This window comes from Lampris incognitus, chromosome 2 (assembly GCF_029633865.1).
Source record: "Lampris incognitus isolate fLamInc1 chromosome 2, fLamInc1.hap2, whole genome shotgun sequence".
Classification (NCBI taxonomy): Eukaryota; Metazoa; Chordata; class Actinopteri; order Lampriformes; family Lampridae; genus Lampris; species Lampris incognitus.
In genome coordinates this window covers 6,834,529-6,906,617 of record NC_079212.1, presented here as the reverse complement: position 1 = coordinate 6,906,617, position 72,089 = coordinate 6,834,529, and the positions used below count along the sequence as shown (strand labels likewise).

Genomic DNA, 72,089 nt, shown 5'->3' with positions numbered 1-72,089 from the left:
TTAGCCAAGGGCTAGCGAGTCTATTTATCCGTGCATGTTACACTACCCCCCTCCTTCAGGAAGTGCATCCCCGCACTTCAGCATATGAGCTCACTCACACTTCCGGGCGCTCGCGCTTCCAGTGGCCTCACCATCCCACTTCTGACACCAATGTAGCGAGTTTGGGGGGCAGCCGGGACACGAACCCGGGTCTCCCGCACCACGGGCGACTACGTTAACCAGTCGACTAAAGGGTCCGACCCGTTAGCCAGGGGCTAGCGAGGCTATTCACCCGTGCACGTTACAATATTGTTTTAGTTTGGGTATCTTGGACTACAATTTAAATCTTTGCATTAATTAATTCAGATATTTGATTATGAAATGGAAAATAAAATATATGTGCCCCCCCTCCCCCCGTGTCTCCAAATAAAATGTGCTTATTGTGGACAGTAAAGGGTCCCGGCCTGGCCCCGTGCTGCACCAGCACTTTGTAACGACAAGCAATCAAATATGCAAAAAGCTCCCGTTTTCCTCGTGCCCTACTCAGTAATGACAACTCGTCATAGGTCAGGTTACACATCTGTGACTCCTGCGTTACTTGGTTATTTCGGCGTCATCAGTGGCGAGTGGTTCAAATCGTCTCTCCTTCTTCTTCTCCGTCCTTTGCTTCTGCAGTCGCTCCAGTCTGAACATGCGCGTGGACGATCCGGCGCCGCTCAACTGCCAGGGAGGCCAGATCACCACGGCGATCATCAGCATCCCCACGCCACCAGCAACGAGTCCTGAGGGGGACGCCACCCTGCCGCCCCCGGGCCCCGCCCACCCCAACGTTGTGAAGGTGTCCGCACTGTGAAGAGTAGCCAGCGTGTCGTTGGGAAAGACAGACAAAGAACAAAGACGGACAGAATAGAGACAAGCTAGACGGACGGATAAGGACTCGCTGAGAGACTCGCTGAGAGATTAGACTGAGGGACCAGAGGTGGACTGGGAACGATGGCGCTCGAGAGTCTGACCGCAGCGGAGCCTGCCCTCTGCTGGATATGTTCTGTAACGACATGGACTAACCGTACAGATCATGGTACAGATGGATGACGGCTTTTAGATACAGTCTGCTTGAGTGTGTATGGCTGTTGTGTGTGTGTGAGAGTGTGTGTGTGTGTGTGTGTGTGTGTGTGCAAATGGGAACTATTACTAGAAGGGTTGTGTACGAGTGTGGCTCCGAATTATTAGAGATATGTTACCAGAGTTATTTATGTGTCACTGTGCACAAAGCACCTTTTTTTTATGATTTGAGCTTCAGTTTGAGTGTTTTTAGCTAGGGATTTAAAAAAGAGGATTTAAAAAAGATTAAAAAAAACAATCAGATGGAAATATACTTATTAGATTATGGGGGGAAAAAGTGTTTTTTTTTCCACTTGTCCTTTTTTCTGTTTTTGTGTCTATTTTGGTCCTCTTATCTAACGATAGATGAATATACCACTGTTCCTTTTCAGGTACAATATTATTTCACTGAGTGGAAAAACCCTTAAAAAGGATGGAACATGATAGGTGTAGGTCTATGTCCGAGGTACCGGTGAGTTTCATATTTGTGAACGTGCGTTTTATGAGTGCGCGTGTTAGCTAGAGTATTTGTGACTTTGTGGATAGAAGGTGTGTGTGTGTGTGCGTGCGCGTGGGTGCGTGCGCGTGCAAGTTGATCAGAAACTCGTGTTGAATTCTTCTGGAAGTCTTGACGGCTCGACTAGCTGCCGCTCTGAGGGGTTCACTGTACACATTTCTGTTCCAAATTCTCAGCTGCGAGCCTTTTTACACAACATGTGCCTGTTTCGTTTGTGTAGAAACAGAGTCGTTTTATTTTAGTTCTTCTTCCCCCCCCTCCCCCTCCCCCTCCCGTGATTTCACGTTCCCCTTTCGCTCCCCAGCCCAACGGAAAACCTCAACAGCGACCCCGTTTACACTCGGTTTTAAAATGCGGTTGGGTTTTTTTTGCGATCGGGTCACAAGTGGACCGCGCTAAATACGGGTGTAAACGACCACCAAAACGTTTTGCGAACCGGTTCCTCAAAACCACTTGCCGAGGTGGTCTGGGACGCATTTGACCACATAGCTTTTGTAGTGTAAACGCTAAAGTCTAATTAATGTATGCTCCAAATGTCTCCCGGCAGACGAAAAAATTGTCTCTCGAGTTGTCGCAATGTCGCTGACCGTCTCCTGGTATCTATGGAAACGTTTCGCGTCACGCGCTGTGTCGCAAACGGTAGCGAGTGTTCTTTTAATGAATGAGCGCGCGTAATGTAAACAACGCTCTCAAGCAAAACCGTGGCAACGCTCGAACGCCTCGTCCCTTCGATCCAACTGTCCAATCACAGCCAAGCGACATAATGCACGCGAGTCTGCGACATAAGAAAATGTGTCGTGTACACGACGGCCCTGGGAGACACAAAAAGGTGTCTCTCATGACGTCAAAGTTGTCGAGAGACGTCTGTCTGCTAGCCGACGTTTGGAGTATAAATCGGGCTTAGTGCGTCCTGATGCGTCCCCGACAAGGACGGCACAGGAAATCTTCCTCTTCTTCTTCTTCGGAGTAACGGAATCTGATCACAAGTGGTCAGCAGGATGCATCTGCAAGACGGACGGTGTAAACGGCGACGTGTCCCGCTGTCCACGTGGGAGCCGATCGCCCGAAGCGCATTTTAAACCCTGGTGTAAACGGGGTCAGAGAGAAATCGACTCGAATTCTGTGAAGAGCTCGCCGAGCTCCTCCCACCGCTACTGACGCAAAGCACAAGGCGCTCGCTGAGAATTTCTGACACGGATCTGTCCTGAGCCCGGGTTCTATGTGAATATTGTTAATAGGAGATTTTGTAATATTTGGCCTTCGTTTGGCAGAACCAGTGAAGCTGTCCTCTCGTTCTCTCTCTCTCTCTCTCTCTCTCTCTCTCTCTCTAGCTCTCTCGCTCTTTTTATTCTCTGCTTTTCTCTTTCCTCCCTCCCTCCCTCCCTCCCTCGCTTTCTTCTCTCCTCTCTCTGCCTTTCTTTTTTCTGCGTGGTTGTTCCCCTGGTCGTGTCCCTCCCTCCTGTGTGAACGACAATATGCTTTCAGTAGTGGTTCTAGCTGTCAGTGTCCCCCCCCCCCCCCAGAACTCGTTTGGGTTTTTTAGTCGTTCGGTCTGTGTACTCTATGTGGTTAGGAAACTTGGTGTCTGTAATTTCGTCCCCCTTAGTGTTTTTTAACAAATTTGTTGCTCGTTGTCATCTTTCATTTTAGGTTTTTTTTGTTGTTTTTGTTTCTTTCTTTCTTTCTTTCTTTCTTTTAGGAGAACCTGAACTGGGGTCATCCGTGTTGGTGGTGGATGAGGTGTTGTGTAGATTTCAGCCACCAGTAAAAACTGCTTGGTCTGAAACCACAGAGCTGCCATTAAGCTCCACCACTAAGCCTCTCAACTGTGGCCCTTAACGGCTCATTACTGGTGTTTTTGCAGGTTTTAGCCCTTTTACCAACAATCAAATATACTTTACGTTACTCCTGAACATTTGCCAAGGCACACTGTGGTTTATTTTTTACATTTTGGAATATTTATCCCATGTCCCTATTTTCCTTGATTCAAACCCAGACAGCATCCGGATGTGGGCCACTTCAGGCAGTGATGCGGCACTGATGACCTTCTTCTGGCCCTGACAAAACGGATGTGAGCCTGAAGTGGCCCACATGTATAATAGCAAATGTGGCCCAAATATGCCAAATCCAATGTGGCCTTTTCTGGCAAAGACGCGGTGCTCTGGGCAACATGTGATCTGGATGTGACCCCTGAAGTGGCCCGTGTGGTAAATGGTGAATATGGCCCAAATATCACAAAACAAATATGGACCACCTTTGGCAAATATGTGGCACATGCAGCATTGCTACAGCTTGGTTCTGGCCCAGATCTGGCAGACAGGAGCGGACCGCCCAAGTGCCATCATTCCACGTGGTATGTGGGCCGGATGAAAGTGTCGGGTGTGGGACGGGTCTGGGCCACAGCCATTTAGCTATTTGGGGAACATTTGCCAAGGCATACTGTGGTTTATTTTTTTACATTTTGGAATATTTATCCCATGTCCCTCTTTTCCTTAATTCAAACGTTCAGGTGATGGAACGGCAAACGTGTCTGTCACTATGAAGAAGTCACTGACGTTTGAATCTGGTTTGTAAAACAACCTTTTTTTCTTGTTACCTGGGACTATTTTCATCTTCAAATGTGTTGTGAGACGCAGGACAACCTCTCAGATCAATCCAACACTTTTACCTGTGTTATCCTGCAACAACAACATGACTTTGGCACACAAAAAACCCCAAAACAAAACAAAAACAACAGTGTCAGAATATCCACTGTGATGGATTTCCTATCTAAAAAGTCTCTGCAAGTTGATTTGCACACCATAATGAAAGGAAGGGCAATTGATGGCTGCCAGGAAGGTAGAAAAACACACTGAAAATAATCTAAAACACTACGGTAGGTGACATGTAAAGCATACGTTATTTGTAGTGAAAGGGCTAAAAACCGGTATGGCCCTTTAACCATTATGTCCAAATTACTTATTAGTTCCTGCTTCCCGGCTGGTCTGTTTCGTCTCAAAACACCATTCTGAGTCCAGACAGGAGTTTGACCCGTCTTAAGATGGATGAGACCGCAGTCCAAACACACAGAGTGCCCTCTCTACACATACTACTGGAGTTTCTGGTCATTTCCCCGCAGAGATTTAAACAAAACGTTGATTTCTATCTACTACATGGACGGGACACCGGCCCCCGGGGTCTCTCCTACTCTGGTGTGGGGCCGTGGTTCTGTCCGCTTCTCGGGATTTCACCCTTAAAGAAAGCCACAAATATTCAACATGGAGTTGTATGGGAAGATGTTTTACCTCTATGATATTACGTGTAGTGACCTAGTACTATATTACTGGTAATTTAGTACTGTACACAGTGGCAACAGCTGCCTAGGCCCAGTATTAGCGTTTAGAGAAAACGAAAGCAAATTTTACCCTTAAGTGAAAAAGAACAAGCACAGACAAGCAGAGCTTTCTCAATGTCAACTTTTATAGAGGAGTTTTACACATTGACTTCATATTCACAGCATTATAAGTCGGACACACGGACTCTTATTCTCTCGAAACATTGTCACCAGGGTATGACATGGGTCAGCGGTTCTCAATCAGGTTCTCAGATACCACAGTACTGTTGGTTTTCTACTCAGCCAGGTTGGTGTCCCAGTTTTAACACGTTATAACGTGTTGTAACACATTATAACTGTTGTATAACGTTATCAGGGTGTTAGCACAGCCCCTCTGGGAGCTAGCCAGTTAGCACTGAACCTGCAATATAGCCTTCGCTGCTAGCCTATGGTGAGTCCTGGGACCTCATGTATCAATCGTTACTATGGGCAAATTTGTTCTCACACACCCATGGGAGTTTTTAGCCCTGAAGTTCGTCTCAGAGACCAGCGTAGAACCTGGGTAACCCCTGAATTTAGACACCGACTGACTGATGTCTTTGCAGGCCTGGGTGATCGCTCATTGCAAGAGGGTAGACAATAGATGTTAGGAGGGAGGGATTACAAATAACCATCATGCTTTGCTACTGACTGCCAGACAGTCTTGAGGGCTAAAAAATTCCATAGGTGTGTAAGAACCAATTTGCCCATAGTAACGATTGATACACGAGGCCCCTGGAGCGCAATATCACTCAGTGTCACTAAGAGTTTATTGGGCTAAAATGCTAAATTGGTTTATTACAAAGAACTAAAATATTCTCCGACAAATCTCACTAAGAAATCATTAGAACCCATATTAACTGGTATCCAGTCTTCTTCTTCTTTTGTCGGTCTGACCGATGATAGCGTCATAAATATGATTTCAAGTACGGTAGCACTAGCATCAGTGCTAGCGGTGTGTCAGTGCTAGCATTACAGATAAGTGCTTGGTTGTGATGCTTGTGAATATTAAACTATACCGTCAGTCTCAGCACAATGCACTACAAAATATCCAACATGTCCAAGAGAGTGGACTTTTACAATAATGTACGCAACTGCTTCAACACTTACAAGTGAATCTCAAACTCATGTTTTGAGTTTTAGCTACCAAAGTTAGTGACGCTGCTGTAAAGCATTTTTCAGGCAACATGTTTTATAACGCTACATGAAGGGGGAAAACACATCAACATTGCAGTTTTTTATACGAATTGAAGGGGAATGCAACGTTTGAATAGTGCAGTACTTTTCAAGAATGCATGTCACTTCACAATGTGGATATTACTGGTGCTCAGCAGCGCCTGTTGTGGCTGAACCAGTTACCTCGTTTCTCTTTAGAGGTAGTTTGGTTTTACAGCTGGAATGTAATTAAATACTTGTCAGAATGGAAAACCAGCAGCAGTACTGGTCGGGGACTTGAGGACTGGGTTGAGAACCATGGACACTGGCACCGGCAGAAGCGAGGTTCCTTTAGTTTGAAGGCCAGACTGATTCATTTCCGCTTTCCTGTTCCAAAATAGAGGCTTGCCTTTCTCAGCCACAGTTCAACTGTGTCACGTGGTCCTTCGCTCAAAGTGTCAAATGATTGCATTTCTTATTAGACTTAACAAAAACAAAGGTCTTTTATTGTGTTGTTCTCTGGCTCTTTGTTGTGTATTCTGTTTTTTTTTCTTTCCAGTTGTCTTTTTCTTCAGCTCGGTCAGTTCTTCTTTTACCCTTTGCTTTGCCCTCCTCTGCCACGTCGTTGTAGAGACTACTGCTGTGCGTATCTTGTCAGGTGTTGGATATTATTTATGACCTTGTCTTGTGTCCTGACTGTGAAACGCCTGATAAAAAAAAAAAATCTATATCTGCCACAAATACAAAACCTGTGGTCTCTGTTTCTCGCCTTTCCCATTCTGTGTGTCCGTGTGTGCGTTTATCTACACTTGTTAGGACCAAATATCCTCGTATCCAGCTACTTGGTGCAGACATTTCTGTTCCCCAAAAAGAAATCCCAGATAGCATCCGCATGTAGGCCACTTCAGGCAGTGATGCGGCACTGGTGGTCTTCTTCTGGCCCGGACAAAATGGATGTGGCCCACATGTATAATAGCAAATATGGCCCAAATATGCCAAATCAAATGTGGGCCTTTTTTGGCAAAGACGCGGTGCTCTGGGCAACACGTAATCTGGATGTGACCCCTGAAGTGGCCTGAGTGGTAAATGGTGAATATGGCCCAAATATCACAAAACAAATATGGCCCACCTTTGTCAAATATGTGGCACATGCAGCATTGCTGTGGCTTGGTTCTGGCCCAGATCTGGCAAACAGGACCGGCCCACCCAAATGCCATCATTCCACGCGGTATGTGGGCCGGATGAAAGTGTCGGGTGTGGGACGGGTCCGGGCCACAGCAAGTTTGCTATCTGGGAAGGGTTATTCCTGGGTTAGGGGTTCACTACTAGGTTTACAACTGGTCTTGTGTTAAGGCATAAGCGAGGCATTAGAATTGGGTTCAGGATTAAATGGACTGCATTTCTTACAGAGCTTTTCTAGCTGCAAGGTGCTTTACAGTTAATGAATGCCTCACACACACAAAGACACCGATGGCGGTGTCAACCTTGCGGGGTAACAAACAACCAGCTCATCGGGAGCAGTTAGGGGTTAGTTGTCTTGCTCAGGGACACCTCAACATCTTTGCAAGGAGGACCCAAGGATCGAACTGGCAACCCTCCAGAGACGACCTGCTCCACCTCCTGAGCCGCTGTCGGTTAAGGTGATGTTTTGACCTGGGTTAATTTTGGTTCAGTTCAGGGGTTAATACTATGGGTTGGTGCTAGGGAAACAAGATTTTGACTTAACATTCATTATGGGTCCCCACAAGGGTGTGTGTGTGTGTGTGTATTCACTATAAATCTGGATTAAAAACAATAAGGTAACTCGTTGCCTTAATCTTGATTCAGCAAATGAAGCTTGGTCGAATCGGATGTACTGAGGAGAAAAGGGGGAACTGAGGGGAATCTTCTCGTCAGATGCACGTGATTCCAGAGTTGAAGTAACTCCAAATATTTTGCCAGCGCCAGATGAAGTAGAGCGGGCTGGACCGTCGCACCCCGTCAGCGTTTCCATCTTAGTGGACACCCGGGAATGGAGGAGAGGATCTTGCTGAACTCGGAACGAAATTGCCGCGTAACCATGGTGTAGATGAGAGGGTCCACTGCCGCTGGTACACAGGTCAGCACCATGGCCGACGTCCCCAGCTCAACCAGGAACTGTCGGGGAAACAGGTGGACAGGACGTCAAGTGTGTAGGGAGTGGATGGATGGATGGATGGATGGATGACATTTGACATACGGTTGATCAGCTGTTTAATGAGCAGCTCATTAAACATGATGAAATTATTTTTGGCACGGTGGTTTAGTGGTTAGGCATAGCTTTCACCCACAGTCCAAACACATGCATGTTAGGCGAACTGGAGTCTCTAAATTTCCCATAGGCACAAATAGTGTGCGAGTCTGTGTCTCTCCTGTGATGGACTGCCAACTTGTCCAGAGTGACTGCCTGCCGTCTGCCCAATGCATGCTGGGATAGACCGCTGCCCCCAAGCCCCCCACGAGGGTTGAAGACTGAAACGTCACACCACCATGACACCGGTTCCCAAACAAGAACTACCCAACCGAAACGCAGATTTTGATGCCTCATTATGGTGCCGAAATATAACGCCTGAGCCAAAATGTCCACTCCCTGTTTTCCAACCATCCTCTGGTGCTCTGGAACAGAAAACGTCACCGTATGCTAACCTTTGACTCCGTCGCACACCTTCACCTCACATTCACTCAGTGTCAACGAGTGACGGCGGGTGCGATTACACCGGCTAACGTCAAAATGCCCAGAGCAAAAGGGTCTAAACTGTGGCTGCATTTTATCCAAAAGGATTCGAACAACGGGACCGAAAACAAATGATTTAAATGTACGCGTCTCGTATTTATCTATTATAAACATGGTCGTAACCAAGGCGGGTCTGGATGGTCATTCAACCTACCGCACAAAACACAAGTCCAGCTAAAGTGTATTCATGAACAAAACAAAACGACAACAGTTAACTTACAAAATAACTTCAGTCACTATGCCCTGAAATATCCTGAAATATCCTGAAATATCCTGAAATATCAAGTATCTGGCAGTCCTGCCACGAAATGAAAAGCTTTGTGTGCTATAAAGTAGAACATATCCATACCCGCAGTAGGTCAAAGGTCTATATGAAGTATCTTGTGTTCTATATGAAGTATCTTGTGTTCTATATGAAGTATCTTGTGTTCTATATGAAGTATCTTGTGTTCTATATGAAGTATCTTGTGTTTGGAGTAAAAATGTCCCAATTTTCAAGTATAAGACCTGTTACTTGTTAACTGACTACATCCTGATAGGTGCAATTTAAACAGTTCGTATAATTTCTTTACAATAGAAAAAAAAATTGTTTCTTGCTCTTTATTTTATAGAGGACATCGATTCAGGCACCGCAACCATTTAAAAAGTATCGTTTTAACACCGCTATCAGAAAAAAGGTTAATTATACCCTACCTATGACCCTGAATCACAGGAGTAGATTTGGGTATGGAGGGCAGGGACATGTCGTGGGACTAATGAATTGTGTGAGCTGTTCTCACTGTGGTTAATTACTCCTGCTCCCTGGGACATCTTTAAGGGTACTTTTAAATGATAAAGAAAACATCGCTGTCTCTTTGAAACCTTTTCAACGAATGAGCTGTTCTAGATAATGATACTACAGCCCATATAAACTGCCCTATACATTCATTTACATACATAAAAGGCCTAGGTAAGACAAAAACTACATTTACACGAAACACATCACTAAAGATTTAAAAGATCTGCAGAACTTTATCAAGCTACTAAACACAGCGAGTCGCTATGATTATTGTGCATGATGAAGTTAAGGTTAACTTGCCTAATTTGCGAGACAGAGAGCAAGAGAGTGAGTGGGGGAGACAGAGAGAGAGAGACCTAGAGAGATTCGATTTTTACAAAGCCCTTTAGTAAGCACTACAATAGGTATACAGGCAAAAGTACATCAACTACGTTACTGCAAGTGAAAACATAAGCCAGCAATACAGTCAGGACTTCCCCTCATTACACCAATTACAAAGAGATCAGGTCTTCATCATCTCCTACTGCGCACAATACTCCCCCTACTGCCCATTTAAGTCTCAAAGCCTCCAGATTGTCTACCATTTTGTAGTAGGAATGTTGCACCCTGAGCCGAGCCTTAAGCAGTCCTGTAAGAACCTGCACAGGGTCCACACAGCCCACCGCGTAGGCCCGATTCTTACAGCTCAACTAGATGGCTAACTTGGCAGTAGCTGATATGAAGTTTATACGTAGGCGTACCTTTCTTCCTGGCTAGGTATTTGGAACCATACACAAAAAAATGAAAAGAAAAAACCTCCCCCAAGCCCAAAAATCAACCCCGTAACAACTCAAACACACCAGCCAACCGAGGCAAAACAGACGCGCCTCCCTGTGATCAGGATCCAGGTGCGCTCTGTGTCTGTTCATGGCTATTGCCCCGTGAACAATCCTCCACTGGAGGTCAGCTGACAGTTTTTAAACCGGTAGCTTGTACAGGGACTGCCAGGAGCCTTTCAGGGAAGAGCCCAGGCCAAAAAAATTCAGTCCACATCAACGGTTCACGGCCTGCAGAGACTAGAAGTGCCTCGTCTTCACACACAGGATGTAATTTGCCTTTTCTTCCCCGGTCCTCAAACTCATCCAGCCATGGGGTCGTGACAGAAAGGAGGTGATCCTCCCATTTCTGCCACTCCCCCCACATTAGGAGAGACAGTCAACGCAGGAAAACTATATTCCACATCCTCCTCCCACTGGCCAGCTAGCTCATGGTTCTTCTTCCACTGGCAAGTGGCTCAGATCCAGTGCTACCCTGACCAGAGGAAAGTCCACTATGGCCCACTGAACGTCTTCAATCAGGCCTCTTGGTAGAGGTAGGACAATCAGTCTGTGCCACAGTGTCAAGGCAACTAAGTTATTGGCAACCAAAACTCAACCCCTATATGACATTTCAACTAGACAACTTGGCACACACTTTCTCCATCACACCCTCCCAATTCTGCCTCTGATAATCCTCTGTGCCCAAAAATACCCCCAACATCTTCATCCCTCTTCTCCCCCACTTCAGACCTGTAGGTAGACTAGATGCTGCCCTCTCTCTCCCACTGTCCCACATTTAAGGGCTCACTCTTTGCCCAGTTTACCTTTGCTAATGAGGCCTTCTGATACAAACCCAGACTGTTCTGTAGAGCCTCCATGGCTCCCTTATCCCTGATAAACACCTTTAAATCATCTGCATAAGCAGAAACTATCAAAGGTAGGTTGTGTTGTGTGCCTGACAGTGAAAGCCTGCTGAGACGGCTTCTCAGCCTGCACAGCAGAGGTTCAATAGCCAGACTGTAAAGCTGCTCTGAGATGGGACATTGGCTGGCTCAATCCTCCCCCAACCTTCACCAAACACTCAGCACCTCTGCACAATAACCCCACCAAAAGCCTGAAGTGCTGAAAAAAAAATTGCAATGCTCCACCCTCCAGTCAAACGCTTTTTCTTGATCCAAGGAGGGAATACCGATGTAAATTTCATAAAGTTTACACAGGTCAATCACATCTCGAAAAAAAAAGATTGTCCATTATTGTTCTGCCCTGTACAGTATGTTTAGTCCATATGAACTAGTATATCCAGATAGTCTCTTAGTCTGTTTTACAGTGCTCAGGAAAGCAATTTATAGTACGAGCATAAAAGGGCCAACGGCCTCCAGTTTTTCAGCAAAGCTAAATTTCCTTTTTTTAGGGAGCAGGGAGAGAACTGCCCTCTTACAAGAGACAGGCATCATCCCTGCATGGAAGCACTCCAAGAGTACTTCATACAGGCGAGATCCAACAGAACACTAGAAACGCTTATAAAAGCCAGTGGTGAGCACATCTATCTCTGGAGCCCGTCCTGAAGCCATCTGACCAAAAGCTAGTCAGCTCCTCCAAGCTGAGTTCTCTGTCCATGTACGCCTTTTCCTCAGGACTGAGCTGAGAAAGCCCCCCCCCTCCCCCAGCAGCTCTGTAGCGCTGCCCTGGTTACAGTCCTTTGCTCCAAAGAGAGAAGAGTAAAAAAACACAACAGGACTTCTCATTTCTTTTGGATCTGTTGTCACCCTGCCACCGGGGAGCTTTCGTGATGTCATCAGCTTTGCTCCTGGCAACAGTCTTCTCCAAACTGAAGAAGAAAACGCTCGGAGAATCCATGTCTTTGATGTTAAGGAAACGAGACCTAGGAGGTCTCCTTTCACTCTCTACTGCTTGAAAGTCCTGAGCTCGTCTTTTTTCTTGTAGCGGGCCGTCAGCAGCAAACTCTGGATTACTGTTCATAGCACACTCAATATTCTTAATACTTTCCACCAGCTCCTGGACTCCTAGCAGTAGAGTATACTGCTGACAGAAGACACGAATCTGTGCCTTGCCAACTTCCCACGACTACCTTAGCAAATCAAAATTAGCTTTTTTGCTTTGCCAGCAAACCCCAAAACTGTTCAAAGCTCTTACAGAAAACACTATCCTGCAGCAACTTGTTGAAACGCCAATATGAGCTGACTTTCTGCCCAAGAGAAATGATCAAATCTACAGTGATGAGGTGGTGATCAGTGAAGCCAACTGGAGTAATGGAGCTACTAACTAGACTGGATGCAAGTGACTTTGAAATGTAGACCCTATTTAGCCTGGCTGCACTCACCCTGTTATGGCTCACCCTGACCCATATGTACTGTGTAGCAGTGGGGTGTTTCAACTTCCATCTAAAAAATCTGGATGACTGTTCTGCCTACGCTACCCGATGACATGAACAGGACAGGTTCCTCGCCTCTCCTGTCCACGGTGAATTCAATGGTGCATTTCCAGTCCCCACCTATGATTAACTGCTCCTGACCATACTTCTGCAGCTCATCCCTAAAACACTGAGAAAGGCTAATCTGTCAGCTCCCTGAATTGGAGCATGGACACTGATCAAACAGAAAAGGCACCCTTCAATGTCTACTCTTACAATCAGACACCTCACCTTAACTAACTCTACAGATGATAAAATCCTTGGATTGGCTCTTTCAATTTGCAACACTGCTAACCCCCCCCCCCCACTGAAGTTGGTGCCATGGCTGAGTGTATACAACCCCTCCCACCACCGCCCCTAATCTATATCATTAGTTTGGTCACTATGACTTTCATGCAGAAAAACCACATCCATCTTTTTTTCTGCTTCACAACCTCAGCCACTAAAGCCCTCTTACATCTGTCCCTCCCACCATTAATGTTAAGAGATCCAACCCTGGGCTGCTGCATAAGGGTAGAGCAGAGAAATAGACAGAAACAGACTGGCATGGAACAGAAAAAATAATAAAGCACTTCACGAGGTTTGTCCATCTAACAGGTTTCCCCTTTGCTGCCTTTCTCAAGGCTGTGACATGTTTCTCAAGGCGAAAACGTTTTTTTTTCTCATCAAGCAACTCAAAACCAACCAGCTTCTGCAGAAAACCAACAGACCTGATGAACTTCGCTATATTATCAAAATAATCTTTTACTTCCCAAAAGTTTAATCCGAAAAAAACCCATTTATGTCCCCCCGAGAATACAGATCTGTTCTGCGGTATGATGTTTCACCAAACGGCACACTCAAAATTGTAATCCATATCCACAGCCTCACCTGTTACCTGGCTACTGGGAATCTCTTCTACACTCTCAGTATTTCCCTCTATAGCAGTGTTTCTCAACCCAGTCCTCAAGGAACCCCTATCCTGCAGATTTTCTTTGCAACCCTGAATAGGTACCTGTTTGTAGTAATTCAGCAGTGAATGTCAGAGTTTGCACAGCTTGCATAATTAAGTGCAGTGAGATGATTGGTTGAGTAAGTACAAGCAGAGCTACCTATGCAGGGTTACAATGAAAATCTGCAGGATAGGGGGTCCTTGAGGACTGGGTTGAGAAACACTGCTCTATAGGCCTACCTCTGCCCTTCACACTCTGTCCCTCACTGGTGAGCACATCCTCGGTCCCTGACGAGCTGCTGGATGCAGCCACCTGTTCAGCTGCGGGTGTTTCTGCAAGCTCTGTCCCCGGCACCGAGGCATAAGCCTAGAGCAGTGTTTCTCAACCCCGTCCTCAAGGAACCCCTATCCTGCAGATTTTCATTGTAACCCTGTATGGCTAGCCCTGCTTGTACTTACTCGACCAATCATCTCGCAGCACTTAATTATGCAAGGTGTGCAACATCTGACAAAATTCTTTGCTGATTGGTTAAATAACTACAAACAGGTACCTATTCTGGGTTGCAAAGAAAATATGCAGGATGGGGGTTCCTTGAGGACTGGGTTGAGAAACACTGGCCTAGAGGCTATTTCCTCATCTACAACCTGTGGAGCAGACTGTTCCTCCGACTGACTCCGCTCTCCTCTCCCCGCCTCGGAGACATTATCAGGGGGTGGGATGTTAGCATCTGTGGCGCCTGTCTCCACCTGCTGCCTATGCGGACATGCGAAGTGTTTATGGTCGACATTGCCACACTCGAAACATCTCAAGTGCCCCGAACTGGCATGCACCATGTACGAGCAATTAACGCATTTAAGTCTAAAGGGAAACCTCTAAACTCTGTCGAAGAGTCCAAAAACATAAACACGTGTCTCCTGAGTGACGGAACATATTTCAGCTTCGGGTCTTTACGTCCAAGACTGACAGTTTTGAAAGCCCTGGTGAATTTGCCAAACCTCCGCAGCTCACTTTCCAACAGCTCGCTGGAGATATAGACACAGATTAGTCGAGCTACACTGCGGTCAAAGCTCGATTGGGCCCTACTGTCGATGTCCCAGTACACAAGAACCGGGGGAGAATCGATTTATTGACGGAAGTGTGTCCGACCCCGGTACGGTAGGTGGCGATATGCCCCCTTTCAGCTGGTTGCTATTGGACCTTCTTCCGGTTGATCTACCGCAACAAGCGACAAACGAGTTAGCTAGTTGGCTAGTTTCCGTCACTTTCTTAAATAGTTCGCCATTTCGCGTCCTCCTTCCATCCGCGTACTTTAGGATATTCACCTCCTTTCGCTGACGCAACATAAAGCTTTTGTCTCCTCGTCTGTCCAGGAATGCGTGGTCCTCGCTCTAGCGCTCGCCATGTTGACGCCGTTGTTACGCTGTTCGACTTCCGGGTGAAAGACCGCCGCGGGAACTACGGATCATGCGCAGAACGCCTAGGCCAGTTCGGGGCAGACTGAAGCGTAAATCCGTCCCCAACCGCTTTATGTAGGCGCGTTAGTCCGACTTCCGAGACATTTCGATTTAGTACGATCTCAGTCGGACCAACACAATAAATCAACTTTTTTCCTAACGTCATGTAAACGTACACCCAACAAAACCGTCACACCGGGCTCCGGCGGGACTATCCGGACCCCATGACGGATGGACGGAGGGGGCGTCTCGGAGGACGCCATTCCTCCCAAAAACCACCGCACGCTCGGCCGACTCGCAGTCAAGGTGTTGAGAAGGCTTACCTGGTCACGCAGGTAGGGCACATGAGGAACACAGAGAAACATCCGGGAAAGAGACAGGAAACAAACCAAAACTCCGCACCACCCACCGCCCTCACCCATACTCACTCACACACACACCCACCCAACCTCCCAGCATGCAGTGCGGCGCGAGCGAGGGAGAGAGAGAGAGATCTACTCCTATATTTTCGTAATGTGTGTGTGTGTGGTGTTAGTGTAGACTAAGACACGTTAGCCCCTAGCTAACGGGTCTGACCCTTTAGCTGAGCGGTTAGTGACGTCGCCTTGTGGTGCAGTACACCCGTATCGAATCCCGCACCGGGCAAGAAAATAACCGGTTACATTGGTGTGTGTGTGTTAGTGTAGATAGCGGGACCGAAAACTGAAGCATTTATGATCCTAATTCTTTTTGGAGGTGGTAGGTATTGTCTCAGAGAGAAAATTAAATTTAAATTATGCTTAAATATGCAAAATGTGCATTTTTCTAAAAATGGCTAAAAACCACTTTCCTCGTGTAACCAGGTTAAAATTAATGTTTTTATTTTATTTTGTTTGAGTATGAAATATCACCAAATCCTGTCTGTGTGCTGTTATTTGTGTTTACTACATTTTATTTTATGTCATTATTTACTTTTATGTATGTTTTCCAACGACCGTCATATACGTGTACTGTCGCTTTAAGAGAGAGGTCTTGTGGGTACACGGAAGAGGGAACGCGGGAGAGGCCATTTTTGTTTTGTGGGAGGAGTCTCAAGCAGCAATCGAGCCGAGCCACACGTGTTTCTTACCGTGGGACAGTTTTGCTGGTTGAGGAGAACGTAACCGTGAGTATCCCTGTAAGAAGATACTGCAAGCTGTGGGATAAAATACTTGTTTATCCTTTCTTACATCGGAGTCCCGTGGACGGTTTCTCCTTCTAACGCACACGAGTGAAGTCCGGGCAGTGGTTGAACTTCGACCCCCACGTCCGTAAGAAACACCGCTCCCGCTGGAGGACTGGACGGTTGTCGAAGGGTTTGAAACCAAAATAAATGGCAAGGTGAGCCAAATAGAGTCCTGTGTGTCCCCGCTCCTTCCTTGATCATGATGATGATGATGAGAGACTGAGGGCCCCCCACAACACCTGGGGCCCCACCCAACTAGAACACAACGCAGAGCTAATGATGAGAGTGACGGGCGTGCAGCAGGCTGACCAGCACAGAACAGCATAGGACTGCCCCCGTTACACTCGGCATTTCAGATGATTCTGAGCATCTTTGATTTTTTTCACCTATATAAAACTTTTTTTCTGGGACTTAGAAATGTTTTGGCATTATGCAAAATATATGCATTTTTGCAAAAATGCACTTATGATCCTACTTTTTTTGGGAGGTGGTAGGTATTGTTCCAGAGAGGATCAGAAAAATAGCAGAACATTAAGATAATTATAATAATTATGCATAATTACGCAAAACATGCATTTTCTAAAAATGGCTAAAAACCACTTTCCTCTGCATTCCAGATGATTCCGAGCGTTTCGGGGGAGGAAGTTGGAGTTGGAGTGGGGGGGGGGGGTTAGGGGCTGGGGGAAGGCGGTTAGCTGGCAGGATGAAGAAGAGGGAGATTTAGACGGGTGGATAACCAAACCGCTACATTGTAGCGGGGTTCTTCTAGTATATATATATATATATAGAGAGAGAGAGAGAGAGAGAGAGAGAGAGAGAGAGAGAGAGAGAGAGAGAGAGAGAGAGAGAGAGAGAGAGAGAGAGAGTGTGGGGCAGACCTGATACACAACCCTGGGTGGGTCTGTGGCGTTGCCGCCAACAGCAGCAATGGCGACGTCCGGCAGCAGTAGAAGCGGTTGGTATTTGTTATAGTTTAACAACATAAAACAATGCATGGAGCTAACGGTATTCAATTAATTTGAAGTTCAGAGCTCAGGTCTGTAATGTGTCTTATTATAAATGAAGAAACTTGGGTTCCACAATTACAACTATTTATCAAGGTACTGTGACAACTCAGTTAACATGTGCATCAAGTATCGTGTGGCGTCTTCCGCTGCCGGAATCCTACAGACTAGCAAAGACAATACTGGTGCAGCTCACAGGTAGGTACGTTTGTGGCTACTGCCCTCAGGTGGTAAGTGTTGGTAAGTGCATTAGTATTGTAACCGGTTACTTTCTTGCCCGGGGCGGGATTCGATACGGAGTGTACTGCACCACAAGGCGACGTCACTAACCGCTCGGCTAAAGGGTCAGACCCGTTGGCTAGGGGCTAACGTGTCTTATTAGTAGTTTACAGTATTAACTCCTATCGCCACGAGGTCTAGAGATTGAACATGGCATGATTTTAACATTATCAACCAAAACTTTATTGTAGGCGCTATTACGGCAAAATGCTGTCAGGAAAAGTCGAGCGATTTAGATCAGAATCAGATCCTTTTTATAAAGAGTCAAAGTGTAAGTCAGATCTTGGCTAACATGATAAGAATGCCTTGCAGTGATAGTGTAAAGTACAGCACACTCACTGGCCGGTCGACTTGAAGTCGGCCCCTTTAGCCGAGCGGTCAGCGACGTCGCCTTGTGGTGCAGTACATCCTGGATCGAATCCCGCAGCGGGCATTAATCGAGCTACGTTACATTGGTGGCAGCGGTGGGGTCCGGAAGCGTGCAGATCCTCAGAAATCAGCGGTGGGATTCGACTGTAAACTACGGGAGACTCACTGGCCGGTCGGTTGGGGGGGTCGGTCCTTTCAGCCGAGCGGTCAGCGATGTCTCCTTGTGGAGCAGTGCACCTCGGATCGAATCCCGCAGCGAGCATTAATTGAGCTACGTTACAGTAACTTAACAGCCAATATAGCATCCGGATGTGGGCCACTTCAGGCAATGATGCGGCACTGGTGGCCTTTTTAGCCTGAAGTGGCCCACATGTATAATAGCAAATATGGCCCAAATATGCCAAATCAAATGTGGGCCTTTTTGGCAAAGATGCGGCGCTCTGGGCAACATGTGATCTAGATGTGTCCCTGGAGTGACCCGTGTGGTAAATGGTCAATATGGCCCAAATATCACAAAACAAATATGGACCACCTTTGGCAAATACGCGGCATTGCTATATGGCTTGGTTCTGGCCCAGATCTGGCAAACGGGAGCGGACCGCCCAAGTGACGTCATTCCGGATGAAAGTGTCAGGTGTGGGACGGGTCTGGGCCACAGCTAGTTTTGCTATCTGGGTTACTTGTGTAATGTTAATTACCATATCACCCCACCCCCCCAAAAAACAGCGAAGGTTTTACAGAATCGAGGTCTCTCTCGCTCTCTCTCACACAAGCACACCCTGTTAGTTTCAAACAGACGTTTTACAAATGTCCCTACCAAGCCTGAAACCCAACCTACACCTTTGCCCTGAATTGGATTGGTGTAAGAGGGTACAAATGATGGACGGACGGATGGACGGATGGATGGACGGATGGATGGACGGATGGATGGATGGATGGATGGATGGGTGGGTGGGTGGGTGGATGGAAATTATTCTATGGAGTTTTTTGCACATATGTTTACTCACTGAATCAGTCGCGCGCCACGAGGTGATATTCATCAGTAAAGTCAGCACCATGGGCACCCAGAACAGGATGAAAACAGTGATAATGTACCCAAAGCGCTGCGCCAGCTTCCCCTCCATCCTTTTCTTCCCGCGTTCTCTGACGCAGGGCGTCAGGAGACAAACTGCGCCCGCGATCTCCGGGGGCCCCCCCGGAGGGGCTCCCGGGGAGCTGCTCCTGCAGGGGGGGCCGCCCTCGGCGGAAGGAGGTGCGCGCTGCGGGCCGGACGGCAGCGGAGACGTCAACGTGGCACCGGGGAGAGCGTGCAGGGCGCGGTACGGGTCGGGGCGCAGGGGCGCAGGGGCGCCGGCGCCGAGCTGGCTCCAGACGTGCCTGGCCGCTTTCGGCTTCAGGTGGATTCCGCCGTCTAACACCCTCTTGCTGTGCTCTCTCACGATCTTAAATATCCGCACGTAGTGGACGACGATCACGGTCAGGCAGCAGCCCCACATCGGCACCAGCACGTACGCGCCAAACGGATCCGCGCGGTCGGAGGGCTCCCCGGGAGCGTCCCGGGCGCGCAGGCGGCAGGGCGTGTAAAAGGGAGCCTGTCTGGGCAGGATGAGGGCGAGTGCGGCCAGCGCGAAGCTGCACGCCCAAATCGAGAGGATCCACAGGCGGATCCGGGACTTGCGCCGCTCGGCGCGGAAGGGGAAGGCGATGGCTTGGAAGCGCTCCACGCTCACGCCGACCAGCGTGAGGAGCTGCACGCAGCTGCAGAGCGCGTAGGCGAACTGCTGCAGCGCGCACTCGCTCCGGGACACGCGGCTGCCGCTCGCGTAACGGAGCAGGGAGAAGAGGAGCAGCGGCGCGTCCACCGCGCACGACAGGAGGTCGCCGGCGGCGAGGCTGAGCAGCAGCGCCGCGTCGGGCGTCCGGAGGCTCCGGGTCCTGTGGAGCACCCAGCACGCCAGCAGGTTCCCGGGTAAGCCCAGCAGCAAAGTCGCGTTCAGCACGATGCCGTTGAACAGCAAGAACGCGGTGTCGGCCCGCGTGTCGTTGCGCGCACTCGTTTCGTTCCACAAAGCGCGCGGGTCCGAGACTTCCACTCGTTGCATGTTCCCCCCCCCCTCCTCTCCCCCCTCTTACGAAGCCCCCGGTGGGAAGAAGACGTTATCTTACGATGCGCTTATCGTTTCCCGCCCGTTCTCTACAAATTTGCAGATGGTGCTCCGCTAAAAAGAAGAGCGCGCGCCCTGATCAATGAAGCGCAGATGAAAAGAGGACGCGGACTCGTTCGGCACGGCGGGTTCCTGTGCGTGCGCCCTGGGGACTGAAGCGTGCGCCTGAAGCGTGCGCCCTGGGGGGTGAAGCGTGCGCCCTGGGGACTGAAGCGTGCGCCCGAAGCGTGCGCCCTGGGGACTGAAGCGTGCGCCCTGGGGACCGAAGCGTGCGCCCGAAGCGTGCGCCCTGGGGGGTGAAGCGTGCGCCCTGGGGACCGAAGCGTGCGCCCGAAGCGTGCGCCCTGGGGACCGAAGCGTGCGCCCTGGGGACCGAAGCGTGCGCCCTGGGGACCGAAGCGTGCGCCCGAAGCGTGCGCCCTGGGGACCGAAGCGTGCGCCCTGGGGGCTGAAGCGTGCGCCTGCTTTCAGGGGAATTGACTGGATGGTGTCTGCCAAAGGGGGGTCCTGCGCTGCTGATTGAGTGAACGGTGAGGGCTTGTTGACGAGTCTGCAATCAGGAGCAAGTCAAGTGTTGTTTAAATGTGACCTTGGCGTGCCCCGCCCCCCACTCCTCCCCACTGCACCCCTTCCACGTAACGGACGGAGGAAGACACCACCGGTTCCAAAAATAGCTCTGCACTACATCAAGAGGAAAAGGTAACTCTACACAGATCTCGGACTTCATTTGTCACCTTCTAATGGTTTTGTATCGGGATGGAATTTGGATATCGTCATGCTGCGATGCACAATTTTGTCTAAGTGGACAACGACAACCTGTGATCCGACATCTTAACACAAAATGGGGGGGTCTTAGCATTGTTTTTCTGCATATGTGAGCAGGTATTGTGCAACGTTGTGCAAATTGACCCGATTGTCGTGATCGTATGTCCCGTGTCATCCAGCAGCAACGCTCTTCAGTGACTTGGTATGACGAGCCGAGCAGGGCAGAACCAGGCCGGAGGAAATCCGGAACAAAATGCTCTTTTTTTAGAGAACGGATTTGTGAAATCAGGAACGTTTATTTGTCATTTTCATTCCACACACCTGTGCACGTGAACTTTGATCGTAAGAAAACAACGGAAAAAGTGCACACAAAAAAAAGAAGTAATTTCTCTACACCAACTCATGTGAAAATGTGAAAATCGGATTTGGAGACGAACCCATGTGCTGCTGCATGGAGCAGATGTATAACTGAAGTTACTGAGTTTGAATGAGAGTCTCAGTAGTCCCCCCTGTTGGCCATTCAGTGTCTCAGCAGTTCTTCCATGTAGACGGCGTTCATACGATAGATGGCCATCCAGCTGTGAGCTAGACTGTAGTAGTCACAGTAACCGTGCTGGGGAGAGGAGGGATGGGAGGAGTAATGTTGCTGCCAGGCTCTGTAGTAAGCGCTCCAGGAACTTTCATTCGTCCACTCCTCATCTTCATCTTCATGTTCTGCTTCAACCCTTTCATCCCTTCCCCTCTTTTGCTCCTCCCCTCTCTGTTCCCACTTCTCCCTCTCTTTCCTGATCTCTCGCTTTGTCCTTCTTCCCTCATCTCTTCTCTGCGGAGGAGCGCCCCGGTCAGTCTGCCTGCTCGTACTAACTTCTGACGAGGAGTCGCTGCTGTGAGATGGGAGGAGAGCTCTGGTCTCCGTTGCGCGTGCTGCATGGCGACGGGTTTGGGGTGCGGATGGGAGGCTCGATTTGGCTCTTGTGGAAGTCGCCTTTGGTTCGGCGGCAGATGCGTGCCCGGCATCAGAGTGAGGCTGACCGGCTGCTCCGTGTTGGGTTCCTCTTTTCTTATCCGGGTTTCCCAGCAACTCCTCGTCCTGCTGGTCCTCTTCAGTGTCCGAACCAGAGGTCGAAGAACCGGGACTCAACCCGGGAGGCGGAAAGTCAGCGTTCATCTGCACGGGCGGAGATTTGGTACGCGGTGGAGGGCGTTCTTTGCTCCTCAGTGAGCGCATGTGTCTGAAAGGCTGATCTTCATCATCGTAGAGCATTTGCACCTCTTGGTATCCATTCTGGCTGTTGTCACCATCGTTCTCTCCTTGACCTTTGAACTGCCTGATGACCTCCACTGACCTCCCCAAGCCCTCAGTGATGAAGCTCTGGAAGTCCAGCTCGGCCTCCTCAAAGGTCATAAACTTTGACAACTGACTCTTAAAGGAGCTGAGTGGAGGGATCTTAGGCAAAGCCTCCTGTAACTCCTTGTACGTTGGCTTCTGGGAGGCCTGACAGTGAGCTGTAGCCTGAGCAGCGGCGAGGGGCACATCGACAGTGGGGGGCAGTTTTCCAGGCATCTCTTCAACCTTTACTGCTGGCTTGGGTGTAGGACGTCTCCTCCCACGCTGACTTGGTCCATTGATCTCTGGGTTGGCATTGCTGGGTTCCTCAGCCCTCGAAGAGGCAGCAGAAAGGACTTCAATCTTGGCATGTCTCTTCTTCTCTTTTTTTGGGAAGAGCTGTGTCATGGACCCGGGAGCGGAGGCTTCCACGTTCACATCCCAGTCACAAGTCTCCTCCATCAACCCAGGCTCTATGGGAGCTGAAAAGAGAGAGAGGATTCAGATAGCTGACCTAACAGGCACACTCAGTGAAGGCTTCTTTTGCAAATCAATGTTAAATAAAAAACCCTTGGGCATCTGGGTAGCACTGCGGTCTATTCCGTTGCCTACCAACACGGGGATCGCCAGTTCAAATCCCCGTGTTACCTCTGGCTTGGTCGGGCGTCCCTACAGACACAATTGGCCATGTCTGCGGGTGGGAAGCCGGATGTGGGTATGTGTCCTGGTCGCTGCACTAGCGCCTCCTCTGGTCAGTCAGGGCGCCTGTTCGGGAGGGAGGGGGACCTGGGGGGAATAGCGTGATTCTCCCACACGCTACGTCCCCCTGGTGAAACTCCTCACTGTCAGGTGAAAAGAAGCGGCTGGCGACTCCACATGTATGGGAGGAGGCATGTGGTAGTCTGCAGCCCTGCCCGGATCGGCAGAGGGGGTGGAGCAGTGACCGGGACGGCTCGGAAGAGTGGGGTAATTGGCCAAGTACAATTTGGGGGGAGAATAAATAAATAAATAGCGCTTGTTCAAATGAGGGGAAGCAAGAACACAGTGTCAGATGTGAAGCACAAATGTGTGACTTTGTTGTGAACAGAACGATACAGGATTACCGTCTCCAGTTTGTAACTGGAAGTAGGGTCTGGTACTGACCGCAATACAAGGATTAAGATAACTGACAAAAACACAAAAATCTTCAACATCTTAAAACAGCATAGTTTTAGATGCACTCAGTAACATTTTGGAGAAAGGTTGCACACACGTGCACACACGGACACACACACACACACACACACACATATACATTCACATGAAAAAGGTCAGCAACTGCGTCCCATATAATATGTGGGCAGTACTCACATGGCAAGGCAGCAAGGTTCAGGCTGCACTTCTGAGCAATCGCCATCATTTTGTTCTCCTCTTCACCATGGCAACAGTAGGTCACCGCCAGTCCCTGAGTACCTGCCAACAAAGAGAGCACACTCCTCATGAGAACCTGTTCATAAGAGGCAGGGGTAGGTAGGGCGAGTGAATTATATCTCCCGGGATGTAAGTTTATAAAACAAATGCTGTTCAAGCCATGTTTGTCCAAATGACACACAGGAGCCAAGTGGATTATGATAATCAAACGTGGACAATTAGCAGCCCGTTGACCTTGCCTGCAGAGACAATACTGACTCTGATGTGTCTGAGAGCTTATGTAACACAGGGGTGGGTCTATGGGCACACAGAGGGTGGGTGATGTTCCTTGGTCAGGCTAATTACAGTGGATATAAAAAGTCTACACACATCCCAGTTAAAATGGCAGATTTCTGTGATGTAAAAAAAGGAACCAAGATATACCATGTCAGAACTTTTCCCACATTTCATGTGAAATTGCAACCTATAAAAAAGTAAAGTGGAAACACAATCAGGAACATGACAGGGAAAAAAGAAAAATACAAATACAATAACCTGGCTGCATAGGTGTGCACACCCTTTTATAATTGGGGATGTGGATGTGTTCAGAATTAACCAATCACAATCAAGCTTATGTTAAATAGTAGTTAGTATACACCTGTAAAGTGACTGTGATTAACCCCAAATAAAGTTCAGCTGTTCCCGTAGGAGTTTCCTGACATCTTCTTGGTTGCATCCAACTGCAAAACTCACGGTCCACAAAGAGCTTACAAAGCATGAATGGGCTCTCATTGTTGAAAGGTATCGACCAGGAGAGGGGAACAAAAGAATTTTCAAGGCATTAGATATACCATGGGACACATTGAAGACAATCATCAACAAGTCTCTCAATTCCTTTCTGAGAACAATCTGTATGATCTGAATCAGTCTGGCTTTAAGCGGGGTCACTCTACTGAGACTGCACTCTTGTCGGTAACAGAATCACTGCATTTGGCTAGAGTTGCTGGTCAGTCCTCTGCTTTACTGCTGCTAGATCTGCCAGCTGCCTCTGACACGGTTAACCACCAAATCCTCCTCTGGTAGCTCAGGATCTGCCCTCCGCTGGTTCAAGTCCTACCTCTCGGGGAGATCTTTTAGAGTATCTTGGAGGGGAGAAGTGTCCAAACCGCACGGCTTATCCACAGGGGTACCTCAAGGGTCAGTGCTCGGTCCCCTCCTCTTCTCAATATACACCTCCTCACTTAGTGCAATCATCCGCTCCCATGGTTTCTCATACCACTGCTATGCTGACAATACCCAGCTCTTCCTATTGTTCCTGCCAGATGACCTCACAGTCTCGGCGTGGATATCGTCATGCCTTGCTGATATCTCTGCATGGATGAAAGGACGCCACCTTCAGCTTAACCTATCTAAGACCGAGCTCCTTGTCATCCCAGCCAGTCCATCCTTACAAGAACAGATCAATATCCAGCTTGAATCAACCCAACTCATGCCTACAAAGTCTGCCTGAAACCTGGGTGTCATGATTGATGACCAACTAACCTTTAAGGTTCACATGGCCTCGATTGCTCGGTCGTGCCGATTTGTCATGTAAAACATCAGGAAAATTAGACCCTACCTGTCTGAGCACGCAGCACAACTCCTGGTATAGGCAGTGCGTGCAGGGAGACCTGCATGCACTGTCAAACCTCTGCAAATGATCCAGAACATGGTGGCATGTGTGGTCTTCAACCAACCCAAAACAGCACACGTCACTCCGCTGTTCATATCCCTCCACTGGCTGCCAGGTGCTGCCCACATCAAATTCAAAACCTTAATGCTCGCTTACAAAACAGCAACAAAAACGACTCCCACCGACCTGAACTCCCTCATTCAGGTCTACACTCAGTCCCGCTCACTACGCTCTGCCAATGAAAGGCACCTGGCACTTCCACCACAACGGGGCCCTAAGTCACTTGCCAGACTCTTCTCTTCTGCAGTTCCCCAGTGGTGGAACACGTTAACAAATTCCATTCGATCCGCTGAGTCCCTCTCCATCTTTAAGAAGAAGCTAAAGACCCAGCTCTTTCTCTAACACCTCCACACCTGATGGTATTAAAAAAAAAAAAAAAACTTCTATGCACCCTATGCATTGTCTTTGTGCACCGCCTGTTGACACCTATGTCCTATCGGACTTAAACCTATTTTTTTTTTACACTCGCGTTGCCGCCTCCTGTCTAGCTCCTTGCTTGTGTTGTATTAACTCTCACATGTACATCGCTACATGTGACAACAATCTCCTGTGTTCTTCATATGTCTGGGCTATGGGGTAGGGTGGCAAGACAGAAGCCTTTTCACACACACACACACACACACACACACACACACACACACACACACACACACGCACAAAAAACAAAACATCCAAGCCTGGCTAAATTTTGCAAAAAGATGCATCCAGTCTCCCAAAACCAGGTGGAAAAATGTGTTATGGTCTGATGAGACCAAGGTTGAACTTTTTGGGCATAATTCCAAGAGGCATGTTTGGCACAAAAACAACACAGCACATCACCAGAAGAACAGCAGCCCCACGGTGAAGCATGGTGGTGGATGCATCAGGCTTTGGGGCTGCTTTACTCCAGTTGGAACTGGGGCTTTAGTCAAGGTGGAGGAATCATGAGTAGCTCCAAATACCAGTCGATTCTGGTACAAAACCTTCAGGCATTTGCTAGAAAGATGAAGAAGAATTTCATCTTTCAGCACAACAACGACCCAAAGCATACCCCCAAATCAACAAAGGAATGGCTTCACTAAAAGAAGAGCAACTTTTTGGAGTGGCCCAGCCAGAGCCCAGACCCGAATCAACTGAAAATCTGTGGGGTGACCCTAAGAGGGCTGTGTACAGGAGATGCCCTCACCATCTGACGGGTCTAGAACATTTTTGGAAGGAAGAGTGGGAAAATATTGCCAGCTGAAGATGTGCCAAGCTAATAGACTCTTACCCAAAAAGACCCGAGTGCTGTCAAAAAATCAAAAAGTGCTTCAATAAAGTATCAGTGCACACTTATGGAGCCAGGTTATTGTAAAAAAAAAAAAAAATCCCTAAAAGGTTCGTTTGTTTTTCACTTGAATTTTATAGGTTGCAATTACACATTAAAAGGTGGGGAAAGTTGCGACATGATTTATCTCGGTTTAATTTTTGCAGATCACAAAAACGGTGGTATGTTGACTTTTTATAGCCACTATACTTTTAAATTAACAAAAAATAAAAAAAAACCTGGAAAAGAACACACATCAGACAAGTTGGAAGACAAGAGACTGAAGGGCACGAGGCATCACTGATGACATCACTGCCGTCTCAGATGTCACATCGTTACCATAATAAAATAGCCAGAGACTGACCGAAGCGGCCGGCCCGTCCAATACGGTGCATGTAGGTCTCCCAGTCCTGAGGCACATCCAGGTTGATCACCAGGTTCACCTTCTCAGCATCTATTCCTCTGGAAGTCTGACAGAAAAGAAGGAAGCCACCTTCAGGGAAATGAATGAGGCTCGACACGCTCAAGCTCCCGACTTCAACCCAGAGCAGCGAAGCAGCTGCTGAAGTCACACTGTAAGCGGCGACCCACCAGGCGCTGCTCTCACCCGCTTCAACTGCCATCAGTGGGCAAGTTGTCTTGTTGATAGACATCTTAACACCCAGTTAAATTATAGATTAAATTAATAAAAACAGTCTCCATGACAACAACTGACCGAGATAAGAGATATACACATGGCAGGTGGATAACATCGATCTGTACACCATTTTACGCAACAGAAATGCTGACATTTTCTGTCACTTTAAATCAACCAGAGGGGTGTCCGGGTAGCGAAGCGGCCTATTCCGTCGCCTACCAACACAGGGATCAGTGGTATGAATCCCCGTGTTACCTCCGGCTTAGTCGGGCATTCCCACAGGCACAATTGGCCGTGTCTGCGGGTGGGAAGCTGGATGTGGGTAAGTGTACTGGTCGCTGCACTAGCGCCTCCTCTGGTCAGTCAGGGTGCCTGTTCGGGGGGGAGGGGGAACTGGGGGGAATAGCGTGATCCTCCCACGCGCCACGTCCTCCTGGTGAAACTCCTCACTGTCAGGTGAAAAGAAGCGGCTGGCGACTCCACATGTATCAGAGGAGGCATGTGGTAGTCTGCAGCCCTCCCCGGATCGGCAGAGGGGGTGGGGCATCGACCGGGACGGCTCAGAAGAGTGGGGTAATTGGCCAAGTACAATTGGAGGGGGGGAAAAAAAAGGTGGGGGGGGTCCAAAGAAAAAAATTGTGTGATACTGGAAAACTGGACCAGGCTATAAGTGGCTTCTCAGCCATTTTGCCGGGGAGCTAAAAATTAACGGCCTACTCGACGAGGGGGAGAAGTTTCACAGCGGACCATTTTCTGAAATCCGATTGGATTCTGCCATGCTGGAATTTCTGGCGCAGCAGTAACAAGTTCACCGATTTAAACTTTGATGCAAAACACACATCTGAGCATGTGTATGTGTGTGTGTGTCGGTCTCACCAGGTCAGTGGAGATGAGCACTCTGCACTGGTACTGCTTGAGTTTTGACATGGCCTCCAGTCTTTGGCTCTGGCTCAGTCCACCTGTACAGGATTATTACACACATTACCGTCAGGTCAGAAATAAAAGTTCTCCGTCAGCCACCGGTGGTCTAGATCAAACCCCCACACTTCCCCAACAGCTTCCCTTTCCGCGGAGGGGGTCTCCGCACCATTCATGTTGTCCTGCCTTTCAACAAACACAACTGCTTTGCCAAAGTCTCTCACCTGAGATACAAACGGCAGGAAGGCCTTTGGACGACAAGATGTCTGCAAGCTGCTGGGCCCTGTATGAGTCAAGCCAATGCAACACGCACAACAAACAAACACAGAAATGCGTCAGGATTTAAGAAAAGCTCATTCAGCCTGTTGAATTTAATTTTTGCACTTCAGCTCTAGGAAATAAGAATTCAGCATGGTTGCAAAGAGCTGATTTCCAATGGGAATTGACTCGGGTCCAACGTTAAAACAAAAGCGATGTCACTTGCGAAAAGAAAGAAGCGTATGTGATAAATAACAGCGTCACCTTGTGTGCAGGTTGGAGAACACGAGGGCCTGGTTGAACGGCACTTTACTGAACAGCTCTAGTAGATGCTGCACCTTCTCCTCAAAAACCTTGTGAGGTAAAGCGTGGCACTGCACCAACTTGTAATACTGCTTCAAACCTGCGGGAGGCACAAAGAAGAGACAATAATTTACTAAGATGGGATACAAATAAGGACACGGTGTAAGTGTCAGTCCAAGTATGACAACATTCAAGGTAAAAGTAAAACACTGCACGGGGAGGGGAGTGTAAAAGAGTACATAGACAGAAACTGAATACCATGCCATTATCCAAACTGCTGATCCTGCAGAGCCGCGGGGATGCTGGAGCCTATCCCAGCAGTCACTGGGCAGCAGGCGGGGAGACACCCTGCCAGGCCATCACAGGGCCGACTCTCTCTCTCTCTCTCTCTCTCTCTCTCTCTCTCTCTCTCTCTCTCACACACACACACACACACACACACCTAGGACAATTTAGCACGGCTGATCCACCTGACCTACATGTCTTTGGACTGTGGTAGGAAACCCACGCAGACACGGGGAGAACATGCAACCCCCCCACAGAGGACGACCCGGGACGACCCGTAAGGTCGGACTACCCCGGAAAGTGAATGTGGGATGGTATTAATAGATGTGAACAGAACAGGAAACAGTGGTAACACATTAAGTCATAAATAATGTTGCCCGGATTCAAAATTGCACATAAACCTACTGCATAGATGTGCAACTAGTTGTTGCACTTGGCGGGTGCCGGTGTGCAACACAGTGAAAGTGACCATGGCAAGATGAGAGACAACGTATTGATAACAGCGCAGGCGCTGGATGCCAGCAGTGGACAAGTGAGTATACCTGATTAAATTTTACAGGTGTAAGTATTTAATGAATAGAAGGTATTTCATCATAATAGAAAACTGGCTCTAGGAGGCACTGTTATAGTATAAGATCAGTGACAGGCCCACAATGACCTGGCCTTTACCTTTGAGTCCTGGGTCATTGGGATTTAGTCGGACGAAGGTGGGCTCCCTCATATAGCGGGCCAGGTGCTGAGCGAGGGATTCTGGGTAGGTGGCGGAGAGTGCAAGCATCTGTTTGTTCACTGGTAGGGACGAGAAGATCCAACTGGAGATACAAGCAGGAAAGGTGGATGAGTTGCATTGTGCATATACAGATGAGTGGCTATTTAAAGTGGCCACATCATGCTCATTCCAGCTCTGTATTTTTATTCTGGAGCTCCACTAGAGTAGCGCTGCATGAGTCACAGTTCAAAATAGCCTTTATTTATCTTATACTGGCCCTTAATGCAGCCCCTCAGTTCATCTTCTGTCTGAAACAAGTCGTTTTAGCTAGTTTTAGCTGTCTCTAAGGTCCCCCTCCCACTGCTTTCTTCTGATTGGCCAACTTCTGGAAGCCTGCCGAGGGGAAGCAGCCAGTGCTTTTGGCACTGCCTCGTCCTCAGGGGGAAACAGAGCTCGACGGGGAAACAGAGTTCAGTACAACACCGGTGTAGGAGGTTTCCAGCAAACTATAAAAATACAACATTATTTCTTGTTCTTGATTGGGAATGGCAACTGTTCAAATCCATCCGTACATGTCTGAGCGCCCGAGTCGCTACTTAACGTGAAACCCTACTGAAATTAATTAATGACTGCATTTCTATGGCGTGTCCTACAAAACGAAGCACTTTACAGTGAAATGACTATCACATTACATACACAGTCGGGTGGGGGTGACACCAGCAGATGGCAGATGCCTAATATTAGTGGTATTAGTGCCATGCTCAAGGCAAAATTAACCCTTTGTTGGCCCTTAGATTGGTCACTGACCCGCCAATCAGAGGTCTCATGCACACAGAAAGCGTTGCTGACGTCCCCCAGTTTCTCTATAAATTGCGCGTGCATAGATGTGGGTTTGAATGTTTTATCATGTAACTAACACTGCACGGCATGCTGAAGGCCCTGTTGCCGATATTAAGAAGATATTTGAGACCCCTGGCTCCAAAAGTGGCCACAGATGGATTCAAGAGGCAAGTCTGTGGCGACAGTTAGCGTTAGCGCCACAGACGGCAGCCATAATAGTTAAGACGGCCGAATAGTTACCTATGGTTTTTCACCAGTTTTTCCAACTGCTCATATGATACTCAGTCACTATACCGTCCTCGAGAAATTCATGAATAGAAATAAAATTCAGTTCAATCAAAAGGTTTTTGCAACAGGTTTTCGACGGAAATGGACTCCGAGGCTACTGTTTGTCCAGCTTTGCAGCAGTAACCCGCGAGCACGGGAGAAGGGCGGGACTTGACCAGGGGTCAGTTGACCTATCCGTCAGGTTAAGGTTTACCGACAGCTAAGTTGGGTTGCATATACAACAAATTTACGTCAGTGGGACGCCCAACATAAAGACAAAAGACCGGGCCGGGGACACAGTGTTGTAGGACAGAAAAAACGAATAACGACTCACAACTTCAAAAAGCGAGATCCTTTTACCTGTTTGAAACTGATGATGGTGGAATACCGAAACGTCTTCTTACTCTCACAATTGTATGAACAGTCATTTTTTTCCTCATTGGTAAACCTCATTTTGTATTTAATCGTTATTCCACAACAGTGTGTAGGTTACAGTTGTTTTGCCTACCTAATATTATGGAATGGAAATACCTCATTCACATTCAAGAAACTGCAAGGTTGCATGTATCTTTCTTTACATAGCACAAAAAAGTAAGGTCCAAAAATTACAAACAGTTAATATCGACATATAGCGGTACTTTTCTGTACAGTGTGCTTTGCTTTGTTTAACGTTGCACTTGAATAATAGATAAAAGAAAGTGGGGCTGTGTATTGGCGAGAATCTGGCGATACGATATGTATCACAATACAGGGTTACGATGCAATATATCGCGATATATCACAATACTGTGAGAAAGGTGATATATTGTGATACTGTAAGAAAGGTGATATATTGTGATACTGTCAGAAAGGTGATATATTGTGATACTGTAAGAAAGGTGATATATTGTGATACTGTAAGAAAGGTGATATATTGTGATACTGTAAGAAAGGTGATATATTGTGATACTGTAAGAAAGGTGATCTATTGTGATACTGTAAGAAAGGTGATATATTGTGATACTGTAAGAAAGGTGATATATTGTGATACTGTAAGAAAGGTGATCTATTGCGGCTTCATAGGCCTGTGTTCTTTGTGCTTATGCAACTTCCTGTCTCAGTTCACATTGTTGGGTCGGAGTGGAAGAGTCAAATGGCTGAAGATAGATCACAACACTGCCATCTAGCGGTCATGGGGTTACACACAACACAAAATGTTTGTCATGAACCTTTACATGTAAACAATTAAAAATCCATATAGTGGTTTTGAGAATCGATACAGTATCACAAAAGATACTATCGCGATACTCGATTGTATCGATATTTTCTTACACCCCCCTAAAAGAAATACATGCGTCTGATGGGTTTTGCTGTTGCTCTTACTTGATTTGCTCCTGGAAACTGCCCTCTTCCAGCAGTTTGTCAGCCTCATCCAGGACAAACAGTCTGATACTGGCTGTAGACAACATCCCCAACTCTATCAGCTGCTTGATACGACCTGCGCACACAATCAGGACAAACAACTCACGTTATTCGGAAAAAACAGAAACAAAATCAATAGCATAAAGGTGTCATTAGTGCGAACAAGGACATCTTCATTCGGGCTGCACTGATGCTTGCCCCCTTACCCGGTGAGCCGATAGCTATGTGGCACTTCTTCAAATGCTGTTTGTCCTGGCTCACAGGCTGGCCCCCTATAAAAACATGGCATTCCAGACCCTCCATGGCACTGCCTATGGCCATCACTACGGAATGGATCTGCACCGCGATCTCTCGAGTAGGAGCCAGCACCAAGACCTGCTTACAAGTGAAACGTTAAGAGTTGCTGGTACTGGACTGGGGGAAATACTGAGATAAGACACTAAACATAACGGTAATGACAGTTCTGTGTGTGAGCATGTGTACGTGTATTCAGTGATGGGTATCGAGTACTGACACTTTTAAGAGACCGTTACCAAAGTGGGAGGTGCTGACCGGACCGATAAGAGTCTGTATTAATAGTGATTCTCATTGGTACCACAGGTTACATAAGCATACGTTAGTTATTTTCCAAAGCGGGCGATACAATTCAGCCAAGAGAGGTCTGAAGAGCGCCACAAAGGGCTGATATGCTGATTTATCTACAGGAAAACTCTTAAAAGCCTGCATCAACCTGTAATTGTGATTGCTAATATAATTTGACATGCTCCAGTACATTATTATGCTGTTGTTACACATATTATGTTGATATCTGGTTGTTACTAATAAAAACATTCTAGTTCTCATATATGAGAGTGAGGATAGACCATGACAAAGAAGGCACTGTTAAGTGGAATTTTCAAGCACCAGTATCAATAAGACCTTATCAGTACCAATATCAATAACTTTCTAATAATAGCCAATCCTAGTTTTACTACAACTGTGGGAGCAGTTTCTTCCCTGAAAATAAAACTTCTATTCTGACTAAAAGCCTTTTCTCTGGAAAGATTTGTGCCTCCACAAAACCATGTTCTCAAGTGAGTCATGATATGAGATGCCGGCTCACCTGAGTCGTGGTATTCTCCAGGACCAGAGAGTCCAGAGCAATGGTGCTGAACACACACGTCTTCCCTGTACCAGACTTGGCTTGCACTATCAAATCTGCAGAAAACAAGACGGGGAAAGTTAACTTTACTTTATGATGCGCTGTCATACACACCACTGACATCTTGACCTGGGTAATAATTCAATATAGTCATTCATCGTCTCTGAATGGTGTTGTATCAGGATTAAATTCAAACATTATCATATACAATTTGTCTCCGTTAATGAAAATGATCTAGAATGTCTCCCAAAACGAGGTCTGAAATATTTGAGGGAGTATTGTATTGAATGTCCTGTCTGTCTGTCTGTAACTTTTGTATTGCTGCTGTTGTCTTGACCAGGTCTCTCTTTGAATCAGATCTCGTGTCTCAATGAGATTATATCCATCCATTATCCAAACCGCTTATCCTGCTCTCAGGGTCGCGGGGATGCTGGAGCCTATCCCAGCAGTCATTGGGCGGCAGGCGGGAAGACATGCTGGACAGGCCGCCAGGCTGTCTGGCTAAATAAAGGTGTGTGTGTGTGTATATATATATATATGTATGTGTATATATGTATGTATATATATATATATATATGTATATATATATATATATATATATATATGTGTGTGTGTGTGTGTGTGTGTGTGTGTGTATATATATATATGTGTGTGTGTGTGTGTATGTGTGTGTATGTATATATATATATATATATATATGTGTGTGTGTGTGTGTGTACATATGTATGTACGTATGTATGTATGTATGTATGTATGTGTGTGTGTGTGTGTATGTGTATATGTATATATATATATATATATATATATATATGTGTGTGTGTGTGTGTATATATATGTGTGTGTGTGTGTGTGTATATATATATATAACTCAACAAATATGAAGGACATAAACCAGCAACACCAGCTTGATATTAGTCCCAGAATGTTCATATGGAAGAGTCTCCCACTGAATATACTTTTACCATTCAAGTAGCAGTTCAGTGTATAGAATACCACAGTCTTCAAATCCCCCAACAAAATAGTGAACATTATGAATAACCCCCCTGCTGCTGGGCAGACCCTTCAAGGTTCAGAGTATGGACCAACTCCCCAGTTGACACAAGCTGCTGTCCACCACCCTCAGGACCTGGCCCGTGGTGATGTGACCCCCATGCTCCCATCAGTACATGGGGCCCAGACACAACCGCGCCCACCCCTCTGAGTGTGACTTAAACAGCTTTTGATCACGCAACTCCTCCCAACGCCGCTGCTCCAGTACCTCTACGGACGCCTGGTCCAGACACTCAAGTCCGCATGAAACCACCATAGGCAGCCAGGGGACGGCTCTGGGGTTTGTCTTGTACCCATTTGTCTGTTATGGACCCCGAGTCTGCAATCAAGTTTTGAATTGAATATATAATTCTTTACATTGGCTACCAAACAGCTCGATGTGACGAACCTCCGTTTAAACACGGTGCTGTTGGATATGCTGGTTTAGCACATTTCCTGATATGTACTGATCCAAGTTAAACCCCCTGTAGTTACACTTTCCATATCGCTCATCACTCATGACAGCACGCCCACAAATTATCACGCACTTCCGCGCGCGCGCACACACACACATTTACACACACACACATTTACACACACACACACACACACACACATTTACACACACACACACACATTTACACACACACACATTTACATACACACACACATTTGCATACACACACACACACATTTACACACACATTTACACACACATTTACACACACACACACACATTTACACACAAACACACATTTACACACACACACACGCGCGCGCACGCACACACACACACACACACACACATTTACACAAAATGAAAAAGACAGTGTGCGTGACGGCAGGGAAGTGGAGTAACTAGACGCACCGAGTCCGCAGCGACCCAGCGGGATGGCTTTGAGCTGGATGGGAGAAGGTTTCTGGAATCCCGCCGCAGCGAGTCCGGTTAGAACCGCCTGAGACAGCAGCAAAGAGCCGAAGTCGATATTCTCCGATACCAAAACATCGTCGGTTCGTGTTCTTGTTTCGAGATCGTGAGCAGCTCTCGGGACAGAGGCCGCCATGCTGACTGGAGTGTTTACTTCCGCCTCCTCCTCTTCTTCTTCTTCCTCGGCGCCTTCTCTCTTCTTCTGTTTTTTTTATGGCGGTTGGCGAACAACTTTCTGGTGCGACCGCCACCTTCTGACGGGGATACGAATTACTATATATACACACTACCTGCTATAACTCCTTTTTCAGAAAAAAACGAAGATAAAAAACGAAATTAAAATCAAGTATGTCAATCCTGTTTTAACTTGATAAGTGATATGACAAATTAGAGCTCTCCTCCTCTTATGATTTTCCAAATAAATAAAAAAAATCAGTTTCGCACATGGCTCCCTAAATCTATTTCTCCTTCTCCTCTCTACGGTTTAACACCCCATCCATACAGATTCCATCGTCTCAGTCTGCTGGTGGTGTTCACACCTCCCATTGATTCCCACTGTGCTCTTTAACCCGGGATGACTCATCCACACTTAATTTCAGACTCAGGGTCCAAATAAAAGACAGTACATGGCACCATAAAAGATTAATGTTTAGGAAAGAATAAATATATGTTAATGTCCTACAAAGAGAAAACTGTGCCAATGCCTGCACAGCTGGTATTGGTAGCGTGTAGTACCAGTACTTGTGTTTGGTAAAAACCAAAATGATCTCATTTGCAGAGGCATTAAACCAGCAAATAAACTTATACATGAGTTTTCTTAAAGCAGTTTGTTAAATATTGACTCCTGCAGCCACAAACGTTTACACCATCTCGGTCTCTTAACATTCTCCTGGCATCGTTACTTGAAGTCTCTGTAAGCTTGCTTTTTTGTATTTTGGCCACAAGTGGGCAGTAGAGAGTAGAGGACGTCTCACGCCTTCTGTACACATACTAAACTTGCGGCTGAGTGTTTGCTTGTGCATACGTCACGCGGCATTGCCTGTAAATATCATCATCTGTCATCTGTTCTGTAATAAAACGTCCAAGACATTTGACCTTATTGCAAACAGCAAGCTAATTATCAGACAATTTGAAGTCAGGACGTTTTAGACATGTGTCCTCTTTGGTTGTATAGACCGAGACAACACTCCTACTAGCATTGCATTTGATATCATGCTGCACACCATACACAGAACATATAGTAAGGCTCTGCTGGAGACCAGCGCTACAGGGACTAAGGACCACAACATCATCTGCACAGAGAGTTACCAATCATGCACCAGTGTTACAGGCTTCAGTTGCTTGGGTAGACTATCAATAGATGAAAGAGAGCTGGGGACAAACTCCTCCCTTGCCTGACACCATCGCTAACCCCAAATGGGGCTGAGACACTAGTGCCCCATTTTACTTGCACAGTCTGGTGGCTGTTAGCCAGAATTCCAGTTGGTCTCGCCAGGCCTCGGTCAGGGCCACAGGCAGCAGTATTAACCCTCACATGCATGTCTTTTCGATGGTGGGGGAAACCGGAGCACCCGGAGAAACCCCACCGCAGACACGGGGAGAACACGCAAACTCCACACAGAGGACGACCTGGGATGACCCCCCCCCCCCCCCGCCCCGGGGTTCGGACCCAGGACCTTCTTGCTGTGAGGCAACAGTGCTAACCACTGCACCACGTGCCGCCTTCTCACAATATATTTGGGAACCCTCTTAGACTCAGTTGAACAAACAACTTTCTGTGATTAACACGATCAAAAGCTTTGGAACCATCAATAAAACACATAAGAGCTGGTGGGTTTTCACCTGTATTTCTGTTTATTAGTTATATATATATATGTAGAGCCGAAGTAACGGAGAAGACCGTAGGTTCACACTTTAGCCGTGTAGGCAACTTTCTTTAATCCACGGTAAATCAGCGAGACAACCAAACCACAGCTCGACTGAGCGGAGGTGGCAAGAAAAACCAGAAAACTGGCTGGACAACCATAACTTAACCCTGCGTTAACCTGCCAGGGCAACCATGACTTAACCCTTAGTTCCTGGGTTGAATTCTGTCCCCAATACGTGTCCACCACATGAGCCCCCCCAGAATTCGCCCTAGTAATCGAAGTCAGGCAGGCGCGGGTGGACGACAGGCCGTCCGCGGCGGCTCCGGATAACAGGGGCCGGAGTGTCTCTGGGAGGCATTGACGCGGGCCTGTGGAGGTCGGCCTGAGGAGCAGAAGAGGCAGCTCGGGCCTCCACGGGGGGAGGAGGCGGAGCCGGGGGACGACCGCGACGAGGAGGTTGGGCTAACTCCAACGGCTGCGTCAAGTCCAGGTGTGCGGGTTTAACTCGGTCCACTGAAACATGCTCGGCCGTGCCCCCAAAATCCACCACCAGGTGCTTAGTTCCCCGTTCCAGGACGCGGAAGGGGCCGTCATAAGGGGGTTGCAGAGGGGGGCGGTGTGCGTCGTGACGGATGAACACGTAGTCCGCTGACTGCAGACCTGGGGGCACCTGGGACACCGGCGCGCCGTGTTGGGCGGTAGGGACGGGTGTGAAAGCTCTGACCCCGTCCAGCAAGGAGGCTCGTTGGTCCACAGCTGACCAGGGACGCGTTGCATTGGGCATGAAATCGCCTGGGACTCGCAGCGGCGTGCCGTACACCAGCTCCGCAGAGGAGGCTTGTAGGTCTTCCTTCGGGGCGGTCCGCAGGCCCAGCATGACCCATGGGAGCTTGTCAACCCAGTTGCAGTCCTTGAGAGTAGCCCGAAGCGCAGCCTTCATGGACCGGTGGAAGCGCTCACATAGGCCGTTCGCCTGAGGGTGGTAGGCGGTAGTGCGATGAAGCTTGACGCCCAGAGCCTCACCCACAGCATTCCATAGCTCTGAGGTAAACTGTGGCCCACGGTCAGATGAAAGGTCGGAAGGCGTACCGAAACGTGAGACCCACGACCCAATAAAAGCCCGGGCCACATCAGCAGACGTCGTGGATGCCAGGGGAACAGCTTCAGGCCAGCGCGTAGTCCTGTCCACCACAGTGAAGAGGTAGGTGAACCCATGGGAGGGGGGTAGGGGACCAACCAGGTCGACGTGGACATGGTCAAATCGTCTCTCCGGCACTGCGAAGCGTTCCAGGGGCGCCTTAATGTGGCGGTGTATCTTAGCCCGCTGACAGGCAACACACGAGTCGGCCCACGCTTTCACGTCTCTCTTAAGTCCCTCCCACACAAACTTAGCAGAGGTCAGGCGCACGGATGGCTTACCGCCTGGATGAGAGAGGCCGTGCACAGCTTCAAATACGGGGCGTCTCCAGCTGTGCGGGACGATGGGCCTGGGCTGTCCTGTGGAGACGTCACACAGGAGGGTGACACCTGTGTCGCTGAAAGGAACGTCCTGCAGGCGGAGCCCCGTGTCGGAGGCCCGGAGACGGAGGATGCTCGGGTCCGTGGCCTGGTCAGCAGCCATCTGTGCATAGTCAAGGCCTAGGTGGACCGCTCCAATCACTGCCCTAGACAGGCAGTCAGCTACCTGGTTAGACTTACCAGCGACGTGCTGGATGTCGGTAGTGAATTCCGAAATGTAGGAGAGTTGTCGCTGCTGGCGAGCGGACCATGGCTCGGCCGTCTTGGACATGGCAAACGTGAGGGGCTTGTGGTCCACGTACGCAGTAAACTCGCGGCCCTCTAGCAGGAAACGGAAATGCCGGACGGCGAGCCAGAGACCGAGGAGTTCCCTGTCAAAAGTACTATACTTGCGCTCTCGGGGTGTAAGCTGGCGACTGAAAAAGGCCAAAGGCTGCCAAGCCCCCCCCACCCACTGTTCGTGAACCGCACCAACAGCATAGTCCGATGCATCCGTGGTTATGGAAATAGGCGCTGTAGGTGAAGGATGCGCTAGCAGGGTAGCCTGGGAGAGCGCAGCTTTAGTCTCGGTGAACGCACGGTCCCGCTCTGCTGTCCAGTCGACCGCCTGGTTGGGGGACATGCCTTTCAGCGCCTCGTACAGTGGCCGGATGATAAAGGCGGCTCGAGGAATGAAGCGGTGGTAGAATGTCACCATCCCGATGAACTCCCTGAGCGCACGAGCTGTTTGGGGGCGCGGAAAGGCCGCCACCGCTTCCACCTTTGAGGGCAGGGGGACTGCCCCGTCCCCAGTGATGCGGTGCCCGAGGAAATCAATGGCTGTCAGCCCGAACCGGCACTTCGCCGGGTTGACGATCAGCCCATGCTGGCTGAGGCGTGTGAAGAGGGCATGAAGATGGGACAGGTGTTCTTCCTCGGAGGCGCTGGCGATGAGTATGTCGTCCAAATAGACGAAGATGAAAGGAAGGCCACGGAGCACTGAATCCATCAGCCGCTGAAAGGACTGGGCTGCGTTTTTGAGTCCAAATGGCATTCGTAGGAATTCAAATAGGCCGAATGGGGTTGTCACCGCTGTCTTGGGGATGTCTGAGGGGTGCACGGGAACTTGATGATAACCACGGACCAGGTCGACTTTTGAGAAGACGCATTTGCCAGACAGGTTTGCAGAAAAGTCCTGGATATGCGGGACAGGATAGCGGTCAGGCGTGGTGGCGTCATTTAGTCGGCGGTAGTCCCCGCATGGGCGCCAACCTCCATCAGGCTTAGCGACGATGTGGAGTGGGGACGCCCACGGGCTGTCAGAGCGGCGGATGATCCCCATGCGTTCCAGGTGCTCGAACTCAGACTTGGCAATGGCGAGTTTGGCGGGGTCGAGACGCCTGGCTCTGGCGTAGACCGGGGGCCCCTTCGTAGCAATGTGATGCTCCACCCCATGCTTAGCGGTGGGTGCAGAGAAGGTAGGCTGGGTGAGGTCAGGGAACTCAGCGAGGAGGCGGGTGAACTTGTCTGCCTCTGAGAGAGAGTTGGCTAGACCTGCATAGGCCGCTTCCCTCCGCGTACATGCGAAGGAGGAGAAGGTTAAGGCATCGACCAGACGGCTGTTCTGAATGTCCACTAGCAAACCGTAAGCGCACAAAAAATCAGCTCCGAGGAGGGGAAGCGTTACATTGGCCATGACGAACTCCCACGTGAAACGTTGTCCACCAAAACACAGTTCTACAGACCGCACGCCGTAGGTGTGGATAGGGCTGCCGTCAGCCGTCGCCAACTGGGGGCCCCGCTCCCCGCCCATGATGTCGACGTCAGTAGCAGGGAGCACGCTTCTCTGTGCGCCCGTGTCACAAAGAAATCGCCGACCGGAGATGGTGTCGAGGATGAAGAGTAGCCTGCTCGTATCGCCAACACTCATGGCCACTACTGAGTGTTGGCCCTCTCGTTTCCCGTCGGCCTGTAGTTGCAGGGGGAACGGCACCGTTTAGCTTTCGCACCAAATCGAGCGTGGTACATACAGAGTCCAGAGGGCTTGTAGCGGTCTGATGCTGTGGCGCCACCGTCGGGCCACGCCCGCGATGTCGGCGGGGGGCCAGTGAAGGTAGGAGCCAGCACCCCGGCATGGGAGGAACGTTGTGTAGCGACGAAGAATCGGTCAGCCTCCTTTGCCAGCTCACGGGGATCAGTGATGGTGGAGTTAGCGAGCGCAGTCTGGACGTGGGGCGGCATGTTGCGCAGAAACAGCTCCATAAACAGGAAACATGGCTTTTCTTGACCCAGTAGGTTTAACATCCTGCTCATTAGCTCCGATGGTTTGCCATCTCCCAAGCCCTGAATTGCGAAGAGGCGACGTGCTCTCTCCGTTGCTGACAGTTCAAAAGTTTCAAGGAGGAGATGTTTAAGTGCGGCGTATTTACCATCGGCCGGTGGGTTGGTTATGAAACCGCTTATCCTGGAAGCCGTAGCGCCCCCCAGCGCTGCCACTACGTAGTAGTACCTGGTCTCGTCTGCTGTTATGTCTCTGAGCGCGAACTGTGCCTCAGCCTGCGCGAACCATGTAGCCGCGGAAGACTCCCAAAACTCCGGCAGTTTAATTGCAACGGCGTTCGTAGCCATAATGTGTGTGGTTTCAGAAAACTTATCCGAAAACCGACGTCGGGGTCACCAGTGTAGAGCCGAAGGAACGGAGAAGACCGTAGGTTCACACTTTAGCCGTGTAGGCAACTTTCTTTAATCCACGGTAAATCAGCGAGACAACCAAACCACAGCTCGACTGAGCGGAGGTGGCAAGAAAAACCAGAAAACTGGCTGGACAACCATAACTTAACCCTGCGTTAACCTGCCAGGGCAACCATGACTTAACCCTTAGTTCCTGGGTTGAATTCTGTCCCCAATACGTGTCCACCACATATATATATATATATATATGTGTGTGTGTGTGTGTGTGTGTGTGTGTGTGTGTGTGTGTGTGTGTGTGTGTGTGTGTGTGTGTGTGTGTGTGTGTAAGGTAGTAATGTAAATCCGCCAAAGGGTGGCGGATTTACATTACTACCTTACATATATATAACTTATAAACTTATATATATATATACACACACACACACATGTATAAAAGTCGGTGCTGGCTAAAGCTATGGGCCTGTAGTTGTCTAGGCCGCATAATTTACCAGCGTTTACCTTAATGATGACGTCAGAGGAAAACAACACCAACTCGGTGATCTCAGGTACACCACCGTGTGGGTGGTCGATGCGAGCAGATTTAAGAACGTAGCAGAGTTGTAGACAGTTACAGAATATTCAGGATGGTTGACGGAGAAAGATGTGAAACAAGATCTGTTGTGTTGCTTTTTGAATCAGAAATCCTGCCTGGTGACGTATTGTAGCGAATTCAGGGGGGCAGTCCGGGAAGCGATATTATGAACCCTACATAGGCCTCGCCAAAATCCCGTACCCTGTCCCAAATCTCGCGAACGGACGCCGGATTTCCGCTGCGTTGCTAAGGAAACAATCAACTATCAACTCGGTGCGAAGCAAAGCTAACGTTAGCTACCTTCAATTTTGTAATTTTGTATTTTTCGCAATTTTGGACAGCTGGCTGCTTTTGTAATTTTGGACTGCTGGCTGTCAACAACAGAACGGAGGTAAGTAACGTTAGTTACCTAGGCTAATAGTAGAAAATGTAAACTTTCTGGTAAATGAAGTGAAAGACATGACTAGGATGTTTGTCTTATGATTTAAGTGTTTGCCCTGAAAACGAAATTAAGCAGGAAGTCTAGATTATTTTTGGTTTTGATTAAAAATAATCAAAATATTAAGTTACATAACTTATGAATCGTCTAAAAAGTGAACCATGGGGTTGAAATTATGATTGTGAGGGAAAGAATAGCCTTAAGTTGACTAACCTAACAATTTTAGGTTACAAGGTCTGCCTCTGCTCCTTGGATACGTTATTGGTATTATATTAATGTTGATTGTGGATAACTTAGACAGGTTAAATTGTGGGTGTACAGCGTTTCCTTGATGAGCGCTAACCCCATAACAACATATTTTCGCGTTGCTACGGTGGCGCACACGTGACAAAGCCAGAAACGGGATTTTGGCGAGGCCTATGTAGGGTTCATAATATCGCGTCCGGCAACCGCCATAACCGGGACGCGAACCCGTGTCTCCCGCTCCGCAAGCGACAACGTTAACTAGTCGACTAAAGGGTCCGGCCCGTTAGTCAAGGACCAACGTGTCTACTTATCCATGCACGTTACAGTATTCTTGGGTCATATCAGTTACCCAGTAGGGTTCTGTTTGGTTCCCAGACCCAGTCACTGCAGACATTGTTGGAATTTGGACACAGCTCGCTTTGTAGACCTGATTTGGGGATATGTGGTGAATGTGGAGATGAGACATGCAGCAGGAGAAACTGGATAAGAACCCACGTGTCGTCAGAGAGTGTGTGTGTGTGTGTGGGGGGGGGGTCATGAGACATGGCAAGAGAAGGAAAGAGATGGACATCACGAGGATCAGGTCTCAGAGAAGGCTAAGCCACGAGGGAGCCGTTAGGAAAGGGATGATTGAAGACGTACGGGACAACACATGCGGTAGCAAGCATGATGGAGGTTGTTTTTGTAAGGACGAGATGAATTCAATTCAATTTATTGTCATTAAAAACAATGTGCAGGCACATGTTAAAAATGAAATGAGGGCTGTGGCCTCACCAAACAGTGCAAGACAGACACAGACAAACACAGCAAACACAGTATAAGATATACACACATGAAGGCCAGAAGCTAAAATAAGTTAAAAGAGAGCTGGAGTGCAGAATATTTAAAGATATCTACAGACATTCAGTGGGTGGCCAGGTTCAGGTGGACAACAGCTTGGGGAAAGAAGCTGTAGTGCGGGCTCTGAGGCTGCTGTAGCGCCTCCCAGAGCGCAGGGGGGAGAACAGTCCATGGTTGGGGTGGGTGGGATCTCTGCTGATGCTCAGACCCCTGGCTGGGAGCTGGGTACCGGTGCTATGCTGGGCCACCTTGACGACCCGCTGCAGAGTTTTCTGGTTCTTAGCATGAAGTTCTTAGCATTTCTGGTCATGGTGGTTAACAGGGCCGCTGGGGCAGAAAGGAAATCAGAGAGAATAGAGAGAATAGAGAGAATAGAGAATAGAGAGAGTAGAGAATAGAGAGAATAGAGAGAGTAGAGAATAGAGAGAATAGAGAGAGTAGAGAATAGAGAGAATAGAGAGAGTAGAGAATAGAGAGAGTAGAGAATAGAGAGAGTAAAGAATAGAGAGAATAGAGAATAGAGAGAGTAGAGAATAGAGAGAACAGAGAGAGTAGAGAATAGAGAGAATAGAGAATAGAGAATAGAGAGAATAGAGAGAGTAGAGAATAGAGAATAGAGAGAATAGAGAGAATAGAGAGAATAGAGAATAGAGAGAATAGAGAATAGAGAGAATAGAGAGAGTAGAGAATAGAGAGAATAGAGAGAGTAGAGAATAGAGAGAATAGAGAGAGTAGAGAATAGAGAGAGTAGAGAATAGAGAGAGTAAAGAATAGAGAGAATAGAGAATAGAGAGAGTAGAGAATAGAGAGAACAGAGAGAGTAGAGAATAGAGAGAATAGAGAATAGAGAATAGAGAGAATAGAGAGAGTAGAGAATAGAGAATAGAGAGAATAGAGAGAATAGAGAATAGAGAGAGTAGAGAATAGAGAGAATAGAGAATAGAGAGAATAGAGAGAGTAGAGAATAGAGAGAATAGAGAATAGAGAGTAGAGAATAGAGAGAATAGAGAATAGAGAGTAGAGAATAGAGAGAGTAGAGAATAGAGAGAATAGAGAATAGAGAGAGTAGAGAATAGAGAGAATAGAGAATAGAGAGAATAGAGAGAGTAGAGAATAGATAGAATAGAGAATAGATAGAATAGAGAATAGAGAGAGTAGAGAATAGAGAGAATAGAGAGAGTAGAGAATAGAGAGAGTAGAGAATAGAGATAATAGAGAGAGTAGAGAATAGAGAGAGTAGAGAATAGAGAGAATAGAGAGAGTAGAGAATAGAGAGTAGAGAATAGAGAGAGTAGAGAATAGAGAGAATAGAGAGAGTAGAGAATAGAGAGAGTAGAGAGAGTAGAGAATAGAGAGAGTAGAGAATAGAGAATAGAGAATAGAGAGAATAGAGAATAGAGAGAATAGAGAATAGAGAGTAGAGAATAGAGAATAGAGAGAATAGAGAATAGAGAATAGAGAGAGTAGAGAGTAGAGAATAGAGAGTAGAGAATAGAGAGAATAGAGAGAGTAGAGAATAGAGAGAGTAGAGAATAGAGAGAGTAGAGAATAGAGAGTAGAGAATAGAGAGAGTAGAGAATAGAGAGAGTAGAGAATAGAGAATAGAGTGAGTAGAGAATAGAGAATAGAGAACAGAGAGAGTAGAGAATAGAGAACAGAGAGAGTAGAGACGGTGGTAGAAGCTGCGAGGACGTTTTGGGCTATCGTGGGAATTACAGGAGAGGTGTTGAGAGAGGCTCTCCGGCCCTCTCAGGGAGAAGTTCTATTCGAGGACGGGATGAGGGGGGGGAAGAACCTCCCCCCCCATTTAATTATTAGATGAAAGAATTTAGTTACAGCGTAACACGACAGCCGGGGGACGATAACGCTCCGCCCGGTTGCAATTCGCCATTAAAAAGAAGGGTGAAGAACAAGAAAAAAGGAAGAAGAAGAAGAAAAGGAAGAAGAAGAAGAACGAGCCCACGGGGGGGGGGGGGGCAGGAGCCTGCAGAACAACGGCCCAGCACGGCCCCGAGGAGCACAAACCAGTCCCCAAAAGCCCAAGCTGGACTTGACTCTATATTTCCCTACTGCTAAATTCCTCCTCCTGTGTCATGAGAGAAGGTGGAATCAGCTCGTCTGACAGAAACGTGTCCTCGTCATCCAAGCGACCTCTCCCGTCTCAACCGGCTGCAGGTGTCCCGCCCTTACAAACGATACAGTGGCGTAACGACCCAAACCGTAACGACCCAAACCAACGACCGGTTTCGTATGCAAATATAGGCGTGACCGCTAACTAGAGTCACAATGGCCACGTGTACTATGCACGGCGACAGATGTACTCTTAGCCCCCCCCCGGTTCAGGGGTGGTTGTCCCCTCTTCACATAGATGGCCTCTTTGACTCCCCGCTCAAACCAGCGTTCCTCCCTATCGAGGAGGTGCACACCCTCACCCTTGGCAGAGTGGCCACTGGCCCGTAGACGGTGTGGACTAACACAACATGCATCACGGCTACGCTGTTAGACACAAAAACAGCACTTCCACGTGGCCTGTTGACTGGATAACTGAAGGGCACAACCGTCATATTTCAGTTGATGCTGCACCCCCGTGACCCCGAGAGCAGGATAAGCGGGTTCGGATGACGGCTGGATGGCTGCATGCATGAGAGCCTGACAGTCAGCCTCCGCCGTTGAGTAACATATTGTGCCGCAGCTTGTAGCCCTCCTCTTCATCACCACTGGGCAACCGTCAACACAGCAATCAAGGACGGAGCAGTCAGTTAAGGGTGTTATATGGAAAGATCCATCGTCTCTGCAGTCCGGATGTGAGGATTTGGTTGGAGTTTGAGCCCCGGTGGCTCACCGGGTAGAGTGGTATCACATAAGGCGGAGCCCTTACCGCAGCGGCCTGGGTTCGAACCCTGCCCGGGCCCTTTGCTGCATGTCATCCCCTCTCTCTCCCCTGCCTTTCCTGTCTCTCTCGACTATCGCTGTCTGATAAAGGCGGAAAATGCCGAAATCTGAATAAATAAATAAATAATGTTGGCCTGGCTCCAAAAGGGCCCACGAACAGAGTCAGAACACAACAGAGCTTCAACAGTCAAATCCTGCGTTACCGAATCATGTAGGCCGGGAGCAAGCCGGGAGCAAGCCGGGAGCAAGCCGGGAGCGGGCCGGGAGCGGGCCGGGAGCGGGCCGGGAGCAAGCCGGGAGCGGGCCGGGAGCGGGCCGGGAGCAAGCCGGGAGCGGGCCGGGAGCAAGCCGGGAGCGGGCCTGGAGCAAGCCGGGAGCGGGCCGGGAGCAGCCGGGAGCAGCCGGGAGCAAGCCGGGAGCGGGCCGGGAGCAAGCCGGGAGCGGGCCGGGAGCAGGGCGGGAGCAAGCCGGGAGCGGGCCTGGAGCAAGCCGGGAGCGGGCCGGGAGCAGCCGGGAGCAGCCGGGAGCAAGCCGGGAGCGGGCCGGGAGCAAGCCGGGAGCGGGCCGGGAGCAGGGCGGGAGCAAGCCGGGAGCGGGCCTGGAGCAAGCCGGGAGCGGGCCGGGAGCAGCCGGGAGCAGCCGGGAGCAAGCCGGGAGCGGGCCGGGAGCAAGCCGGGAGCGGGCCGGGAGCAGGGCGGGAGCAAGCCGGGAGCGGGCTGGGAGCGGGCCGGGAGCAAGCCGGGAGCAAGCCGGGAGCGGGCCGGGAGCGGGCCGGGAGCAAGCCGGGAGCAAACCGGGAGCGGGCCGGGAGCAAACCGGGAGCAAACCGGGAGCAGGCCGGGAGCAGGCCGGGAGCAAGCCGGGAGCAGGCCGGGAGCAGCCGGGAGCAAGCCGGGAGCAGGCCGGGAGCAGGCCGGGAGCAGGCAGGTAGCGTTAGCGCTGCTCCTAGCAGCGAGGGCCTGTCGATGTAGCGTTAGCATCAGCAAAACCACCTGCGGCGTGGGTCAGGACGAATGGCCCGACTGTTGGTCGAAGGATCAGACGCTGTAGTTTTACTCCCAGTGCTCCTGGCCCATTGGGCCGGGTGACCTCGCTGCACCACGGACTAGAGCTGGTGAACACAGGGAGTCACCTCCTCCTCACTCTGACGGAGCTAACATAAATGGTCGTCCCCTGGGTGAAGTGACCTTATGGGGTGAACATCAGCAACATCTCCCGGTATCCTTCATCCTCTGTAGAAACTCAGAATGCAATGACGATTTGCTGGTACCGGCATGAGAATCAGGGAGGTACTGGCACTTAAAGCACCGACTAAACTACAACATTTATTCAGCCCCCCTCCACCCCCCACCCCCACCGAGGAAGGAAATGTGTCAAGAGTAATGACCATGAAATAGAAACAAATAGATTAAGCTTTATTCATCTCCGCAGGGCAAGTTATTCATAGATATTCATTTCAAAAGTTTGGGGGGGGGGGGGGGAGTAAATTAAAGTCCTGTACGCCACCAGTCTTGAAAAAATCCTCCTGAGTCCACAGAGTCCGAGACCGAGTCAGTACGCTGTGAAGTACGAGACGAGGCCGGTCCGTACTCGGGTACTAGTACAACGCTAAGTTCGGGGTTGTACTCTGCAGTGTTTTCCATGGGGTGTGGTCCAAGTTTAAAACGGCCCTGTTCTCCCTCCCGGGTATTGCGAGGATGGCTCGGTAGCGGTGACCGCTGTAGAGCGCCGCATAGTGGTGCGTCGACCCACGGACGCCGTCATGTGTCAGACCAGGTAGGTTTCAACGAGTTTGTCCCCCAGATCCTCTTGTGGTACCGAGACGGTTTGGCTCTACATTGATCTGTCCGATCTGAATCCCGCTGGCGTGCAGTGGCTGGAGCGGTGTTGTGCAGGGTTTGGTCGCTTGTGTGCAACACGCCCCCCGTTGGCCCCGACTGGGCCAGCCGGGACCCGGGGAACATGTCCCCTATATAGTCATTTACTCTGCTTTGCCTTGCCCCTCTCTGTAACCAGTCTCCTGTCCACGTCTCTTATGGACCCGGGGACAGGCAGCCAGGGATGTGCGAGGGAACGGGGGGGGGGGTAAGGATGGAGGGATGGGACGGGGTTCTGAGCAACCGAGTCTGCTGGATGATGTAGAGGGGCCTTATGGTCAGCCGGTGATCCCTTATGGACAACAACAAAAAATCAGACATTTCACATGTGAAAATTAACACGATCACATGTGACCTTTTACCGTCAAATGGAAAGCCACATGGCTCACGTGTCCAAAAAATGACGTCATGTGACATTTCACGGTTTTGGCGAACCATGCAGCCCATTTGCAACCCAAACACAAATGGGTTGCAACCACTGAACTGTGATAAAGAATATAGCTACTCCTATGTTTTCGTAATGTGTGTGTGTGTGTGTGTGTGTTAGTGTAGATAGCGGGACCGAAAACTAAAGCACTTATGATCCTAACTCTTTCTGGAGGTGGTAGGTATCGTCTCAGAGAGTAAGGGAAGAATCCCAGAAAATTAAAATTATGCATAATTATGCATAATTATGCAAAATATGCATGTTTCTAAAAATGGCTAAAAACCACTTTTCTCGGCATTTCAGGTGATTCTGAGCATCTTTGATTTTTTCACCTATATATAAAAAAATTGGGCCTTAGAAATGTTTTGGCATTATGCAAAATATATTCATTTTTGCAAAAATGCACTTTTGATCCTCATTTTTTTGGGAGGTGGTAGGTATTGTTCCAGAGAGGACCAGAAAAATAGCAGAAAGTTAAAATAATTATGCATAATTATGCATAATTATGCAAAATATGCATGTTTCTAAAAATGGCTAAAAACCACTTTTCTCGGCATTTCAAGTGATTCTGAGCATCTTTGATTTTTTTCACCTATATAAAAAAAATTTCTGGGACTTAAATGTTTTGGCATTATGCAAAATATATGCATTTTTGCAAAAACGCACTTATGATCCTAATTTTTTTGGGAGGTGGTAGGTATTGTTCCAGAGAGGACCAGAAAAATAGCAGAACATTCAAATAATTATGCATAATTATGCAAAATATGCATTTTCTAAAAATGGCTAAACACCACTTTTCTCGGCATTTCAGAGGATTCTGAGCATTTGGGGGGAGGGAGTTTGGAGTGGGGGGGGGGGTTTAGGGGCAGGGGGAAGGTGGTTAGCTGGCAGGATGAAGAGGAGGGAGATTTAGACGGGTGGAGAACCAAACCGCTACATTGTAGCGGGGTTCTTCTAGTACAATATATATATATATATATATATATATATATATAAATATAGAGAGGTGGCTGCAACCCATTTCTACTCCTCCTGTCGCCACACAAGCTGCCTGGCAGCAGAACAGATGTTTTAAACGACGGAGCTGGTTGGGTTTTTTGTGTTTCTTGAAGTAGATTTCTGCAAGGTGCTCTCCCGGCCTATACGCCGTCATGTTACTGTAAGCAACTTTACATTCTGATTAAAGTCATATTACAAGTACGGGCTAACGGCATGTTTCCATTCCCCCCATATTTAATTCCTCCACGTGCTGAAATAACATCACGTTTAGAAAAATGCCAATTAGTACACCTTGACATTGATGAGGCGGCATGATTTATGCGATCGCATCTAATCCCACGATTCCAGATGTGTAACGCATGGTGTCACGTGACAATATATATATATATATATATATATACACTACCGTTCAAAAGTTTGGGATCACCCAAACAATTTTGTGTTTTCCATGAAAAGTCACACTTATTCACCACCATATGTTGTGAAATGAATAGAAAATAGAGTCAAGACATTGACAAGGTTAGAAATAATGATTTGTATTTGAAATAAGATTTTTTTTACATCAAACTTTGCTTTCGTCAAAGAATCCTCCATTTGCAGCAATTACAGCATTGCAGACCTTTGGCATTCTAGCTGTTAATTTGTTGAGGTAATCTGGAGAAATTGCACCCCACGCTTCCAGAAGCAGCTCCCACAAGTTGGATTGGTTGGATGGGCACTTCTTTGAGCAGATTGAGTTTCTGGAGCATCACATTTGTGGGGTCAATTAAACGCTCAAAATGGCCAGAAAAAGAGAACTTTCATCTGAAACTCGACAGTCTATTCTTGTTCTTAGAAATGAAGGCTATTCCATGCGAGAAATTGCTAAGAAATTGAAGATTTCCTACACCGGTGTGTACTACTCCCTTCAGAGGACAGCACAAACAGGCTCTAACCAGAGTAGAAAAAGAAGTGGGAGGCCGCGTTGCACAACTGAGCAAGAAGATAAGTACATTAGAGTCTCTAGTTTGAGAAACAGACGCCTCACAGGTCCCCAACTGGCATCTTCATTAAATAGTACCTGTTAGAGCCTGTTTGTGCTGTCCTCTGAAGGGAGTAGTACACACCGGTGTAGGAAATCTTCAATTTCTTAGCAATTTCTCGCATGGAATAGCCTTCATTTCTAAGAACAAGAATAGACTGTCGAGTTTCAGATGAAAGTTCTCTTTTTCTGGCCATTTTGAGCGTTTAATTGACCCCACAAATGTGATGCTCCAGAAACTCAATCTGCTCAAAGAAGTGCCCATCCAACCAATCCAACTTGTGGGAGCTGCTTCTGGAAGCGTGGGGTGCAATTTCTCCAGATTACCTCAACAAATTAACAGCTAGAATGCCAAAGGTCTGCAATGCTGTAATTGCTGCAAATGGAGGATTCTTTGACGAAAGCAAAGTTTGATGTAAAAAAAATCTTATTTCAAATACAAATCATTATTTCTAACCTTGTCAATGTCTTGACTCTATTTTCTATTCATTTCACAACATATGGTGGTGAATAAGTGTGACTTTTCATGGAAAACACAAAATTGTTTGGGTGATCCCAAACTTTTGAACGGTAGTGTATATATATATATATATATATATATATATATATATATATATATATATATAAATGTATTTTCTATCAGTATTCTGTTGCATTGCATTTGTTTTAGGTACGACACGTGCTACACCGCTTAAGTTTGAGACTTGCTTGTATTTGGGGGTTTTTTGTGTCCAAGGTGGCCAAGCTGAAGATCTCGGAGGCCGGCACCACAAACCGGACGGAGGTTCGGGTGGAGGTGATGGTGTTGGGCCTTCCTGGTCACCTGGCTGCCCTGGCCCTCGCCGTCATCGTGGACTCCGGTCTACCGTCACGGACACGTCAACCCCGTCACTGCTACCACACCCGCCCATCTACCCGGCCACAGGCGGCACCGCTCACAGCCCAGTCGTACACACACGGTGATGAACACACAGGTATTTCTTCATCATGTGTGTGTCCACCGAGGGGGAAAACACACATTCACACAAAACGGATTCCTGTATTATCAACTACACTGAACCATTTTGTGTGTTGTGGGTTTTTTTTTCCCAGTTTAGGGAAGCCGGAGTAGGTCGTAAAGCCCTATATATATATATATATATTTCTTATTTCATTATTATCAACACCGTGCACGCGTCCCGACATGACCTCGCTCATCAGAGCCGGTTATGTCGACTCGCTGACGTCATCTGGCACCAAACTATTTGGCATCCGATGGGACGAGGGGCTGTACAGGCCATCATATATTCTGGCCCTCTCATACAGTACATACATCCTCCTTTCATATGCACATATTCACACTCACACACACACACATTCTCCTCTTACATACATATATCCACATCGAATGTACACATTTGCATGAGAGCAAAATGTATGAAGGTGTGAGCTAAAATATATGAGAATAAAAATATATGTATGTGTGAAAGGAGAATGTATGTATATGAGAGGACCAGAGTATATTATGGCTTGTGCGGCCTCTCATACCGTGACACTATTCCTTCATCTGCAGAATGTTTGGTTATTTGAGGCGATCGCTGCAGTCCACATCCCAACATTTCTCATCTCGTCACATCAGCTGCTTCTCCGGGGTCGGGTCGCGGTGGCGGCGAGCGAAGTAGGGCAACTCCAGACGTCCCTCTCCCCAGCAACGCCCTCCAGCTCCTCCTGGGAGATGCCAAGGCGTTCCCGGGCCAGATTGGACATGTAGTTCCCCCCGGGGTCTCCTCCCAGCTCCTCGAAAGGAAGGCGCCCAGGAGGCCACCTTAACCAGATGCCCGAACCACCTCAACTGGCTCCTTTCGACAGGAAGGAGCAGCGGCTCTACTCCGAGCTCCCTACCCCAGACAGCATCGGGAATGATGCAGGACTGGCGGCCTTCTTCCGGCCCTGACACAATGGATGTGAGCCTGAAGTGGCCCACTTGTGTAATAGCAAATATGGCCCAAATATACCAAATCAAATGTGGGCCTCTTTTGGCAAAGATGCGGTGCTCTGGGCAACATGTGATCTGGATGTGACCCTGAAGTGGCCCGTGTGGTAAATGGTGAATATGGCCCAGATATCACAAAACAAATATGGACCACCTTTGGCAAATAAATGGCACATGCAACATTGCTGTGGCTTGGTTCTGGCCCAGATCAGGCAAACAGCAGCGGACCACCCAAGCGCCATCATTCCACACGGTATGTGGGCCGGAAGAAAGAAAGATGAAAGTCTGGTGTGGGACAGATCCGGGCCACAGCAATTTTGCCATCCGGGCCGGACGTCCAGGCTCCTCACCCTACCTCTAAGGCTGAGCCCAGACACCCTACGGAGGAAACTCAAGTTTAGCCGCTCGTATCCGCCATCTCACCCTTTCGGTCACCACCCAGAGCTCGTGGCCACAGGTGAGGGGGTGGAATGAAGACTGACTGGTAAATTGAGAGCTTTGCCTCCCGGCTCAGCTCCCTCTCCACCACAACGGTCCGGTACAACATCCACATCACTGCTGATGCTGCACCAATCCGCCTGTCAATCTCCCGCTCCACCCTCCCCTCACTAGCGAGCAAGACCCCCGAGATACCCGAACTCCTTCACATCTCAACAAAACATGTAAAATTAATAACTGTTAACCGTGTGTCTTCATTAAGTGCCTATAGCTTTCTAATAGCGAGTGATTAAATTCCTTTTCCACATGTCCGGGGCTTTAGATCAGTGGGGGGGGGGGATTACTCCCCAAATTCTCTAGGAGCTTAAGTAGCTTACAGTCTATACAAGAACACACACAAACACACACAAACACGCACACACACTCTGATCAGCATCCATTTCAGGGACACATCCCCTGCAGGCCCTCTCGTTGCGGATGTATTTTTCAATATTTCATGAATTATGCAGGAATCCCAGACAGCGCAGCGGTTCTGAGGGGGAGAGGGGGAGGGGGGGGCGCTCCGGCTCAGAGCGGATCTTCTCATTAGCGCTTAAAACATTACACGTCTGCTCCGCTGTTCGGGATTTGCTGCAGAGCTGCAAATCTGCTTGGCTCGGCGGCCCCCCCCCCGCCCCAAACCCCCCCCCCACCCCTGAACGGGTGGCCGCACTTGTTAGTGAACAGCCTACCACAGCGTTCACGTCCGTCGCCCGCGGAGGCAGAGTTTTCATAACAAGGACACGAGGGACACCAGGATTTGGATATTTGTTTATTAGGTGTGCACAACCCCTTTTGCTTGTCCCGTGCTCTTTTCGACACGGCACAACCCCCCCCCCCTCGTGCACAAGCGAGCCTTCGCCGTCCTCCCACGAGCCTTCGCGGCTTTCGTTGGTAAAGGGTGGAAATGTTCAGTGTGTGTGATTTAGCCGCTCTGCCGCCCCCCCCAACCGCCCCCCGACATCCCCGGCCTTCGGGTCCAGCATTGTTGAACAGCACCAAAGCCTTTCCCCGTCGTTTTGGTCAAGTCTCGCAGTTTAACCCACCCACCCCCTCCCCCACACACCCCCACCCACCCACCCACACCACCCACCCACATAATCATCCAGCATAGGTTTTTTTTTTCATCATTCACAGAAATATTGCTATGATTTTCATTTAAAAAAAGAAAAAGAAAGAAAGCCAGATTGTGAACAGCTGTATCAAACCTGTGTACGGTAGTATATATATATATATATATATATATATATATATATATATATATATATATATATACACACATACAGAGTGGGGCTGATGTATCTATGTACATGCTACATACTGTCTGGGTAAACACGGAGCACTACTGTCACACTCACACACGAGAGATCACTTGTGTAACAGCAGTACTGTCATGTGGCGCTCGTTTCCACGACTTCGCTCGGCTGCCAGAGTCCAAACACAACGGCGGCGGACAGTGGCGGCTGGTGCTAAAAATTGTGAGGGGGGGGGCGCCATTTGACCTTGGCGCAGCACACCTGACAGCCGCTTTAACGGCCACACGGTCACAAGAGTTATAAAGAAGGCCAATGCGGCCTCTAGATTTTATCAGGGTTCGCAGACGGCGGATGATTGACAGTCGAGACGAGGCGTGGCGGTGGGCGTGAACATGATTGACAGCCACGAGAATTGTCCGATCACATTAGATCAAAAAAAGGTTAAAACAATAGCAATTCGCTGCCGATAAAAGTGGGGGTGTCTGAACTGCGCCCCCTGGAAAATCTGAAGAAACCAATCAGACGGCAGCCTCAGGTCACCTGCTCGCCACAAGTTTGAGGGCTTACATAAGGTATGGTTTGGCCGGCGCCCCTCACCCTGGAAGTATACATATTCAGACAGGAACCAACAAATACCAGTTGGAACCAATATGTAATGCTGCTGACAGGCACCCCCAGACTGAAAACACTTTTATTTCATCATTATTTGCATCACACAACTAAATTATATTCAACAGCATCCCCGCGACCCTGAGCAGGCTAAGCGGTTTGGATGGCTAGCTGGACGTTTAAAGTAGATTTTCATCTTTTGATATTTGAAGGGGGCGGCGCCCCAGCACCCTGTACTGGCCAGCCGCCACTGGGGTTCAAACCTTCCATCTTTCACTGCCGGCTGACCGGAGTGTCCTCCTCGGCTCCCGCCACTTCCCTGTTAGCCGGCTCACTAGCTAGCTAGCTAGCTGCAGACTACGAGTCCCGTTTTTCTGCTCTGCCCTCTCAAAGTTGTTTCGTCCTGTCCTGTCTCTACACTACACAGAGTGGACAACTAAAGCACCGTTAGCTGCTTACACTATTCATTAACCCCGTAACCGCTTCACACACACGGCATAACAAACCCCCCCATCTATACAGCATCTATCATTGGTAACCGTGGAAACAGCCAGCTGCTCTTCACAAGCGTTCCACTCTAAAACAAAGTCCGTGGAAGTAAGCGCCACATAACAATACTATTGTTACAACTCAAACGTTTTTTTCCCCTTCTAAATCCTATTTGAAAGGACAGAAGAAAAAGAGGCCTCCGCTCAGCCATGTCCGAGGAACCGGAGACGCCCACTGACACGCCCACCAGCCACGTCACCGATGCCCTGTATGATTGACAGGTCGACGGGTGGGTGTGAGAAGCAGCGGTGTGTTTGGGGCACCCCTGGTTTGATGGTATCGGTTTTGGTGGCCTGTTATGAGAAATGGCGAGAGGCAGCGGTGTTTAGACGTAGGAGCTCTGGAGCGTCTGAGAGGACAAACGAGGCCCTGCGACTGTTCCCTCTGCACTTTGTCTCGGTTGCCAAAACAACATTCAGTCATACTTTGTAGTGTAAACGTCCCATTGGTGTGACAGACACACTAGAGCTAGCTCGACTCCTACGCCTTGTCTCTGTTTTTACAAGCTCGATTTTGGAATCAAAACAAAATCGTGTGGCGTCCGTGTCGCTGGGTTTCATCGTCTTTCTCTGCAACTAAGCCCAACACAACGTCAGCAACGTCTGATTCGGGAACGTTTAAAACTTCTACGTTACTACTCGGTTGGCACAGTCTCGGAACACATTTGGCTTTTTCAGTATCAGTCTTCCGTAAAGGGCAACATGATAGTCCACGTTTTCTGTTGGATCCAGGTGAATTATTCCTTGTGTGTCCCCCAGACGGCAGCAGCTGTCTCGCATGTCGGCTGGAAAGCGTCTGGGCGATGATGGAAGGAACACGCTGAGGGATGAAAAGACAAGACAGAAACACCAAGTCCAATCTACAGAGGACGACCGACACACTCGACCGGCGGGTTGATTCTGTTTCTTATCGTTATTCACACCCAGTACTTTTTAAAAGGGACTCACACATGCTCAACACTCAATAGACCTTTGTTACAAACATGGCCGACGCGCTGCTGTTTCCATATAGTGGGGCTCTTCTCGTTGCCTGCGATATTAAAAAGTCGACTTTCTGTCGACTTCAATTCTCGCTTATTTTGCGTTTCAGCACAATACAGGCGTCAACGACACAACGTTATCTTTCTGTTGACAGATGACAAAACAAGAAAAAAGTGATTTGATAAATGGTCACAAAATGATAACTGGCTAATCAAGGCTAACGGTAATGTCAGGGTGTTATTTGAAACCGTTAAACTTTGTGCCGAGAACATGTTTTCGGTGGGGGATGACTCCGTCAAGGTTGTCCCTTATCTCCATTGTGTTTGTGATATTCATGGACAGGGTCTCAAGGTGCAGCCAAGGTGAGGAGTGTCCGTTTTGGGAACCTCAGAATTGCATCACTGCTCTTTGCATATGATGTGGTTTGTTGGGGCGTCACCATGAAAGCAACCTCCAGGTGCACTGGGGCGGTTTGCAGCTGGGTGTGAAATGGCCAAGATGAGAGTCAGCACCTCCAAATCTGAGACCGTGGTTCTCAACCACAAAAATGGTGGATTGCTCCCTCTGGGTTGGGGATGAGTTGTTGCCTCAAGTGAAGGAGCTCAAGTATCACAGGGTCTTGTTCACGAGTGAGGGTAGGATGGAGCGGGAGATTGACAGGCGGATTGGTGCAGCATCAGCAGTAATGCGGACATTGTACCAGACTGTTGTGGTGAAGAGGGAGCTGAGCTGGAAGGCAAAGCTCTTAATTTACCAGTCAATCTTCGTTCCAACCCTCACCTATGGTCATGAGCTTTGGGTAGTGACCGAAAGGGTGAGATCATGGCTGACAAGTGGCTGAAACGAGTTTCCTCCGTAGGATGTCTGGGCTCAGCCTTAGAGATAGGGTGAGGAGCTCGGACATCTGGAGGGAGCTCGGAGCAGAGTCGCTGCTCCTTTGCATCAAAAGGAGCCTGTTGAAGTGATTTGGGTATCTGATTAGGATGCCTCCTGGGCACCTCCTTTGGAGGTTTACTGGGCACGGCCAACTGGGAGGAGACCCCGGGGTAGACCCAGAACTTGCTGGAGGGACTACATGTCCAATCTGGTCTGGGAACGCCTTAGGATCCCCCAGGAGGAGCTGGAGGGCGTTGCTGGGGAGCGGGTTGTCTGGAGTGCCCTACTTAGCTTGCTACCACCGCGACCCAACCCCGGGGAAGTGGCTGAAGATGAATGAATGAATGTGGCATTTTTTTAATAGATGTGCAGTATCTGAAAATGGCAAAAATCAAGATATGTCGATGACAACACATGTATTGTGTTATACGATGCGTTTGAAACAGAATAAATCATCGCAGACCGAGTCGAAGGCCACAGGAAGCTGGCTTTTTAACGTCGCAGGCAACCGGAGGAACCGACCTTTACCCTTCTAAGACAAAGCGGAAGCACGTCGGCCATGTTTGTGAGAAAACGCTATACCACTGCTCTACCAGGAGGGGACACGAGTTCTGCTGTACTGCTGTCAAAAGCGTCACAAAAAATAAAATAAAATAAAATTACACTACCCACAAGTCCCTGAGCTCAAGGAATGTGCAACGCGCTCTCAGTCAGTCACAAACCGTTCCAACCGCAACACAACTGAGACTGAGAGCGCATCCTGGGATATCACTGCTTTCTGACATATCACGCAGAAGTAAAACGCATGGTCGTATATACAGGATTTATTTAAAAAATAATAAAAAGTAAAATCATCTGCGTCTGGGGGGGGGGGGGGGAGTGGAGCCAACAACTCAATCTGGAGAACTAAAAGGTAATCGGGTGCAAAGAGAACGGCTGAATGTTAACACTTGTACGTCGACGCTAAAGGACACGACATAGTTGAGACGACGGAGTCAAGGCAAAAAGAGGAAAGGGGGTGTCTGAGAACGAGCAGGTGATGTTTTGTACACTTTCCTTTACCCCTGTGTCCGACCGGGGAGTATCTTGCGTCCTAGTGACTATCGTTTATTTCTTTACAGCGTATGAAGATAACAAGAGCGCGGTGATTGCTGTTTTCCGTGGGTCGTTCGCTTGAATCGCTAAGGACGCTTCGCTGTGGCGGAGAAACGACCAGCTCCACCCTTGGATTTGAGCACTTCTTCCATCTTCCGAACGGGTAGTCGGTGGTTTGTCTTACCTACTAATTTCTAGTTGTGTACTTGGCGTCCTACTCTGCCTGAGTGACTGATGATGAGGTAAAACATAAAGACAGCCACCCTAACCTCTACTGGACAATAAGGTGCTAAAAGGTTATCTCTGTAAACTCCCAATTATTTACACACTCCAGCCTTCAAGTGAACTAATGGGGTGTGTGTGTGTGTGTGTGTTAGAGAGAGAGAGAGAGAGAGAGAGAGAGAGAGAGAGAGAGAGAGAGAGGAGCGAGAGCGAGAGAGAGAGCGAGAGAGAGAGAGAGAGAGAGAGAGAGAGAGAGAGAGAGAGAGAGAGAGAGAGAGAGAGAGAGAGAGCGAGAGAGAGAGAGAGAGAGAGAGAGAGAGAGAGAGAGAGAGAAGAGAGAGAGAGAGAGAGAGAGAGAGAGAGAGAGAGAGAGAGAGAGAGAGAGGGACGAGTGTTTTTAATGATCGTGTCGTAAAGCGCTGCGAGGTTAGGCAAGGGGTTCAGGTTCGAGGTGCAATACTATAGAGTTTGGGATTCGGGCTGAGGCGTGATATGAAAAAGCAAAAGCTCTACAGCTCAGTCTCTTATGTACAGCAACAGTTCATAAACTTGAAGGGCAAGAGACGGGCAGGGGGGAGAGCGAGCGAGCGGTCGAGAGAGGGAGTGTTCCTCGCTCTCCGGTCCCCTGGAAAACAGGCCCCCGGTCTCGTTTCCCGAGAGCTTCCCCACAGCTCGCTGATGCAGCAAGTTCTGTTTCGGACCGACTCAGTCCACGCCCCGAAGTGCTGCCCTCTTCTGGAACAGCAGCGGTAATAGCAGCAAGGAGACTCCTCTTCCTTCCTTCCAATCTCTTCATCTTCATGCTCTCCTCCACTCGTTTTCTCCATCTGTAGTGTTGAGTCACGTTTTCTCAAGTACAAATTCTGCAGTTCTGTGAAGTCCTATTTTCGTTTTGTTAAGAGTGGTTTTCTCTCCTTCAGAGAGAGAGAGTGTGTGTGTGTGTGTGTGTGCGTGTGTGTGTGTGTGGGAGCAGCAGAGTGTGTAGGTGTCCCTGTTGTGGAGTGTATGGCGGGGGTCAGTGAATGTCTTTCTGCCGGGACGGCGCAGTATGTCCCCCGTCCTCCTCACCTCTGCACCCCTGCCAACACTAAAACAGCACACTCTGCCTCCTACTCTTCCCCTGGGCTGAAAGACAGAGAGAGAGAGAGAGAGAGAGAGAGAGAGGATGAGAGAGAGAGAGAGAGAGAGAGAGTGTTGACAAAAAGTATTTGATGGCCACATGCATTTATATATGCACAACACACACACACACACCAGATACACCCCCATGCCGTCAGCAGATACTGTAATACTAAAAATGACCATGAACAAACAGCAGGCTACTAACTCTGTGGGACAGTTTCACATAGTCTCATGCAGTTGGACCCAAGACTTACGCCCCCTTTTCCACTGCATGGTACCGACTCAACTCGACTCTACTCAACTCGACTCTACTCAACTCGACTCTACTCGCTTTACCTTTTGGGATGTGGTTTTCCACTGCAGATAGCGCCCCCCCTCACGGCGAAGCCCCGCTGGTCATTTGTGGGGGGTGGTGGACTAGTTTTTCCTGCCTTGTCTACCAGCGCCCCACACCCGTGTTTTTCTTTTCCAAAAAAAAAACCCCAACAAGACCAACTCTGAATGTGTGCTCCACATGAACAATATCAGTGTAGCGAAGAGATTCGCTGACGACACGTCATGTTTTACATCCACTATAATACAAGTTACCAGACTCGCTTTGGCACTTCCTGGTTATAAACAGAGCTGCTCGACTTCCTCTCTGACCAATCAGTGGTCAGATTTTATTTATATTTAAATAAGTATAAATAACAAATATTTTATATTTTATTTATATTTAAACGTGGATATATTTAGTATTTATTTATTTAAAAAGATTTTGTTTATATTTATTATTTATTTTAATGTTTTATTATTATTTTTATTTATTGTTATTTACTACTTATAATTATTTATATTTGTGTTGATTTCATGCTGTCTGATGCAGTGCTGCTGGTTTTTTACTGTGTTCTGTAAGGTATCCTTGAGTGCCTCTGAAAGGCACCCACAAATAAAATGTATTATTATTATTATTATCATTATCATTATCATTATTATTTAAATAAATATAAATATACATGTATTTATATTTATTTATATTTTATTTATAGTGGTATTTTCCTGTCACCTTTTAGCACCCGGCTCAGCTCACTTGGAGCCTCGACAGAGGTGGTACCAAAAGAAAAGGACCTGGTGCCAGGTACCATCCCTCACTTCTGCCCGGTGGGAAACCAGAAGAAGTGAGTAGAGTTGGTTGAGTCGAGCCGGTACCTGTGAGCTGGAAAAGGGGCATGACTTAGCCTCAACTGATACACACTTACGTAAAAGGACCACACGAACACCATGCTTATAAATAAATACACACACACACACACACACACACACACACACACACCAAACCCAAACTGAAACACACACACCACGCCAAACCCAAACTGAAACACACACACACCAAACCTAAACTGAAACACACACACACACACACACACCAAACCCAAACTGAAACATACACACACACACACCAAACCCAAACTGAAACATACACACACACACACACACACACCAAACCCAAACTGAAACACACACACACACACACACACACACAAACCCAAACTGAAACACACACACACACACACAAACCCAAACTGAAACACATACACACACCAAACCTAAACTGAAACACACACACACACAAACTGAAACACATACACACACACACCAAACCTAAACTGAAACACACACACACACACACACACACGCACACACCAAACCCAAACTGAAACACATACACACACACACACACACAAACCCAAACTGAAACACACACACACACCAAACCTAAACTGAAACACACACACACACAAACCCAAACTGAAACACATACACACACACACCAAACCTAAACTGAAACACACACACACACACACACACACACACACACACATACGCACACACCAAACCCAAACTGAAACACACACACACACACACACAAACCAAACCCAAACTGAAACACACACACACACACACACACACACACCAAACCCAAACTGAAACACACACACACACACACACACACCAAACCCAAACTGAAACACACACACACACACACACACACACACACCAAACCCAAACTGAAACACACACACACACACACACACACACACACACACACACACACACACACACACACACACACACACCAAACCCAAACTGAAACACACACACACACACACACACACACACACACACACACACACACACACCAAACCCAAACTGAAACACACACACACACACACACACACACACACACACACACACACCAAACCCAAACTGAAACACACACACACACACACACACACACACACACACACTTACATACTCAACGTCACGCTACATCTCCCGCTGGAAAAACCTAAACAGAACTGCAAATAAAGACAACGCCATTCAGAACGCCACCCTGCTCTTAGATCACATGATCACATCCTTCCCAGAATGCTCTCTGGTGAAAAACGTCTTCCCCCTTTCATCCCTAAAAAAAAAAAAAAAAAAAAAACTAAAACTAAAAGAAGCGAGGAGCGGCTTCTCTCCGCAAAACAGGATTGGCCGAGGGGTTGTAGCGTTGCGGGGAAAAGAGAGGGAGGGCCAGCGAGAGAAAATAAAAAGAAGGATGGAGACACAACGAGGACGAAAAGAGCAACACACACAGGGCGGAAATATCACCGTACTGGCCCGAATACCAGCGGCTCTGAGCCGCTTCCGGAAAGAACAGAACCGGTCTTCAGGAGGAAAATCATCTGATGTGACGACAACGTGCGAAAAGGTAAGCTGAGCTCTACGGTCTGTAAATAAAAATATCATTAAATCAAAAAAAAAATTAACTAATATCTGAAATAAAATAAAAATATAAGTAATCACAATTTAGATTATTGAGTTATTTGAATAAAATAAGAAATATTACTATATTATTAATAATAACTATAATAATAAAATAAAATAATAGAATTATTAATAATAATATTAATATTATTACTACAATTATTCTATTATCATTCTAATAATACAAAACTGAAATTAAATGGTATCCTAACAGTATTTCTGACACAATCTAACGCTCTTGCGGTGAAAAGAGAGCACGACATTGGAGATACGGATGATCGGCGCCGTTCGCTGTTGCGGATGCGTCATGACTTTCAAAAGTCTAGCTCTCAAATATGAGACCACCCCATTCTTTCGCTGGTCATGTATTCGGGCCAACAGGGTAATGTGGTGTGGGGGTTTGGTGGGGGTGAAAAGGGAGAAATGAAAACCAGATCATCAACAACAGAGTCTCATGGAAGTGTAAACCAAAGTGTGACGCCAACACGACGAAGCACAACGTGAAGAGGCGGAGTGACTGGAAACAAGAGCGAGGGGGAGCTGGGCAGAAGAACAAGAGAATGAAATCGAGTGTATTTACCAGAATGGAAGGGGGGCCACTCAGCCTGTGGAGGGGGAGGAGAGAGCGCAATTCTGAGCCCTGGGATTGGCTGCTTCTCTCTGGAAGTACTGCGAGGGGGCGGAGCCTAGCTTATTGGCCATAGCTTTATAAGGGTTGGGGTTGGGGGGGGGGGAGATTTGGGCGTTACGGGGAGACAGGGAGGATTAGGTGGAAGACAGACAGATAGACAGACAGAGAAGGAGGGCATTATGGGTAGCAGGACGGACAGAGAGGAAGAGTTTTACCATAAGATGGTCACAAAGCAGCCGGGAGAGAAGAAGAGAGATAACACAGAGACTGAGACAGAGTGATAAAGACAGAATCATTGAGGTCCGTCTGAGCTGATGTCAGACGGCACGTCAGGTATGCACAGACGAGACGCAGCAGCCTGGTTCACTTAAAACCGCAGCACTCAAATCAGCGCCCCATGAGACGCGGCGGTGTCAAATTAGCGTGTGGTTAGACTGCTTCGCTCCATCGCTTATGGAAAGATACAGGGCAACCAACTTAAACTGGAGCTGTAAGGAAACAGCCACACACTTGTGAATGGCAACACCACCTTTCACAATATTGTATTTTCAAAAACGCTGCGTTGATTCCTAAAGCTGCAGTCTGCCATTTCCTCCATTATGAAGTGGTTATTATTACCCATTTGAAACGTGAGGACCAACTGTTCCTCCTCTTGGACAGACAGTCAGTCTTCCAGTAGAAGAGTGGTGTGATATAGTGGATGCAGGAGGCAGAGAGAAACAGACCTGTTGACAGTGACGTTCTAGAACTACAAACAAGGTGTAGCAGGGCTACAAACAAGGTGTAGCAGCCATTGTGGCTGGTGTGCCCTCAGCTCAACAGTAAACAGTTCCGGGCATCCGGGTGGCGTAGCGGTCTAATCCGTTGCCTACCAACACGGGGGTCACCGGTTCGAATCCCTGTGTTACCTCCGGCTTGGTCAGGCATCCCTACAGACACAATTGGCCGTGTCTGCGGGTGGGAAGCCAGATGTGGGTATGTGTCCTGGTCGCTGCACTAGCGCCTCCTCTGGTCAGTTGGGGGCGCCTGTTCAGGGGGAGGGGGAACTGGGGGGAATACCGTGATCCTCCCACGCGCTACGTCCCCCTGGTGAAACTCCTCACTGTCAGGTGAAAAGAAGCAGCTGGTGACTCCACATGTATCGGAGGAGGCATGTGGCAGTCTGCAGCCCTCCCCGGATCAACAGAGGGGGTGGAGCAGCGACCAGGATGGCTCAGAAGAGTGGGGCAATTGGGGAAAAAAAAAGGATCCTGGGACCAAAGCTAACACAGTCTGATGTATTACACACTACATCACACTGTATGGGAACATTGTCGTACAGTCATATTGGTTGTCATGGATACATCAGCATCACGTCATCATGTCTCATCACATCTTTTTTCCAACATGTACGTGTTTGCTGCTGCACCAGTTTTTGTCCTACCCAGTCAAAACATCTCAACAGCGGTATACGGAGACTGGAGAGTGTCTCCAACCATGGTGAAGATGACTGGTGGTGTTATGGAGCCTGACTCCATCATGCACACGGGGAAAATAACCACTTATTAACAGAGAAAAGTTGCAGATTTCAGCTTGAAGATGACACACAAAGACGTGTCAGTTTCTCTACTTCATTGTGTCGTTTCCACCTCTGACCACTAGGTGGAAGGTGCAGCGTTGTGACAGGGCTGAACCACAACAGCAGGTGTTGTCAGTGTCACACCAGCTATGACTACGATTACTCTAATTTGATGCATATTGATGTGATTCCTTAACATTTGGTAAAATTTTGACCAAATATTGCAATACACTGTAGTATTTATATATATTATGCAGATGACAGGAAGAGATGGAAATGGACGATCTGCTGTGGTGACCCCTAACAGGAGCAGCCGAAAACAGTAGTGGTAGTAGTAGTAGTACTAGACTGTAGTATTTATAGTGTCACATCACAATATATTGAATCGTAGCACTGGTATCGTCATACAAATCATATCGCCAAATTCTTGCCATTACACAGCGTTAACAACTAGCATTAACAAAACTTAAATCTGAATTACGAGATTATAATGAGACCCCATTCATTCTTTTTTTTGGGGGGGGGGGATTTTCCCCCCTTTTTCTCCCCAATTGTACCTGTCCAATTACCCCCTCTTCGAAGCCGTCATGGTCGCTGCCCCACCCCCTCTGCTGAACCGGGGAGGGCTGCAGACTACCACATGCCTCCTCCCATACATGTGGAGTCACCAGCCGCTTCTTTTCACCTGACAGTGAGGAGTTTCACCAGGGGGACGTAGCGCGTGGGAGGATCACACTATTCCCCCCCAGTTCCCCCTCCCCCCCGAACAGTCATCCTGACCAACCAGAGGAGGCACTAGTGCAGCGACCAGGACACATACCCACATCCGGCTTCCCACCCTCAGACACGGCCAATTGTGTCTGTAGGGAGGCCCGACCAAGCCGGAGGTAATGTAGGGATTCGAACCGGTGATCCCCGTGTTGGTAGGCAACGGAATAGCCCGCTACGCCACCCGGACGCCCCCGACCCCATTCCCTCTTAAAATACACAAGAGGGTTTTATATATTCAGGTGCGTTGGGATGCCTAGCGTTAATGACATGGACGAGCGGTTTCGGGGTTTGTCTCCGGTGAGGGTGAACCAGGCGCGGCTCGGCGGTCGACCGGTGGTTGCGTTATATGATCACAGTTGCATGACAGACACAGAAAGCACACTGTCTGACAGAGAGAGGGAGAAGAGTGAAGGAAAAAAGAGAAAGGCAGACTGAAAGAGAGAGGAAGAGGAGACCTACTGGTGCAAAGGCACTTTTTTAAAATCATGTCACGACTATACATTCTAAATACGGCGTGTTTTTTTTCCTCCCATCACCGTCTTTTAGACTCACCTGTGTCTGGGTACACGGACGACCTCTTTCCCGGGTCTTTGTGCAGCTGGATGTCCTTCACCGAGAAGATGGATGCAGCTAAAAGATAAGAGATCAATAAGCCTCTGTGTGTGTGTGTGTGTGAGAGAGAGAGAGAGAGAGAGAGATGGGGGGGGGGTACTCACTGTCAGATAGTGTCTGGACCTGCTCGCCCAGGCTCCTGAAGTACAGGTGCCTGAGAGCCTCCTCTGCTGATACACGCTTCTTGGCCTCAAACTAGAGAAAGACAGGAAAGAGAGATAAAAAGAGAGAGAGACAGGCAGAGAGAGAGAGCGATATCTACACAGGGTAGCTACTCTTTTTTTTTTCTCTGTGCATAAGGTCAACCTAATTATGTTATTTATTACTGATCTGTATGTCAGGCAACGCTCTACCTGCAGGAGCAACGCCAGCAAGTCATGACCATCACTGTCTATCCTGTAACACAGAGAGAGAGACAGAGAGAGAGAGAGAGGAGAGAGAGAGACAGCGAGAGAGAGTGAGAGAGGAGACAGAGAGAGAGAGAGAGAGAGAGAGATGTTATTATAATCATTGTTGTATTGTGTTGTTGTTGTTTTACATGCTTTGGCAATATGTACACCCATGTCATGTCAGTAAAGCACATTTTGAATTGAATTGAATTGAATTGAGAGAGAGCGAGAGAGAGCACAAAGGAGAGACAGAAAGAAAGAGAGGAGACAGCAAGAGAGAGACAGTGAGAGAGAGCAAGAGAGGAGCGGGTGAGTGGACAGAGAGCGACAGAGGAGAGAGTGAGAGGAGAAAGAGTGAGAGAGGAGCGAGTGAGTGGACAGAGAGCGACAGAGGAGAGAGTGAGTGGACAGAGCGACAGAGGAGAGAGTGAGAGGAGAAAGAGTGAGAGAGGAGAGAGTGAGTGGACAGAGCGACAGAGGAGAGAGTGAGAGGAGAAAGAGTGAGAGAGGAGCGAGTGAGTGGACAGAGTGCGACAGAGGAGAGAGTGAGTGGACAGAGCGACAGAGGAGAGAGTGAGAGGAGAAAGAGTGAGAGAGGAGAGAGTGAGTGGACAGAGCGACAGAGGAGAGAGTGAGTGGACAGAGCGACAGAGGAGAGAGTGAGAGGAGAAAGAGCGAGAGCGGAGCGAGTGAGTGGACAGAGAGCGACAGAGGAGAGAGTGAGTGGACAGAGCGACAGAGGAGAGAGTGAGAGGAGAAAGAGTGAGAGAGGAGAGAGTGAGTGGACAGAGCGACAGAGGAGAGAGTGAGAGGAGAAAGAGCGAGAGAGGAGAGAGTGAGAGAGGAGAGTGAGAGGAGAGAGAGCGAGAGAGAGAGCAAGAGGGGAGAGAGGGCAAGAGAGGAGAGAGAGTGAGAGAGGAGAGAGAGTGAGAGGAGAGAGAGTGAGAGAGGAGAGAGAGCAACGGAGAGAAAGAGAGTGAGGGAAAGAGAGCGAGAGGAAGAGAGAAAGAGAGAGTGAGAGAAAAGTGAGAGCGAGAGAAAGAGAAGAGGCTGTGTCAAAAAATGGAGACAGAGCTGCACTTCCTAATAAATATGAAAAATACACAAACATCCGTAAAAAATAAATATTTTACTAAACTGTTATTCAAAAGTCATGTGTTCACTTCCGTTGTTCTGGTTCATAATACATAACTCACAAAGACGTGTGTGTGTGCTTTTGTGTCTCAGAGACTAGACCGTGCTTGCCTGTATGTGTGTACATGTGTATTTGTGTATTTGTGCATGTGAGTACTGTAAGAGTGATTAAGAGTGTAACAGCAATAAATATAAAAAGATGCAAATCCGTCTTTAAAAAGCGGTTGGTTGTCACATCCTGCATGGTGTGTGTTCCACCCATGTAAGGACACACGTTAGTTGTGTGTGTAAGTTTGCTCCCAGCTTACAAATGTTGTGTCATTAAGCTGACGTCACTCACCACTTTCATGTTTTTGTTTTCAGATAAATGTCTTTCTGCATGATTTGGCAACACAGGTGTCAGTTCTGTCGTACCAATAAAGCAACTGACACTGAAACGGAAAAACTGTGTGAGCGAGGGCGAGCAAGAGAGAGAGCGCGAGAGAAAGAGAGAGATGGATGTTTATGGGGTCAAATGTCAAGCTGTGGGGCGTCCGGGTAGCGTGGCGGTCTATTCTGTTGCCTACCAACACGGGGATCGCTGGTTCGAATCCCCATGTTACCTCCGGCTTGGTCGGGCGTCCCTACAGACACAATTTGCCGTGTCTGCGGGTGGGAAGCCGGATGTGGGTATGTGTCCTGGTTGCTGCACTGGCGCCTCCTCTGGTCGGTTGGGGGCGCCTGTTCAGGGGGGAGGAGGAGCTGGGGGGAATAGCGTGATCCTCCCGCGCGCTACATCCCCCTGGTGAAACTCCTCACTGTCAGGTGAAAAGAAGCGGCTGGAGACTCCACATGTATGGGAGAAGGCATGTGGTAGACCGCAGCCCTGTGGCGACCCGGACGGCTCGGAAGAGTGGGGTAATCGACCGAGTACAATCGGGGAGGAAAAGCAAAAAATCAAATAAAGACATGTCAAGCCGTGTCCTACAGAGCCGTGTCATCAACGGCGGACGTGCGTGACCGTGGTTCCAATTCCAGTCCAAATCAGTGCAGCATCGTCTCTTCCTACACGCTCTCAAGAGTCACAGTGATTTTATCTAGACGCGCACGTGTCCACACCCACGTGCCCGGGGTGACACTGACACACAAAGAGACACACCTGGGGGCGTGGTTGACCAGGGGCTCGGCATTGTAGCGTGGGAAATTGTACGTCTTGAACTCCTCACTGGTGGTGACACCCGCCCAGGTCTCCTCTGTCGGAGTGCCTGGAAGAGAGGAAGAGTGTCATTACTTACATACACAAACACACACAAACACACACACACACACACACATGCTCGTGTCTCACCTAAGATGCGGAATATGAGGTGAAGTTCGTCCTCCACCGTGGATCCGGGGAAGAGAGGTCTGCCTGTGATCATCTCATAGAAGATGCAGCCGACACCCCTGGACACACAGGATCACACCGGAGACAAACGTTTACACAATTATTGATACACAAGGCTCCGCGTTTTCGCTTTTTATTTTTCAAAGTCACCCAGCATGCCGAATTTCGCCACAAGAGGGCACTGTTACACAACCTCACACGAACAGGAACAACTTTTGGATCCGTGGAAACACAAAATCCGGGTGAAAATCAGTTTAAAAATCTGGGTATTTTTCGGTGAAAATCGGTAAAAAACCGAAAACGCTGAGCCTTGTTTATGCGATACGAACACACTGAAGATGCCAGTCAAACCTCATTAGCAGGTATAAAGTACAGTCGACGAGCCGCATATTTGGAAGCTGTGTTGGGCAAATATGTTCAGTAACTTATTCAGAAATGTTTTTTCCAGCACCGCTGGTGGATTTCCCCGATCACACATACAGTTTCTGTCGGTAACAGCTACAGAAAGTATTTGTTCACCCATGACCAAGGCTCAGCGTGTTCGGTTTTTTACCGATTTTCACCGAAAAATGCCCAGATTTTCACCCGGATTTTATGTTTCCACGGATCCAAAAGCTGTTCCTGTTCGTGTGAGGTTGTGTAACAGTGCCCTCTTGTGGCGAAATTTGGCATGCTGACAAATAAAAATAAAAACTTAAAACGCTGAGCCTTGCCCATGACATGACAGGGCCTTCTGTGTTGTTCCCCTCTTATGTCTGATGAATTGTATTTTACCGTTAACTACGGCACCTCACGGTCTTCCTCTGCACAAACTGAACAACGCTCTTCCATTCCCCCTGGGTGGGTTTTAAATATGCCCTTGTGATTGGTTCCCTCACTCCTTCCTGTAACTGTGTCGAAATACAACAACCTGACAGCTTCCGTTCAGACTACTGTTGTTTGGTTAAGTTTCTGGAAATGTTACTCGGCCTTGAATTGACAAACTGCCAACACAGCTTCTACGGAATATCGACTCCGGCTGGCAGACGCCGACGTGGAAAGTCGAGGGAAGGTTTGCAGGTGAGGCGGCAGGTGTGAATGAGGTTTCTGCTCTGTGCAACAGAATACCGTTATGATGTTTAGCGGTGAATGGATCTCCCTGCATGTAAAGACTGCGTTTAAAGTGAGTTAAGATGTATCGACAACGCAGAGAGGCGGCACGGTGGTGCAGTGCTTAGAGAGGTCGCCTCACAGCAAGAAGGTCCTGGTTCGAACCCCGGGGTACTCCAACCTTGGGGGTCATCCTGGGTCGTCCTCTGTGTGGAGTTTGCATGTTCTCCCCGTGTCTGTGTGGGTTTGCTCCCACAATCCAAAGACATGTAGGTCAGGTGAACCGGATGTACTAAATTGTCCGTGGGTGTGAATGTGTGTGTGTCGGCCCTGTGATGGCCTGGCGGCCTGTCCAGTTTGTCTCCCCGCCTGCCGTCCAATTACTTCTGGGATAGGCTCCAGCTTCCCACAACCCAAATATGGATAAGTGGCTTGGATAATGGATGGAACAACACAGAGGAAGTGGGGCTCAGGTGGCTCGGACACTAACGTCCCAACACCGAGGTTCACGGTTCGAATCCTCTCACTAGCTTCAGGTGTCTCTAGGGAGAAAACCAGCAGGAACAATGTGTCCCACCATTGAAACTTGTGACTCCTGTAGATGTTGGGGCACATGTACAACTGTTGGAGGACTCTGGGGGTAACACGGTGGCCTTCGTACCAGAGAAACCTGCACCTATGGCTAACACTAACACGCGGTTAATAACGGGGCTTAAGCAACACGGTTTCATAATTGGACTTGCTCCACCCATTTTAGTTCATCAAACTGTCAATCATCAGTATGCAGTGGCGTGAACACGGTGGTTTGTGTCCAGCCCATAATAGTCTACTGAACAACCACTGAACTGTCTCCTAAACTCTCTCTCAGGAGAAAACAGGAGCCAACACCTCTATCAGTTCAAGAACCATTATCCAGGTTCAAAAGTGCAATTTCAGAAGAACAGGAAACGCATAATAAATCTGTGATACTGTGCCGTCTCATCTGTAAAAAACACGAAGTTTATTTTCTGATCTGTTGTCCGAGCACATCTCCTGGAAAGTCTTGGTGTAAACTGAATTTTAGTTGCTTTATTAGGCACACATGGGGGGCACGGTGGCGATGGGCGGCATGATGGCACGGTGGTTAGCGCAGTCGCCTCACAGCAAGAAGGTCCTGGGTTCGAGTTCCGGGGTGGTCCAACCTTGCGGGTCGTCCTCTGTGTGGAGTTCGCATGTTCTCCCTGTGTCTGCGTGGGTTTCCTCCGGGTGCTCCGGTTTCCTCCCACAGTCCAAAGACATGTAGGTCAGGTGAATCGGCCGTACTAAAGTGTGTGTGTGTGTGTGTGTCAGCCCTGTGGTGGCCCTGTGGCCTGTCCAGGGTGTCTCCCCGCCTGCCGCCCAGTGGATGCTGGGATAGGCTCCAGCATCCCCGCAACCCTGAGTAAGGATAAGGAGTTTTATTTATTTATTTTAATTTTACTACTTTATTGGTCCCTGTGGGGAAATTCTTCCTCTGCATGTAACCCATCTTAGCTGTGTAGCTAGGAGCAGTGGGCAGCCGCCGTGCAGCGCCTGGGGACCAACTCCAGTTAGTCTCACCATGCCTTGGTCAGGGGCACAGACATGAGTACTAACCCTAACATGCATGTCTTTTTTTCTTTTTTTAAAATTTATTTCTGATTTTTCCCTTTTTTCTCCCAATTTAGTGGCCAATCGATCCCTATTTTAATTCGAACACCCACCCTAGTACTGCATGCG

The 72,089-nt window shown here is 48.3% G+C and overlaps 2 protein-coding genes and 1 pseudogene across 2 annotated transcripts in view; 1 reads left to right on the top strand and 2 right to left on the bottom strand.

Annotated features, from left to right (window-relative positions):
- LOC130108153 (potassium voltage-gated channel subfamily D member 3-like) overlaps window positions 1-832 on the top strand; it is a 193,680-nt gene extending 192,848 nt beyond the window's left edge. The window contains exon 10 of the mRNA XM_056275008.1: window positions 655-832. Coding sequence (XP_056130983.1) covers window positions 655-832 — 178 coding nt within the window. The remainder of the gene's footprint in view (window positions 1-654) is intronic.
- A 20,484-nt stretch (window positions 833-21,316) lies between these two features.
- On the bottom strand, window positions 21,317-35,619 carry ddx20 (DEAD (Asp-Glu-Ala-Asp) box polypeptide 20). Its single transcript, XM_056274428.1, has 11 exons — window positions 35,424-35,619; window positions 33,488-33,582; window positions 32,592-32,760; window positions 32,347-32,461; window positions 29,838-29,980; window positions 28,845-28,983; window positions 28,547-28,605; window positions 28,281-28,363; window positions 27,132-27,237; window positions 23,712-23,813; window positions 21,317-22,843 (listed from the first exon to the last, which is right to left on the bottom strand). Exons 1-11 carry the CDS (start codon window positions 35,617-35,619, stop codon window positions 21,555-21,557), a joined length of 2,496 nt encoding a protein of 831 aa, XP_056130403.1. The 3' UTR covers window positions 21,317-21,554.
- A 27,783-nt stretch (window positions 35,620-63,402) lies between these two features.
- LOC130108144 (cyclin-dependent kinase 17-like) overlaps window positions 63,403-72,089 on the bottom strand; it is a 62,013-nt pseudogene continuing 53,326 nt past the window's right edge.

What these genes read in the sequence shown, in the direction of transcription:
- ddx20 (XM_056274428.1), bottom strand. Translation starts at nt 35,619, where the DNA reads ATGGCGGCCTCTGTCCCGAGAGCTGCTCACGATCTCGAAACAAGAACA. An exon ending in AGTTTCCAGGAGCAAATCAA is followed by an intron (nt 29,981 to 32,346) that starts GTAAGAGCAACA and finishes TTGTATCTCCAG; the next exon opens with TTGGATCTTCTCGTCCCTAC. An exon ending in CAATGACCCAGGACTCAAAG is followed by an intron (nt 28,984 to 29,837) that starts GTAAAGGCCAGG and finishes TGCCTCCCGCAG; the next exon opens with GTTTGAAGCAGTATTACAAG.